General features: G+C 38.0%; 4 protein-coding genes and 1 long non-coding RNA gene across 8 annotated transcripts; 3 read left to right on the top strand and 2 right to left on the bottom strand.

Moving 5' to 3' along the window:
• Positions 1 to 17,601: 17,601 nt before the first annotated feature.
• LOC118491686 lies at positions 17,602 to 20,276 on the top strand. 3 transcript variants are annotated; one of them, XR_004891886.1, is made up of 4 exons: positions 17,602 to 17,735; positions 18,256 to 18,341; positions 19,729 to 19,884; positions 20,082 to 20,276. It is a non-coding gene; the product is annotated as an uncharacterized LOC118491686 (long non-coding RNA). The 3 variants fall into 3 exon arrangements; XR_004891885.1 differs by lacking the exons at positions 17,602 to 17,735; positions 18,256 to 18,341 and adding an exon at positions 18,348 to 18,766; XR_004891884.1 differs by lacking the exons at positions 17,602 to 17,735; positions 18,256 to 18,341 and having other exon boundaries at positions 18,773 to 19,884.
• Positions 20,277 to 28,591: 8,315 nt separating this feature from the next.
• LOC110935383 (transcription initiation factor TFIID subunit 13) lies at positions 28,592 to 29,951 on the bottom strand. The gene is made up of 5 exons (XM_022177775.2): positions 29,911 to 29,951; positions 29,703 to 29,841; positions 28,995 to 29,054; positions 28,844 to 28,918; positions 28,592 to 28,730 (listed from the first exon to the last, which is right to left on the bottom strand). Exons 1-5 carry the CDS (start codon positions 29,949 to 29,951, stop codon positions 28,620 to 28,622), a joined length of 426 nt encoding a protein of 141 aa, XP_022033467.1. The 3' UTR covers positions 28,592 to 28,619.
• A 4,687-nt stretch (positions 29,952 to 34,638) lies between these two features.
• On the top strand, positions 34,639 to 36,838 carry LOC110935478 (probable (S)-N-methylcoclaurine 3'-hydroxylase isozyme 2). Its single transcript, XM_022177862.2, has 2 exons — positions 34,639 to 35,590; positions 36,097 to 36,838. Exons 1-2 carry the CDS (start codon positions 34,706 to 34,708, stop codon positions 36,700 to 36,702), a joined length of 1,491 nt encoding a protein of 496 aa, XP_022033554.1. The 5' UTR covers positions 34,639 to 34,705; the 3' UTR covers positions 36,703 to 36,838.
• Positions 36,839 to 43,110: 6,272 nt separating this feature from the next.
• Positions 43,111 to 45,606, top strand: LOC110934266 (probable (S)-N-methylcoclaurine 3'-hydroxylase isozyme 2). The gene is made up of 2 exons (XM_022177439.2): positions 43,111 to 44,029; positions 44,880 to 45,606. The coding sequence occupies exons 1-2, from the start codon at positions 43,145 to 43,147 to the stop codon at positions 45,483 to 45,485; spliced, it is 1,491 nt and encodes a 496-aa protein (XP_022033131.1). The 5' UTR covers positions 43,111 to 43,144; the 3' UTR covers positions 45,486 to 45,606.
• Positions 45,607 to 51,510: 5,904 nt separating this feature from the next.
• Positions 51,511 to 57,545, bottom strand: LOC110935476 (AP2-like ethylene-responsive transcription factor CRL5). Of its 2 annotated transcripts, none has more exons than XM_022177861.2 (8): positions 57,215 to 57,545; positions 56,504 to 57,121; positions 56,355 to 56,363; positions 55,249 to 55,337; positions 55,067 to 55,140; positions 54,342 to 54,392; positions 53,324 to 53,400; positions 51,511 to 52,095 (listed from the first exon to the last, which is right to left on the bottom strand). In XM_022177861.2, exons 1-8 carry the CDS (start codon positions 57,348 to 57,350, stop codon positions 51,755 to 51,757), a joined length of 1,395 nt encoding a protein of 464 aa, XP_022033553.1. In that variant the 5' UTR covers positions 57,351 to 57,545; the 3' UTR covers positions 51,511 to 51,754. The 2 variants fall into 2 exon arrangements, with proteins under 2 accessions (XP_022033553.1, XP_022033552.1); XM_022177860.2 differs by having other exon boundaries at positions 56,504 to 57,124; positions 57,215 to 57,544.
• Between the last annotated feature and the right edge of the window lie 14,544 nt (positions 57,546 to 72,089).

Genomic DNA, 72,089 nt, shown 5'->3' on the forward strand with positions numbered 1-72,089 from the left:
CTTCAGGTCAGTTACTGACCTCTCCTTGTCTCTTACACTTGATGCTGTCCGTCTGAGGGCACAAAGGAGCAAGGAGGCTGAAAAGCGAAAACGTGAGGATGATACCTCACGAAAGTCTGGGAAAAAGCACCGTGGAAACGGTGAGGGCAAGAGAGGGTCGGAGGCAAAGAAGGAGGGGCAAGCTGATGGAAGACCTCACTGCAAGGTCTGCAAGAAACCTCACTCCGGGAAGTGTAGGTTTGCGTCTGGTTCACAGTCGCAACAAAAGACTCCATCCTGTGGGCTATGCAAGTCCAAGGATCACAAGACCGTGGAGTGCAAAAAGATAAAGGATGCAACCTGCTATGGTTGTAACGAAAAGGGGCACATAAAGAGTAGTTGCCCAAAGTATGCCAAGAAGGCGGAGGAGACTAAGAAGTCAAATGCGAGAGTTTTTCGCATGGATGCAAAGGAAGCGGTCCAGAACGACAATGTGCTTACAGGTACTTTTCTCGTAAATAATATATTTGCAAGAGTACTATTCGATTCTGGCGCTGATAAATCCTTTGTAGACCAGAAATTTTGCCAACTACTAAATATGCCTATCAAGACCCTTGATATGAAATACGAAGTAGAGTTAGCAGACGGCACGATAGAAACCGTCTCTACTGTTCTAGAAGGATGTGAAATGTCCATTAGGAACCATTCTTTTCCTTTATCTCTACTCCCTTTCAAATTAGCGGGTTTTTACATTGTGCTAGGCATGGACTGGTTATCCCGTAATCAGGCCCAAATCATTTGCGGCAAAAGGCAGATAGTTTTAAAGACTCCGAGTGGTGAATCTCTTACCATTCGAGGGGATACGCATTACGGATTGCCCGAAGACGTATCTATGCTGAAAGCTTCAAGGTGTTTGAACAGAGGCTGCGTAATTTACATGGCTCAGGTGATAATTGAAGAACCAAAGCCGAAGATCGAGGATCTTCCTGTCATTTCTGAATACCCTGAGGTTTTTCCTGAAGAACTACCTGGTTTGCCACCAGATAGACAAGTGGAGTTCAGAATTGACATCATTCCTGGAGCAGCTCCGATAGCAAGAGCACCTTACAGGCTAGCTCCAACAGAAATGAAAGAACTGAGGACCCAGTTGGATGAACTGCTGGCGAAAGGTTTTATCAGACCTAGTTCATCTCCCTGGGGAGCTCCTGTCCTGTTTGTAAAGAAGAAGGACGGATCAATGCGGTTGTGCATTGATTACCGTGAGCTGAACAAAGTTACCATAAAGAATAGATATCCTTTACCAAGGATCGATGATCTATTCGATCAGCTGCAAGGAGCAAGCTACTTCTCGAAGATCGACTTAAGGTCGGGCTATCATCAACTAAGGGTCAGAGATGAAGATGTACATAAGACAGCATTTAGGACTCGCTATGGTCATTACGAGTTCCTAGTGATGCCTTTTGGGCTCACAAATGCACCGGCTGCGTTCATGGATCTCATGAATCACGTCTGCAAGCCATACTTGGATAAATTCGTCATAGTCTTCATCGACGATATCCTTATCTATTCCAAGAATCAAGCTGACCACGAGAAGCACCTCCGTGGCATTCTCAAATTACTACAGCGTGAGAAACTCTACGCCAAATTCTCGAAATGTGAATTCTGGCTACGAGAGGTTCAATTTTTAGGTCACGTTGTGAGTGAGCGTGGTATCCAAGTGGATCCCGCTAAGGTAGAGGCAGTCATGAACTGGCAAGAGCCAAAGACGCCTACCGAAATCCGTAGTTTCCTGGGGTTAGCAGGATACTACCGGAGGTTTATTGAAAATTTTTCAAGGATTGCTGCGCCCCTGACTTCCTTGACCAAGAAGAAAGAAAAGTACATTTGGGGCCCAAAGCAGCAAGAGTCCTTCAAAATCCTGAAGCAGAAGCTAAGCAACGCTCCTGTGTTAACATTACCAGAAGGTACTGATGAGTTCGTGGTTTACTGCGACGCATCACATACAGGCATGGGGTGTGTGCTTATGCAGAAGGGCAAGGTGATTGCCTATGCTTCAAGGCAATTATAGGTGCATGAAAAGAATTACACCACCCACGACTTGGAGTTGGGTGCCGTTGTATTTGCACTTAAGTTGTGGAGGCACTACCTTTATGGAATTAAATTTGTGATTTATTCTGATCACAAAAGCCTCCAGCACTTGTTCAACCAGAAAGAGTTGAACATGAGACAGCGCCGTTGGATGGAGACCCTGAATGATTATGACTGTGAAATCAGGTACCATCCCGGCAAGGCGAATGTAGTCGCCGATGCCTTGAGCAGAAAAGAAAGGGTAAAACCCATTCGAATCAATGCCAAGAGCATTGAAGTCAAGAACAATTTAATTGAAAGGATTTTAGCTGCACAGCGAGAGGCTGTGTTGGAAGCTAATTATCCTAATGAAAAGCTAGGAGTAACTGAGGAGCAGTTGACTCTTAGCAAGGATGGAATTCTTAGGCTGAACGGACGTATATGGGTTCCGATTTATGGAGGACTACGAGATGTTGTTCTCCAGGAAGCCCATAGTTCCAAATACTCAGTCCATCCTGGTGCTGACAAAATGTACCAAGACTTAAAGGCAAATTATTGGTGGATAGGCTTGAAAAAGTCTGTAGCCGCCCATGTAGCAAAGTGCTTGACTTGTGCTCAAGTCAAAGCCGAGCACCAAAAGCCGTCTGGCTTACTGCAACAGCCTGAGCTTCCCGAGTGGAAGTGGGAATGCGTAACTATGGACTTCATAACCAAGTTACCCAAAACCAGGAAAGGAAACGATACAATATGGGTCATAGTCGATAGGCTGACTAAATCAGCTCATTTTCTACCCATCAAGGAGACGTATACCTCCGATATGTTAGCCCAACTTTATGTTGATAAGATTGTGGCCTTACACGGCATACCTGTGTCTATTATCTCCGACAGGGATACTACATACACATCTCACTTCTGGAAGAGTTTCCAGCAATCTTTGGGCACGCGTTTAAACTTTAGTACGGCTTACCATCCACAGACGGACGGTCAAAGTGAGCGTACTATCCAAATGCTAGAAGACATGCTTCGTGCATGTGCGATCGATTTGGGTGGCAACTGGGATAAGAACCTACCCCTGATCGAATTCTCCTACAATAATAGCTACCACACCAGCATAAAGGCTGCGCCTTTTGAGGCATTATATGGTAGGAAATGCAGATCGCCTGTTTGTTGGGCGGAAGTAGGGGAGGTCCAACTATCAGGACCAGAGATTGTTTTCCAGACAACGGACAAGATTGTCCAGATCCGGGAACGTCTCAAAGCTGCCCGCGATAGGCAGAAGAGCTACGCTGATCCAAAGCGTAAGGATTTTCACTTCGAAGTGGGTGAAAAGGTATTACTTAAGGTATCACCCTGGAAGGGGGTGATGCGTTTCGGCAAGAAGGGCAAGCTGAGTCCGAGATACATAGGGCCTTTTGAGGTCATTGAACGAGTCGGATCAGTTGCCTATAAACTGAACTTGCCTGAAGAGCTCAATGGAATTCACAATGTGTTCCACATCTGCAATCTCAAAAAGTGCTTCGCCGACGAATCGTTGGTGATTCCACACACAGATGTGCATATAGATGAGAGCTTAAAGTTTATAGAAAAACCTTTGTCGATTGAGGATCGACAGGTAAAGAAGCTTCGCAGAAAGCACGTACCGATTGTAAAAGTCAAATGGGATGCTCGTAGAGGTCCCGAATATACGTGGGAAGTCGAAGAAACAATGAAAGAAAAGTACCCCTATTTATTTGAGTAAATCTCAGGTCGAGATTTATTTTAAGGGGGTGAGGATGTAACACCTCGAATTTTTGTGTCCAATAATGTGTTAACACGTGTCATTTGTTTACACGTGGCATTGATATTAAATAAAGGACTGATTTTGACAAACCTTGAAAGTATATAAATTCGAGGGTTATAAATGTCAACAAGGGTAAATATACTGTATAGTAACCCTAAATAACGCTTGTACCTTCAAACGAATAAATCATAGATCGTGCGGAAGCGAAACGCGGAAGAAAGTGAGAGATTTCAAGCTACAGGGGTTAACTGTGTCAACATGTTTAATATTACCTCTGAGTGACCCTTTAACGTTCCCAAAGCTTCGTAACAGTGTTATACGCTCACTAGAATATACTGTATAAATTCCGCGAAGTTCCGCCTTAAAACGAGAGAGTTATACTTAGATTCGTATGAGAAGGGTTAAAAGCGTCAATAATGAAAGTTAAGACTTTCTGAATAATTAATAAACCAATCAGGGACTTAACAACGCGGGTAAATAACACGAGGCCCCTATCGGTAAATAACCGAGGGCCAAACCGCAAAGTTACCCCTTCAAACCCGAAAGGTCAGGTAAATCATTACGAAAGATTTCGTTATTAATTACCAGGATTTCGCAATCATGACAAAAGATTTAAAATTTCTGAAATCTTAACCTCTCGCGACCCGCGTGAAGGTTATGGTTAAGTTGAGGCGGGCCGCGAGCCTCCTGTATTACGCGTCTGATATTCAAATCCTAGGCGACCCGCATTAAAATGGCATGGAACTCCCATGCGGGCCGCGTGGGACGCCCAGATGCAGAAACATTGTAACTACTTGACCTTTGGACCCTTTGAACGACCAACAACCAATTAATGGGGCATGGGCACTCTATGCTCGACCCATATCACTCAGGGGACATCTACCCATCATCATGACCAGTATAGGATGTTGTGTAGTGATCTAGAGAGCTTTCCTTGGCTATAAATAGCCACACTATGTGCATTACAATCACACAACACAAAAACACATTCATCTGATCATTCCAAGAGCTCTCTAGCATCTTTCTCTGCTCTATAAGCAAGAACACACCTCTGTAAGTCGTTCATACTCATTTGGTCCTGCATTTCCATAGTTATAGCTCAAAAACGCAACCGTCGTAACTAACGGTTGTCATTACAATAACTTGCAAATGGTTCAGTCTTATGACGGATCAAAAGTAGTTTTGAGTAGGTAATTATGTGGGTAATAAACCTCTAAAAAGGTTCCCCCTGATCACCACTCTAACTATGTCAAATATCGAGTCAAACGTGCGGTTAAAAGTCAACAGAAAGCTATTTTAGCGATTTATGCATAATCTGTAATGTATATGTTATGAAACCTGTTTTGACACTTATAAAATATGATAATAAGTATATAAACTTGTTTGCGCTCGTTTGAATCGATCATTTGCTATATTGAACCGGTTCGGAGCCGAATGTCGCAAAAGTTTGACTTTTGCTTTGACTTCAGTTCTGACCCGTTTTAGTGAGGTATAAATATACCTTAGGACTCTCTTAGGACCAGGTCACATGTTGGTATAAACCCCTGTGGTCGGTTCATGAGTTATCCGAGTCTTTTGCGCATTTCCGTCATTCGCCTAAAAGATGACCGTAACGGCCTTTTAAAATAAAAACGAGTATTTCGGACACGTGAACGGACCAAAACCTTGCTTATTAAATTATAAGCATGTCCTTAAAGTTTCACGTCAATCCGAGGTCTAGAATGAGAGTTATGCTAATTAGCGCAATCTAAATAAACTTTTGTAATAAACGGCGCAATTAGCATAACACCTATCTAAACCAAGATTTCGTCACCAAAACTTTTACCCACTGTATTAAAATAATATTTTGGGAATTTTAAAGATTTTTAATAAATTTTACCTCGCTCATAACCTGCGGTTATGGCTACGGTTCGGTAAATACCGAATATGCCCTTTTCGGCCAAAACCTGAGTTCTACAAGGTCTTTTGACCCGATTCCAGTTGCTACTGGTTTTAAATAATAAATAAAGTATTTCAAGCTTTATAAGCTGTTCGGGAAACCCAGATTTCCTGTAGAACTCGAAAAGCCTTTTTAAAGTCTTTAAAATGACCGAAAAACCCCTACGGGGCATAATACCAACTTAAACTCGTTACGGGCGTCACGGAAGGTATCCTACTGATACCACAACCCATTTAAGGCATATTGACTTAGGAAATAAGCGTACGACTCTCATGGTTAACCGTTTCGCCTATTGCGCGCACGGTTCGGCTTATGAAACTAGTTTTCATAATTTAGCCGATACGGGTCAAATAATATTATTTGAACCCCAAAATCCAGAATGTGAACCATTAACCCATATAAAACAAGTCTCTGAACTTGTTGGGACGGAATCACACTCCATTCTCGGTTTTCGCCTTTTCGCGCGATTAAACCTTATCTATATATATATCGGAACCAACCGGTCTAGGCTACGGCCATTATAACGACCCGTTAGGATTCTAAGAGGTTAATTAAAACCTTCGTTCCAGATTAGGAGCCCCAGTAAAAGCTATCGGTGATTTAATCCAAATTAAGGAAATACACTTGCAAAGGTAAATACTTTAACTTATTTCCCCTATATGGGCTTGGGTTACGGTATATTAATACCGCTTGATTGAGCATTATATAATTCCATCGCTTAGGTGGTTAATTGATAAAATATGATCGGCTCATTTAAACAGTTTTGTTGCTTATAAGCCTTTGGGGGGTTTAATGACCGTTGTCCCGGATATCCTTGGCATCATTTTACGAAATGGCCACGACCATCGACATCCCGGTGTAGGCGTACACCCGGTATAAAGTGTCGACATTAAAATTAAAAGACGTAGCCGTTGGTTTTTATACTACGGTTTTACGCAAACGTGGTGTGTCTATAAATCTTTAACCCGGCACGACCCGGGCTACTGAACGCATAAAAGAACATGTAAAACGTTCACAAGATTTTATTATAATTTTCCCAAGTTATAAAAGAGTTTGTGCCTTGTGCATTCAAATCAATTTTAATAAACATTTTCAAATGTGTCAGTTGAATGTATTTACCAGTGTAAACTGACGTATTTTCCCCAAAAAGATTAAGTGCAGGTACCTAAACGTAAACTGGCTGGTATTAGCTCCCTAGCGTCGTGATAAGTCTCGCAAGCTTGATTGCAGTATCTGATGGAACAATACTTTATGTTTGTTTACGATCCACTGTGGATATATTCAACCCCTGTAATACATTTGATATTACAACCAGAGGTTGAAGTTTATATATTTATCTTATGCTTCCGCTGTGCATTATATAATTGTGTGGTTTGACTATATTGTTGCCAACATCGTCACGGTAATCCCCCACCGGGCCCACCGGTGAGACACATGGAAATCGGGGTGTGACACGTAACAAGGGCATGGTCATAGATGATGTAACGTCCACTTAACAAATAACTATTAAGTCATCATCAAGTCTTAGTTACTTAGATGTATACATATAGAATAACTTAGATATTATATAGTTTACAAGTCTTATGATTCAAGCATGAGGTAGGAGATTAATGTCTCCATTTAGGTACCTCTTTGTGTTATAGAATACATACATGAGGTAGGAAGAACAAGCTTCCATTTAGGTACCTCTATTGTTCACCACTACACTTGTTGTTATAAACAACAAGGAGGGTCATGAACATACAAGTATTAAGGTAATAACAACAACTAATCTATAGCAAAACATCAAGTAATGAGTGGATTCTTATGAAGGATAGCTTAAGCTAATCCAACCATCACACATTCAACAAGTTTCACACTTGAACATTACTTGTGGGTAAAACCCTAATTAAAAACAGAAAGTTTATGAGGTTTTAGCCTCTGATTTAGATGTCTCAACCATGTTTTTAAGCTTAACCAACCATAAGAGGGGTTGTAAGCATTAGGACATTGGTTTGAGATGTGTTTCACACAAGTTAGATGAAGTTTGCATAAGTTTGAAACAAAACAGAAAGTTTTAGTCCATTTTAGGGCAAATCCAAGCCTGATTCTTCCAAGGAAAAACCAAGGATTCAAACCCAAGGACATAACAAAGCAATAGGAAGAAGAACCAAGTGATTTGGCTAAGAAATAAGCAAGTTACACTCACTTTAGTGAAGTTACAAGAATCTGTCCAAAACTCAGATTTGTTGCAGAATGAGAGTGAATTTGTGAGGATTAGAGAGTTGTGAAAGTGTCAAATGGGTTGGAGAAGGTGGGTATTTATAATGGAAGAGTTAGAAGGTGATTGGAGGTGATTAGAGGTGGATTAAAGGTGATTGGGTGAGGTTGGAGAGTTGGATTTCGTGCAAAATTTGAAAGAAAACACAAGTCTGCCGAAACAAGGCGCTCGCGTAGCGCGAGCATCAAGCCCCATACCCGTCGCGCTACGCGACGGGGTCCAATTTTCTGGATTAAGTTTGAAAAATGACAATTTGGCCCCTGTAGTTCATAGTTTAGGGTTTTTAAGAGTTTTTAGGGGATGTTCTTGTCATATAAGCATTGTTTAAGGACACGACAAGTATGTTTATCATAAACCAAGTATAATTGAGTGCATGAATGTCGAAATTAAGTATCGTTCTCGTTCGAAACACGTTCAATGCATAAGTTTAGTTTAATTATAAGTTTCGCACATAGTTTCCAAGAATAACAATTAGACATTGATTGATTCACGAAGTCGAACATACGAGCATACATAGAGTGTGTATAACATAAGTGTAACAAAATACAAGCTTCATTAATGATCCAAGTCTCGGTTTGATAATGATTACAAAGAAAGGAATGATTACAAGAATACAAGATTTCCAAAAATAGAAATACGAACAAAACTTTTATGAATGGAAAGTACAAAAAAGCCGGGCGTTACAGTCTCCCCTTCTTTAGGAAATTATTTAGGAAGACGTAGGGAAAGAATGAGGTCTCGTCAAGGATAATCGAATATAATGCGTTTGTGAGTTGTCTAAGGTTGTAATAGGTCTAAATGGTCTGTAAAACACTGAATTTCTCATGGCACGTTTTACGAGAGTTTGGTACATGGTGAAAACACTTATATATAGGAAGTACCAGCGGCGTATCCACCATGTTTTGACCATGTGACGTCCGTTTCGTATCCGGTGTCATGTTACGTTCCGTGTCTTACCATACACAATAGTACACTCTATGGTTCTCATACGACTATCACTATAATCTCGTGTGCACCCGCGATTACATTGATCATCACATGATCCGCATAACTTGTACTAGTTGCGTATGAATTAAGGTATAAATAAATTCTAAAAATAAGATTGCGTGCATAGAGGCATAGCATATAAGCATGCTTGTGTTCCAAATAGTATAACAACGTAAGCGAATCTCTCGGGTTTCGCCCGCGTATAGTGCGAAAGTATAAATTTTGTGTAAAAAGCATGAGTCTAGGATAAGTTTAAATACGAACACGCACGAGAGCATAAACACAAAACGCATGCTAGGAGTATGAGTAAAAATATGAGTATATATATGTGAGTACAATTTTGAGCATAACCGAATGAGCGTGAGCATAAACGTAAATTGTATAAATGAGAGTATATGTATAAGTATGAGTCTAACGTAAATTGTATAAATGCGAATATAACTATGAATTTAAGTATAAACATAATTGTATTGGTATGAGGAAAATATATGGATGTGAATATAAGTTCAAACATAGTTGTATAGGTGCAAGTATATGAGTATAAACACGAATATGAATATTAGCATAAACGTAATTGTGAGTGTAAGTATAATTGTATTAATATGGACATAAACTTGGATATAAGTATAGTGTAAATGTATAATTTGGGAACATGAGTGTAATATAAAACGTATGAATATGGATATGATTATGAGAATTAACATGGATGTGTAAATATAAATATAAGTGTAGACATAAAATGTAAAAATACGAATATGGATATGAGGGTAATAAGTAATAATTTTGTATGTGGTATTAATCGTAATATACGAATTTAAGCATGTAAAAGGCTGAGAAGTTTTGAGTATAAAAACAAAATGAGGGGTATATGCGAATTTGTCGTGAGATCTAAACTAAAACACGTAAGGTAGTATGCATGTATAGATGTTTGAGCAAAGTGTGAAGTTTAATTAAAATAGATTGAGTTGACATATAGAATCTAGTTCATAAATGTAAAGAGAGCATAAAATATTTATTGGTTATGCGTGTTATACTTTGTGAAAGAAAAGGGAATGCTACTCTTGCTTTAAAAAAAAAGAAAATTTGCATACGTTGAAGTTGGTTGATTCCCAATTGAAAATAGAAAATTTCTAGTTTAAGGACATAAAATGAGCCTTTTTTTTCAATAGTTACGTTGAATACAAAATTTCGTGGGCAATGGATTTATTAAACCAACTAGGTTGATAAGTAGCATTTCGTAAATTTTGAAAATCGAGGGATGAGCGTTTATGGTATAGGTTAAGAATTTTGTGTGTATGAGCTATATAAAAATAGATTGTAGAATAAGAAATTCGTTCATATAAACAATGCATGTTGAAATAAATAGGGATTTGGCTAATGGTAAAAGATTTAGATATAAACGTGATCATGTTTACGTAATATAGCCTATTAAGGAAAATATTGGTAACGATCACCTAGGTAAGAGAATCACCCCAAATTCGTTGGCGAGGTCGTTGTAAGATGAGAAAAGAAACGGAGTTAGTCGTCAAGGTAAGGAAATCACTCCCATCTTGATGATATGTCTCCATTTATTGTTACAATAGGTATAAATGAAATTATGTGAAATCATGTATGTGAACAATGTATAAATGTATGATAAAGTATTCGTACGATATATGCGTAAAAGTGAGATTTCAAAAAAAATAATTCGAATTTGAAAAGAGGGGGTAGGTGAGACTTGGTCATAACGTTTGTTTAAGAAGATGAGATTGACCACATAGCATAAAGGGTCACATAGCATAAAGATTCAAGTTGATTTGCATAGCATAAAGGGTCACATAGCATAAAGATTCAAGTTGATTTGCATAGCATAAAAGTTTAAACGTCTCATATAGCATAATCATGAATTCCACATAACATAACATGAATAAACGAAAGCATTGTAAATTTAGTTTGTTCACGAGGGATTATTATCGTTTGTGATTGCGATCACGTGCGAAATGATTAAAACGACATTTGGAATGAATGAACGTTCAAGTATAAAAGTCACATATAAATTGAGATACATAAAAGAGAGGCTCAATAAAACATAGGAATGTTTCGGGTAGAGAAACGTCGACAATTCCAAAGTGGGTCGAAAGTCCTTTCGATTTAGAGATATTGTGCTTTGGCCTATAAGTAAGATACTCTCGTCGAGAAGCGATTAACGGTATCTTACTCTTCCGGTTACTACACATCTCTAAATGATTGGAACATTCGGGACTTTGGCGAGAATAAAAATCAAGGAATGGGACTTAATCGACAAGATGCGGGTTTCACCCCTAACTTGACGATTTCGTACCCTAAATGTGGTTGGTACTTGTCGGCCAAAATAAAATTTTGACACTTTAACAAGGGTCCACTAGAGTTGAAATGGAAATTACCATTAAGTTGTGGATGTCACTCCTAGCTTAATGGTGATATTTCGTGCCAAAAATAGATTAAAGGTAGAATGAGAGTCGTTTACCAAATTGTGGGTTTCACGCCTATTTTGGTAAATTCTTCTCGTTGGTGTTACAAGAGTATGAAATAACATAAGTGTATTCGTGTTAGCCTTAGGAAAGGCGCATAAGTTTAATAACAAGAAGTGTAGCTAGGAAGCATGCAAGGTAGAGTACAAATGTTTTAAACAACAAATAAGAGACAAAGTTCCTAAAACTATAGACTAGGGCAAAAGCATGGCAATTTTCCTAATTCCCTATAGTTATGGCTCTGATACCAATCTGTCACACCCCAACCAATGGCGGAAACATCGGGATGAGACGAAGTGTGAAGATTGCTCGAGACATCATAACACTATTTGTGACAATAATTTAATAATCCAAATTTCATTTCCCAAACTTCAAGTAGTCATCAATACAAGATCCCAAATAACAACAAGTTTAATCAAAATAACAAACTAACATAACCAAAATTCGATACAACATATTAAACCTAACGTCTAAAGTGTGTATCTAGGCATCGTGCTACCTCTTTCATTTCATCATCATCAACCTGTAACATGTTTAAAATACAATTCAATGCAAAAGCAAAGGCGAGTATACAAGTTTGGTACATACATAGCATAAGATAAAAGTGTGAACAATTCCTCATAGCAAGCATTCGATTCAAGATAAACATTAAATATGGCATGTGTATAACAAATCAAACCAAGAAAACGCAACTTGCTCATGACATAACCAAAGTTTCAGTAGAGGCGGGTCGTTAATCCTATAGCGCTACATATGTCAAGGTTTGGCTCGTACGAAGTTAATGATAAGTTCAACACATAAGAATCACCCAAATTTAAAGTATCAAGTCATCACATATACAAGCATGTTATAGGAATGTTCATGTGTTTAGACAAAAGTTCATGTGTAAGTTTCAATAGGTAAACATGTTACACCCCAAAAGTGGTAAAAATAAAAGGGGGAAATACGAGTATACTCACGGTTTACAAGTGGTGACTTGAAATTCCGAGAGCAAGTTTGTAGATGAATTAGTTCGGAGCACCTTGTCCTTCTACACGGGAAAGCAAAGGTGTGTGAGTTTGGCGTATAACGGAAGATTATAGATTCGGAGTTTTTAAAATATATAGAAAGTAGCATAGGTGAAAATAATCATCTTGTACACATAACTCTTGTTCTTGACACTATTGAAACTCAAAAGAGTTGGTATGATTTCATGGATTCTAAGATCCATTAGAGTCGTAACAAGGGCATGGTCATAGATGATGTAACGTCCACTTAACAAATAACTATTAAGTCATCATCAAGTCTTAGTTACTTAGATGTATACATATAGAATAACTTAGATATTATATAGTTTACAAGTCTTATGATTCAAGCATGAGGTAGGAGATTAATGTCTCCATTTAGGTACCTCTTTGTGTTATAGAATACATACATGAGGTAGGAAGAACAAGCTTCCATTTAGGTACCTCTATTGTTCACCACTACACTTGTTGTTATAAACAACAAGGAGGGTCATGAACATACAAGTATTAAGGTAATAACAACAACTAATCTATAGCAAAACATCAAGTAATGAGTGGATTCTTATGAAGGATAGCCCAAGCTAATCCAACCATCACACATTCAACAAGTTTCACACTTGAACATTACTTGTGGGTAAAACCCTAATTAAAAACAGAAAGTTTATGAGGTTTTAGCCTCTAATTTAGATGTCTCAACCATGTTTTTAAGCTTAACCAACCATAAGAGGGGTTGTAAGCATTAGGACATTGGTTTGAGATGTGTTTCACACAAGTTAGATGAAGTTTGCATAAGTTTGAAACAAAACAGAAAGTTTTAGTCCATTTTAGGGCAAATCCAAGCCTGATTCTTCCAAGGAAAACCCAAGGATTCAAACCCAAGGACATAACAAAGCAATAGGAAGAAGAACCAAGTGATTTGGCTAAGAAATAAGCAAGTTACACTCACTTTAGTGAAGTTACAAGAATCTGTCCAAAACTCAGATTTGTTGCAGATTGAGAGTGAATTTGTGAGGATTAAAGAGTTGTGAAAGTGTCAAATGGGTTGGAGAAGGTGGGTATTTATAATGGAAGAGTTAGAAGGTGATTGGAGGTGATTAGAGGTGGATTAAAGGTGATTGGGTGAGGTTGGAGAGTTGGCTTTCGTGCAAAATTTGAAAGAAAACACAAGTCTGCCGAAACAAGGCGCTCGCGTAGCGCGAGCATCAAGCCCCATACCCGTCGCGCTACGCGACGGGGTCCAATTTTCTGGATTAAGTTTGAAAAATGACAATTTGGCCCCTGTAGTTCATAGTTTAGGGTTTTTAAGAGTTTTTAGGGGATGTTCTTGTCATATAAGCATTGTTTAAGGACAAGACAAGTATGTTTATCATAAACCAAGTATAATTGAGTGCATGAATGTCGAAATTAAGTATCGTTCTCGTTCGAAACACGTTCAATGCATAAGTTTAGTTTAATTATAAGTTTCGCACATAGTTTCCAAGAATAACAATTAGACATTGATTGATTCACGAAGTCGAACATACGAGCATACATAGAGTGTGTATAACATAAGTGTAACAAAATACAAGCTTCATTAATGATCCAAGTCTCGGTTTGATAATGATTACAAAGAAAGGAATGATTACAAGAATACAAGATTTCCAAAAATAGAAATACGAACAAAACTTTCTATGAATGGAAAGTACAAAAGAGCCGGGCGTTACAGTGTAATACACGTGACACCAATAAAATCGATATAGAATAGATATAGTCAATGAAGTTACACGCGTTGATGCGTATAGTAGAAAAGCCTTGTATTATAATACGGGCATCCTTTAATGTTGAAATTATTAACATTTGTATATGTTTTAGTTGAAGGACACTCGCATATGAGGATAGCGAGAGCTTAACAAATTACGGATATGATAGAAGAACGGTCCAAAGTATGACAAGAGGAGCATGCTCACCAAGGACTAAATCGCGTAACGACCGCGAACAAAGTTAAAGGCAAGAAACGCCCGTCGGGGCAAGCATTACCAGGTGCACACTTTTAAAAATTTAATTGCACAAGTAGCAATATGCAACAAACACGTAAGTAATGATGGTTGCATACACATATGATAGAACTTAGAAAACCTGATTTCCAAGAGAAATTTAATAGAAAATGTGTCATTCACGATGATGATTTACAAATGAGTAACAAGATTTGTTCATACGGAAACTTGGATTGGGGTAATTATCCAAGTGGGAAACTCTCAATTTAATACTATTGAGAAAAGTAGCAATCACATTAACAAATGTGATTATATATTAGTTTGAAAAAAAAAAACATTGTATATGTTCATGAATAAAACATGTAAATCAAATAACTGTTAAATGGTAACTAAATAAATGGTTGCCAATGAAAGTCCAGAATATAGAAAGATTAGAGGCGTTACTTACATGGGGTGTAGTGCGGAAATTATGAAAAGGTCATGTGTGTCATGTGTTGATCGTTTACTCTCGCCAAGTAAGCAGTGAACACATGATGTCATGAACTTTTTATGATGGACATACTTACATTCGATGTAGTAGGGACGGGGTGAATGGGACGAATTAAAAAGGTACCCAAATGAATCAAACAAATAAGATGTTTGATAGCAAACGTAAACGCAAGTCGGATGACGGGAGCGTATTACGTTAGAATAACGAGCCCGAGAGAAGGGACAAAGATTAAAGTAAATGGAAATACAGACCGACTAATAGGAATGCTAACGTATAAGGATAAAAGTTTGACTGTCACAGGTGATGAAATTCACATGGACAAGTCAAACGAATTGAATAAAGAATAAAGGACTTGATTGAATAAAAGCGATGGGTCTCGCTAAGACGACCAATTAAATTAAAATAACGTCTAAAACCATATAGAAATGGTTACTTGAAAAGGATTACGGTAAGGATACCCGATGAATGGGTAGGATTTGGAAAGAATGCGTAAACCAAGAGACGGGAACGCGAAACAGAAAGTCAAAAGACTCGGAATATGAGTCATGACTAAAAGACAATGAGAATTTGCAAACAGAAATGTTAATAACTACGCTCAACTATTTTAAAGTTAAACGGGTCGAATAAAGAACAGAGTTTGATGTTCACAAGTGATGAAATTTCACACGAACAAGTCAAACGAGATAAATAAAGTATAAAAACTTGGTAGTGCAAGTAAGCGCAAACCGAATAATGGAAGCGCGAAACATTAATGAACCTACGTGATGGCTCATAAAGGAATATACATAGGAAAAACGCAAACTAGCGAAACAAAAAAAAATGTTAAAAACATTAAAATAAAAGAACCCGGGTAATGGGACGTAAAGGGGTATAAGTATGAACCGGGTAACGGTAAGTGTATGGAAAAAAAACCGACGTGTAAATCGAAGTTGGAAGTCGAGAAGTCGGAAAGATGATTCGAAAGAAAACAATGTAGCCTTAGACTACGGTCAAGGTCAAATGAAATCCAAAAAGTAAAGGTGAATAATTATAAACATAAAAAGGGGTGCCTTAACGCCATATGCGTATATAAACGTATACACATTTGAACAAAGACTAGAATAAAAGATGATCTACGGGATCATCATAACCTACGGGATATTAATTAGTGTAAAGGTCTACGGGGCCAAAATGACCCACGGGTCATGAATTGAAGCAAAAAGGGATCATAAGGGCCTCGCCTTAAAAAGGTGCAAAAATATAAAGGAATAGCCTACAAGGCTGAGTAAAAGAACCTACGGGTCGGTGAGTTAAGTGTGGGAACTGATTTTAATTCCACGAATTAAATAATATCGGAAAAGAATGAATCCTCGGACTTAAAATTCCTAGGAGTAATAAAAGGACATAAGGCAAGGTGAAGAGAAAACGTTAAACTAAAATTTAGTTTTAGTAAGAAATGACATTTAACAAATATATAAGTATTATGAGAGAAGTTAAGAAAAGGTTAATATTAAAAGATACAAGTCTTGACACGGATAGGAGCAAGACGATATATTCGAAAAGAGATATTTTCGAGAAATGAAAGGTTGATATAAATTAAACATGATGTGACCCGATCAGGGTCAAGAAATACAATGTGAAGTAGAATCACAATATAACCAAGCGAGCGGTAAAGAGTAACCGGACTAATAAGTCTAGTTAGTGAGACCGGTTAAGGTCATTTAAACAAAGTTGGTTGCGTATAAGCAGAGGATTCGGTATAACTGAACCGAATAAATGAACTTGAAAACAAAAGAAATTGTAGTTAAAAAGTGAAAGATTTTACTAAAAACCTTTAAACAGGTCAAGGAAACTGATTCACAAAGGGTTCGATAATATGGATATCGCTAAATTAACTAAACTAGTAGAAATAACGAAATTACGTTATTTCAAGTTGCATTATGTCAAATGGGGCACGTAGATGTTTTGTAACCAAAAAGGTATTACCATAATTTTCTGGTAATACTAACAATCGATTAAAATATGAGCAATGCTCAATTGATTATTGAGAGCATATGCATGGAGTTAAACTCTATAAATTATGAAGGAAAAAGGTTTCGAGGACGAAACCTCTTTAAGGGGGGGTAGACTTGTAACACCCCGAAAACGGGTTTGGTAATCAAACCCCGTTAATACTAAAAGACGGGTAAAGTACCATTAGTAATAAAATTTACCCGGTGAATATTAGGAATTTTAAGTAAATAGACCTAATATTTAATAAAAAGATAAATAAAGGTCTATGGATAAATAAAGTTTATAAAAGGTCTGAGTTAACGGGACCTAAAATAAACTTAGTCGTAAATATCCCCGAAACCCGCTAAGTTAACTAGAAATGTATGGTTTAGTTAATAAGAGGGATTGTGGATTTAAAATAAGAAGGGTGTAACATCCCGAAAATACACATTTTTAAATTTGTATTTAGTTACAAATAAAATTGGTAAAATAAACTAACCAGGATTGGCATTAACCTAGTTAAATGACAACTTATGAGTAGTTAAAATGTTAAAACAAAAGAAAAATGAAACTTGAGGGACTAAAGTTGTGTAAGTGAGAACTAGTAATAATAAAACAAAAAAAAATTAAAACACAACACTTGTTTGTGTTGTTGGGTTCGATCAGAAGGCAGGGGGCGACTTCAAGCTCCCCAAAACCCTAGTTCACATCAAAAATCACCAATTGAAGGATCAAATCAAGTCCAAAACGAAAATCGAGCATATATTCGTGATCCCCATTGAAAGGAGATCATAAGGTATGTGAAAATTCATGAAAATCCTCTACTTGAAATTCTCATGAATTTGGGAAATCTGAAATTTGATGATGCATGTTTGTTAATTTGATAGAATAGGGATGATATAATGTCTAGGAGTAAAACCCTAGTCAATCACATGTTGAAATCATGCTTATTTCTTGTGAATTCACAATCACCATTGAAGGTGATAAGTGGGTGTAGTAGGAACATGTTAAACACTAGAATTTTAATTGTGGTTCTAGTGTAATTTGAGTTCTAGGAAGTAAATTCAGATTTTTGTTAATGTGAAAATTTATGTAAACATGCTTAGTTGATGTTAACCATGGCTAAATGACAAGTATTGAGCTTGTTAATAAATTGTGAGAAATTATGCCCGCAAGGTGTTTGTTAAAATGCCTAAGTGAATGTTATATGTTGAGATTACGAATGAAACGCGTAATTGCCTTGTTTGACTAAATACGTAAGGTGGAATAGTCGTGAATTGAAATGACTAATCTAACCACCTTGTGAATAATGATAGTTTGTCGCCTAACGAGCTAGGTGGAGGCTTGGAAAAGAAGCGGTCAAACGAATCAAGCACGAGAAGAAAACGTATTCGGATGCGAGGTAAGTAGAGCTTACGCCCCTTTACATTATTTGCAAAGTTACTTAATTTCAAGTCATGATATGAATGCTACTAAGTGGTTGGTATATGATATTCCGACGCGATTCAATGAGAGTTGGAATGAGGGGAAAATGGTAAATTAGTCATGTAATGACGAATAATTAAAAACGGTTTTAAGTAAAACAAGTTCAAAGAAAACCGGGATAGGTAAAAGGGGTGAAATGGTAATTAAATACCATCTCAACACGGACAAATGGTCAATTAGACTAAATGGGTCAAATGGTGTGGATAACACCATTTGGCAATAACAATTGACAATCGCTTGTTGAGTTTTGTGATTTCAGGAAATAACATGTGTTGCGTTGCTTTAATTAGAAAATTTAAAGCAAGAAGTATGTAAACGGGTCAATACTATGATCCGAGCCAGGTACGCATATGTGAATTTATAGTTAAAAGTGCAAGAAGGTCTAACATCTAGCCGAAATCCTTCATTTCAAAATGAAGGACTAAATGTGACCAAAGAGCCCTTAATAGGTAAACAATGTAAACGACCCTTAGAGGTTGCCTAGAAACTTATATTATGAGTTTGAAACCCTTAGATGTGTATAAAAGTTCTAGGCAAAAACAATTGCGGGTCGAACGCCTAGAAATAGTTAATTGCGGAAAAATGACCAACCGATAGGTAAAATTGGGAAAAAGGGGTTCATATGTTAAATCCACCACAAAAAAGTTGTGGTGGAATATTTCTAGTTAATTAGACATGGAAAATATTGTAGTATCAAAAGAAAAGCACAAGTTCTAGACCAAAATGCGTAAATACCCTTAACGGGTCGAAATAGAAGTATTAGCGAAACGAGTTAAGAATGTGTAATAACCCGTGATTTGAACCTTGTACAATAGGAAATAATCATAATATTATGTTTACGAAAGAAACAAGGGCCACAATCAAGTTTGTTAGATGAATTCATGAACGGGTCAAAATTTGGGTAAAAATGGTAATAAGCCGAAGACTTAAAAGTCTTAAATTTTTGTTAATCCGGATGTCGGATTTTAACTCCATATGATGGAGAATTAAATTAAGGACGCGTAGGAAAAAGAATCGTATAAAACGGATTAAAAACGAGAGAGTTATGTCCGTTTCGGTAAGAACTAATGAAAAATAGACGTGCAGAGTTGACACGGGCGGGTGACTTTTTGACACGGCCGGGTGGCTGGGCTGTGAAAAATATATGTTAGCTGACACGGCCGGGTGACTTTTTGACACGGCCGGGTGAAGGGGCTGAAAACAAAACAAAAATAATTTCTTGTTTTGTTACGTTAAGTACGGAACTTGTTTATACTCGATTATTAAAGTGTCAAAACTAATTATTTACATGGTTTTGACCGTAGGTGAAGATGGGATAAGCGGTTTGAAAGATACGAAAGTTTTCGTGCAAATAAACGGCAAAATAGGAAAGCTGGAATGCAGGGGCCACCGTAACTTACGGTGCCACCGTAAGTTACGGTGGAGCTGAAGGCTTTACGGCAGCCCCCTACTGATTTACGGTAGGGGCATGTCACACCAGGGGCCAACGTAACTTACGGTGCCACCGTAAGTTACGGTGGAGGCCAGTTGAAAATCCATGTTTTGAGATCAAAAGTTTAACGTTGGGATTCTTTTTCCTTCCATTATTATTACCGGATTTGTTTAGACTTATCACATTTCCCGTATGACTAAAGCATTTCATGTTGATGAAATGTAGGTTCTTTTTGGATGCCGGAAGACGATCAAGCTCGTCGAAGGACCGAACACGATAAAGATACATGCTTCCGCACATTTCCTCGTCGTAAATTTTTAAACGACAAACTCGATCACTTATGTTGAATAACTTATGATTTGTAAAAGTTTTAATAAACTCGTATTTTCATAGTATGTGTAAACTTAATTACACATCTAATTGTTGGTATTTATATATATATATATATATAGGACAAAGATCCGTTAGGAACCACCCTTTATTGCGAGAACCGCGAGAACCAGTGTGAACACAAACAGTAATAGCTAAAAAAATCTAAAAAACACCCAAAAATTTTTTTTTTATTTTTTTACTATTTTTTATATAAAAATCGCTACTTTTAGTATCCAAAAAAAAAATTTTTTTTTTAAATTTTTTTTTTTTAAAAAAAAATTTTTTTTTGGCTACAAAAAGTAGCGATTTGAACATAAAAAATAGTAAAAAAATAAAAAAAAAATTTAGATTTTTTTTTATTTTTTTTTTAGATTTTTTAGGTTTTTTGGGGGTTTAGTTTTTAGCATTTTAGCTTGGGGGGGTGGGGGAGGGGGGGGGGTTTAGGTTTTTTTGGGGGGGGGGGGTGGGGTGGGGGGGGGTTAGGTTTTTTTTAGGTTTTTTGAGGGTTTTAGTTTTTAGCATTTAGCTTGGGGGGGGGGGGGTTAGGTTTTGGGGGGGGGGGGTTAGGTTTTTTCTTGGGGGGGGGGGGGTGGGGGTTTAGGTTTTTGGGGGGTGGGGGGTGGGGGTTAGGTTTTTTTAGGTTTTTTGAGGGTTTTAGTTTTTAGCATTTAGCTTGGAGGGGGGGGGGTTAGGTTTTTTTTTGGGGGGGGGGGGTTAGGTTTTTTTTTGGGGGGGGGGGGTGGGGGGGTGGGGGTTAGGTTTTTTTAGGGTTTTTTTAGGTTTTTTTAGCTATTTTAGCTTGTGTTCACATTGGTTCTCGCGGTTCTCGCAATAAAGGTGGTTCTCGCATGAACCTTACCCTATATATATATATATATATATATATATATATATATAAACGTTAAATAGTAACCAGAGTGTTACAATATGTAATCTTAATTACATGACTGTTTTTCCTAAATGAGACGTTAAACCTTAGTTTATAAGAACGGGTGTTACAGTTACAAATCACATGTACTAGCATGTTTGGATGTATACACGTTACATATACTAAGTGTTTTATATATACCAAGTGTGTTTCATACACACATGTAACATGCGTATGCCTTTGTGGTGCATATACTCGTGTTACATCTATACGTATGTTATTCACCATATATGTGCCTTGTTTTTTATTCACTACATCTATGTAACACATGTTACTTACATGTTCCACCATGTACTGCATATACTTACGTAAGATGTGTAACACATGTTACAATTGCTTATTGTTTTCAAGTAACAGTAAAGGTATGTACCTTGTTTTCTACTTCATCCTGTGTAACACACGTTACACTTGTTAATGAGTAACACATGTTACAATTGAAACAGTATGTTCACCACCCAATGCTCGTCTACTACTTTTCTTACAATTGGTAGCTAATAATACATGTTAACTAATAACACATGTTAACTGATAAGTGGTAACCAAATACATTTCCCACCATAACTGTTTAAAATAAACAAAATTCATGGTGACTACGATAGTTACAACATATTACAGAGAAGACCAGAATGGTCATATTGTATTTTGGGTTATGGCCATAATTTAAAATAAACAAAATTCGTGGTGACTACGATAGTTACAAAAACCAAATCCCATTTCTTTTACTGCCATTCTTTGTTCGAACGACAACACTTTAATGCATCGGGCTAGTTGGATTGGTGATGATCTCGTTCTAATCCCTGGCCAATTATCACGCTTTGACTTTTTCCTCAACCTATACATGACCTCCCCTTCAGCTTCTTCTCTTTCTTCATCCCATTCATCGTGGGTTTTTGTCTACTTTCTTTCGCTTTTTCGGTATCTTACCAGTTTGCGATCTTGTTACTCTCTTTGTTGCTGCAAATAAAATAGGTTTAACACATGTTATTTAATTTCATAAAAATAAAACAGGTTACCTAATATGTTTTTGATAAAATAAAGTCAGGTTTAACATATGTTACCTATTTTTATAAAAATAAGACAAGTTTAACACTTGTTAGATAACTTGGAAAAAATATGAGAGCTTAACACATGTTAACTAATCTGATAAAAATAATACAGGTTTAACACATGTTACATAATTTGATAAAAATAAGACAGGTGTAACACATGTTACACTAACATGTTTACCTAATAGGAGAGGTTTAACACATAGTAATAAGACAGGTTTAACACATGTTACATCATTTGATAAAAATGAGACAGGTTTAACACATGTTACACTAATATGTTTACCTAATCAGGGAGGTTTAACACATGGTACCTTAATAAGAAGGTTTAACACATGTTACGCTAATATGTTTATATGCTTTTGAGTCCGTTGACTTGTACCCTAATATCAGATAGGTTTAACACATGTTACGCTAATATATTTATATGCTTTTGAGCCCTTAGACTTGTACCTTAATGGCAGAGGTTTACCTAATTTGTTTTTGACAAAAAACAAGGCAGGTCTAAAACATGTTACCTAATATGTTTTTGATAAAAATATAAGACAGGTTTAACACATGTTACCTAATTTGATAAAAATAAGACGGGTTTAACACCGATAATATGTTTACATATGTTTAACACATCGAACCCTAATAAGACGTAACTTGTTTTCGATAAAAACAAGGTAGGTTTAACACATCGAACCCTAATATGACAGGTTTACCTAATTTGTTTTCGATAAAAACAAGGTAGGTTTAACACATGTTACCTAATTTCGATAAAACACCTACCTCTTGAACTCGCTGATGTTCCCGCCACGTAACTTTAACCTACCCATACGTTCCCGCCACGTAACTTTAACCTACCCATACGCGGCCGAACCACCAAATTATTGTTACAAATCAATCCCATACACGGCCGAACCACCAAATTATTGTTACAAATCAATAGTTTTAACGTGCAGTTAGCAAGTTTGCAATCCAAAAAAAAAAAGTAACCCGAGACAGTTTCTACTCAAAATAACTAACACTTCCTAGTCTCATTCAACCAACATTAACCCGAGACAGTTTCTACCAAAAAACACCTACCGATTGGAAAAAATCATAAAAACCAACATTAACACTTTCTAGTCTCATTCAAAACAAAAATCACCACTGATCAAATCACACACCGATCGGACCAAAACACCGATCGATCGGAAAAAAAACAGAAAACCCAACATTTATCCGATCAAAACACCTACCGATCAGAAAAAACAAAATTCATCACTGATCAAAACACCTACTGATAAAAAACCGAATGAAACTTACTTGCTTCTGCACTTGGTTCTTGCTTTCTTCCATTTCCGGCGACTTTTACCAGACAATAACAACTGAAATGTTGATCTCATATCTAGGGATTTCGATTCACCGTCGCACCTTGTTTTTATTTTGTTTTGCGATTCACCGTAGCACCTTTTTATTCTTCTCCGGCGAGACTTTCTTCTCCGGTCAGATTATATTCTCCGGTGACCCTTTTCTTCTCCGGTGGGTTTTGGGAAGATCGAATGTTTATGAGAGAGAAAGAGATGAATTTGGGTTGAGATTTTTGAAATGTTTGAAATGAGGTTGGGGTTTTGATTACTTCTCATTGATATTCGTGTGCCTCCTTTCATGTCCTTTCATACATGTCAAATCACTATTAATATAATATATATAATGTACTAATATTATAGTTGATTTTACCTATATCCCCTTCAAGTACTTTTGTTGACCTCATCATTCTATTTAATTTAATTCAAAAAGGCTTCAAAATTTATGAGCCATTGGATGATCTTGATCAATGGTTATAGATTGGGTTTCCTAGGTTTTCTTAGCACAAATAAGTTTTCTATACATCCTTCCCCATATATATATATATCTAAAAAAGGAGAGGGCACTAGGCAAAATTTGGGAAAATATGTTTCATCTTTTGTAAATATAACATTCTTAAAATATATTTGATAAAAATTACAAAAAATTCTCAGAAATGTTGCCTTCATAGCATTTGTGTTAATAATGATACATTTTTCAAGAAAGAGTTGATTGTCATTTTTCGTCCATTTAGTTTGTCCAATTATGCCAGTTCAGGCAAAATTTCAAGTTTGTACCATTTCCATCTTTGATATTCTTGAAACATGTCAGTTCCGTCCAAAAAACATGAGTTATCTGCCATTTTCGTACCTGTGGTTTGTCCAGTTATTCGATTCAACCTTAGTTTTTGGACGGAACTGACATGTTTCAAGAACTTCAGGGATGGAAATGGTACAAACTTGAAATTTGGGTTGGACTGTTATAATTGGATAAACCACAGGGACGAAGATGACAGTTAACTCTTCGGGAAATTAGGACCATGGTTCATACTCTTCACTCCACCATCACACAATTTGTCTCTACGATAGACGACCGATAGAAATTTCCATCAAGTACATCTATAATTCATGTTACACACATGTAGATTTTTAACTACGATAAGAAATTTTGTGAAGTACATGTACCATTTGCGTTAGCAATTTTTGTTAAGTACATGTATGATTTTCTTTAGAAAATTACAAGCCTCAACCATAGAAACAATTAAGCCCCTCCTGCTCCAGTACGCCGGGGTAGTACCACTGCTCCATCAAGATGACGTAGGCGATGAAGATGTGCAAAGACGATATGCATCAACGTATAAGTATTGAGGACCCTTTGAGACGGAGGTGGTATAAAAGATCCTGCATTTACCATCATGAATGTCCTTGATCATCGGTGTACAACTGAAAACAGATGTATGCGTCTATATGCTTACTTGTTGGCAAATACCAAGCTAACGACAACTATAACTAGCATTAATGATTCTCGTCGTCTGTTGCTTGGTATTAATATGAGTTTGCAAGATACGATAAACTAAAGGTGTCTCACATCTCATTCTTTCCCATTCCTACTTTATAACATCTCCAACGCTAAACATTTCAAACACGCCACGCTAGCTGCCAAAGCAGTTTAATTCCAAACACTCGTTCCATCGCTAACACTGCATTTTTTGTTCAAACATGATGTTAAATGTTCAAATAATATTATACAAGTGTGTGTACACGGGTGTGCGTGTGTGAGAGAGATGTGAGTGGAGGCGTGGAGCCCAAACAACTCTTGTCCGGTCCTTTTGAAATTCTGGATGAATGCAAAGCAAAGGCTGAACAACAAGCACTTTTACGGTACTTGTTTTCTGGGGGTGTTTGGACTTTCGGACTGATGCCACATAAGAACCGTTTAAGGTGTTCTAAGTGGGATATTACTCGCTTTGTCTACATCTCATTCTCCCCAAACTCTACTTTATGAGTAGGATATTACCAAGTGCTTTTGTTTGTAAGTTTATGAGTTTGCAAGTTGCAACATAAGATAAATCAAGTTTAGAGTTTATATCAATTCGAATTATTATCAAGTTTAGGTCGGGTCACATAATAAAAATATAACATTGAAGAAACACGGAACTAATTATATGAATAATCAGTTTGGTTTATGTTTCTACCATAGAGGTTAATCTTCTTAATGATATTCTGAGCTTCGACCTTATCGTCTAATCCTGCAAAACAGAACACCGTTACTCGTTAAGAGGGGAATATGGGGGTTTCCCTCTTAACCGGGCTCCGGCGTGAGAATAAGCGACTGCTTTGGGAATAATAATCAAGTGTTAAGAGTGAGAGTAGAGGGAATGGAACGTTTAACCTGTGACCTGAGGTCTCTATTTATAGCCGGAGAGGTGTAAGAGGGTGTGGGATGATGGGCCTTGGGCCAGAAGGCGACAATGTAGCGGATATGCTCTTTGTCCCACTGGTGTCGACCGTTAGTGGCTTCTAGAGGCTCTTCGGTGCTGGCGCACCGTGATTGGAGCCACGTATCGTGGTTGTCGGCCCTGCCACCTTTCTGCCATCAGCAGGTGAGTGGAGATCGTGGGGCAGGTGTCCCTGCCCTGTGATTGGTGCCACGTTGGCATCCTTCAGTACCTTTTGTCCCCTGCATGTCAGATGATCATGGAGCACGATTGAGCAGGTCCAGAAGGACGCTGATTGGCTCTTTCCTTCTGCCACTTGTACCTTGTGTACTGTCTGATACAGCCCCGCGTCGTTGCCTTGTAAGATTCTTGCTGGCCACGTAGTTACCTCGCGCAGGGATTATGGTGATTGTATGCTCCTTCAGAATGTTAAGTGTCATAATTGTGGCTTCTCTTGGTCGGACCTCGCGCCACCTTAATGGAACGTCACGTAGCTCGCGCGAGGTTGCTAATAAGACGGTTGTTGGATGAGGAGTATGGTCCCGCGCGCAGCCTTGAGGAAGGCTTGCGCGACCTTTTTGGGACCATACCCCTTCAAGTCCCCCCAGTCCAGTGCTGCACCATGCACAAGGCAAGTGGTTGGAGCTCTGGACTTATAAAAAGAAAGTGCAGAAAATGCTCGCTTTAGTTTGGTAGGCGCGCTCTTACAAGCGCTTGTCGGGTGTTACGGCGCGACTACATCTCTGCCAGCTGATGCTGATTTGTTTCTAAGTTGGTAGCGCGCGGATGTCTTGGGTAACTAAGCATCTAGCGCGCCCCTAAGTAACTTCTTTGTTAAGTTTCTTGAAATTTGAGCGGGAAATTCCTCGAAATTTGAATTCTGACGGTTTGGTGAGATAGTCGTTGATGGTGACTTTTGAGTTGACTCCTGGCACGGCTGTCATCATGCTGATTCTGACGGTTCCACTTTTCGTTAGGAGAGTGAGGCCCACGCGCGCGTGGTAACTATGATAAGAAATTTTTGTGAAGTACATGTACAATTTGCGTTAGCAATTTTTGTTAAGTACATGTATGATTTTCGTTAGAAAATTACAAGCCTCAAACCATAGAAACAATTAAGCCCCTCCTGCTCCAATACGCCGGGGTAGTACCAATGCTCCATCAAGACGACGGAGGTGATGAAGATGTGCATAGACGACGTGCATCAAAGTATAGGTATTGGGGACCCTTTGTGACGGAGGTGGTATAAATAGATCCTGCATTTACCATTATGCTTACTTGTTGGCAAATACCAACCTAACGACAACTATAACTAGCATTAACGATTCTCGTCGTCTGTTGCTTGGTATAAATATGAGTTTGCAAGATATAATAAACTAAAGGTGTCTCGCATCTCATTCTTTCCCGTTCCTACTTTATAACATCTCCAACGCTAAACATTTCAAACACGCCACGCTAGCTGCCAAAGCAGTTTAATTCCAAACACTCGTACCATGATCGCTAACGCTGCATTCTTTTTTCAAACATCATGTTAAATGTTCAAATAATATTATACAAGTGTGTGTACATGGGTGTGCGTGTGTGAGAGGGATGTGAGTGGAGCCCAAACAACTCTTTAACAGTACTCGTTCTTTTGGGATGTTTGGATTTTCGGACTGATGTCACGCCACATAAGAACCGTTTAAGGTATTCTAAATGGGATATTATTGGTCTTGTCTACATCTCATTCTCCCCAAACTCTACTTTATACATGATTAAAACATGAAGCAATCACACTGTCAACAATCCAAATTGGTAGTAATTAAGTTTCAAACTTTCAACAATCTAAAAATGAAGCAACCAAAGAGGGGCTGGGGGAGGGAAAGTTGGGTCCATGGGAGGTTAGGTTTAGAGATGTGGGCTTATCTGATGTGTTGTGTTGTGTTGTACTGGGTCCGTAAGTTAAAATTAGTAAATTTTAAATCAATTTTTTTTGGGTAGTCACCGGTCAGACACTTCTTTAATAAGTATGGTTGTCACTTGGATTTTGGTTGTATATATCATATATGAAAAAAGATTATTGGGAGTCACATTCGGGATTACCTCGATCCGCCTCTGAGGGTTAGTTTGTTATTATTCATGACTAAATAAAAAAATCAATCTGTTTAAGAAGAAAATTGTTTATAGCTGATGGTATATCGAAATTTCGTGCAGTTCCATGTTATATAATGGGTAAAAATGGGCCGTTCGTATGAAATTTGCTAACCTAGAATGGGTCCGAGTGGGCCGGAACCACCCATCGACAGTGTCTTGGTGTTAATATAGTAATTGCTCCATCAACTTATTTGGTTATGACCCGCCCATTTACCAGGCTTAACCACCTCTTGTAAGTAAAATATATTTTGGTGTTAATATAGTTACTTTCGAAGATCTTTTCCCTACATCACTAACAGATGACCAGAAGACCAAGAACAAAGCCATTCTTGGTTAGTTAGTTAGTTAGTTAGTATACATGTATAATAGATCTGTTGAAAAAATAATATCCTACGCAAACTATTTCTAGATGTCAAAACTTGTAAAAGTGCAGTTAAATTAATTAATTATATCCTCGTACTTTTTTGTAGTACAAGGTTATTACCTATACCGAAACCTTAAAGTTCACAAGAATTGTTTTCTGCACCATTTCATTACTCTGCGGAAGCCATCTTTTCCTCGTCCACATCGAATGCCTTCCTGGCTTGTTTCAGCTCTTCGTTCATCGACAACAGTTCTTTACAACGGTTTAACTTGGGCAAGTCCTATAAAGACATTTTAACGCAATATTAGCAAACCTTAACGTTAAGTTAGTTTCAACCTTAACTTGTGCTTCACGAAAACCACAATAAACTGTGTAAACGAGGAAATAAGATACCTTGCGGATCGAGAACAAGAAATACTCAGTCAATAGCTTTCCCCTCTTTGATGCAATGTCTTGCGCTTTATGCACCTACATTTCCATTGAAAACTTCTTACAACAAGTATTTATTATCGGATTCAATAAATTAAAAAAAAAAAATTCTCACCATAGCTGTCACATACTCGACAACAATGTCCTCCACAAGAGCAACAGTCTCGAGCAATGGCTGGAGATACAAAACAAATACTTGTCAAGCGTTTATAAAAAAACGTTACAAGTTATAGTAAATACAAATGACTGCATGAGTATGTTTTTGATATTAGACTGACGTGACGTGACGTGACATGATATGACAATTCATCATATTACTCCGTCCTTTGAAACCAATATACACGTTCGATATTATTTTCATATGCATAAATATTCATCGCGAAATTTTATCATCATATAACTTTGTTCTTAAAAGATCTTTACTTTGATTCATGTCATCTTCTTCATAAAGTGAAAAAAGAGTTAATTACTGTTTTCGTCCCTGTGGTTTGTCAAAAATCACTATTTCAGTCCATTAGTTTAAAAATTGCAATATGAATTGCGATATCTAAACGTGTGGTCGAACATGATCTTTTATTGATGCTTATTATAAAAGCATTACAACTGAAAGAGAAACAATCAGAATAAAACTAACAACCTTCCAACAAGGGCTAGTTAATTATTTGAATTAGTGTCATCCATAAAACATCCGCTGTCGGATGGCCCCATGGGGCTTTGCTTCCTGAAATTTACAAATACCGACACTAAACATATATGTTTGCGTCATCCGTAAAACATAAACATAAGATCTTCAATTTCTATTTGTTAGGATATAAACAAACACCTGTTTAAGGACCCGAAGCTTTTTTTTTCGCAACTCGACGCCTCCAACACCGCTGAGTATATAATGCAGCCATCTCAAGAGTCTTGTAGTAATAATATGCTTTGTAGCAACGGTGGTGTGTCTGTAATTGCATGTGTGCCTGTAGTTGCATTGCATCACAAATTATAATAGACATACATCTAGTTGTTAAAATAATTATTTATTTCACCTGTATAAAAATGCAGATTTAGTTTGCTTTGAGTGTCTCATAGCTCTTATTAACAAAGATGTTCTGATAGAATAATTCATCAACTTCAAAAAAATAAAATAAAACAGGAATTAAAGAGAGAAACATACGGTAACAGAATATTGACTTAATCTCATTTCATGTTTTAGATCTCTCTCACAAAAATGAAATCGTTAAATAAATTTAGAGATTAATTTATACGGTTGCTCAATAAAAGTTATATATGTAGTATATATAAAAAATAATAAATAAATATGTATAACTTTAATTCGAATTTCAAATCGAATCTAAAATTATAATTTCGTATTCGATTTACTGGACTCGAATTGAATCAAATTTGAATTCTTGATAATCGAAACAAATTTTTGATAATCAAATCAAACTTAACTCAAAACGAATTCTGAATTGCTTTCTTGTAACTTGACTACTCTAATTGTCGGTGATAGAACAGTTAAAAACATAAAATGAACGTAAAAAAACAAAATCATATTACATCGCCAGTTGAAACATACAGATTCCGTCACATGTTTTGATAGTAGTCTAACGACCAATTCAACCGTTACTTTTCATGTCCCTAAATCTTTCACATATCCCAAAGTTATAATCTCAAGTGACCTCAAACCATTACATTGGTGAATGTTAAGTGACCATTAAGCAACATCTCAAAATCAGCGGCGGATCTACGCTAGAACACCAGGTTCCCGGAACCCATTCGATTTATAATTTTTAGCGAAAACCTATATAGAAAACACAGTAGGAATCCATAAACAAAACTTGTCTTGTGTTCAATTGGTAATACACACTGTTTCGAACCTCAACATGCTAAGTTCGATTCAAGCATCACTCATTATTTGTATTTTTTTGTTCTTTGGCAAAACCCATGTCAGTTTCATTTTTTTTGCTCTTTTTTAGGGTTAAACTAAAAAAAAATTAAAAAGCTTGAACACATCATCAGAACTGTGAACACCAGTCTCCTCCCTCTTTAATTTGTTTCAATAGTTTGTCCTTTATTCTTTTAATATGCTTTTATTTGTTTATATAATCACTAATTTGTGATAATCAGAAACAAAATTTGTTCATCCGAACAAAAAAAAAAAAAACAATTTATGTGATAGTAAATTAGGCGTATTAAATTCAGACTTATTGTTTCGATATATTCTATGATTGTTGTGTTTGCAATTGACAAAAAGTATGTGTTGATACGATTCTATTTCTGTTTATTTGATTTCTAATTTAGTTGGTACTTACACCTCCAATCCTTGTCTTATATTAAAGCCTATTTCAAAGGTATCTGATCTTCAATGGTGGGGTATATTTTTAGACATATAAGTTACATAAGTAGCAACCAACAAGTTGTACATATCCCTATTTGCTCGTTTTGATGATAGCACAACATTTATCATGATCTAAGCTCATTCAACTTTATATGCACCTAATGGTTTATAAAAAGTAACCATCACTTTTTGTTGCCTTTAGATATGATGTTGAAAGAGATACCACCTAGTATGTGATATAAGTCCACATTTGGTTGTAGAGATGAACCTCACGTAGACAATGAATCTTGCACAACGCATCCTCACGCCATTTAGGATAGGAATGCTAAGAAGCATCATAGAAAAAAAAGATGATAAAGCCCGACCTGACCCGGAAATTCAAACGTTGAGTTAACCAAAATTCAAGCACTGAGAAAAAAGTGAACTCAATGGAAAAAATCCTAGATCCGCCCAGGGGCGAAGTATAGTGGGTGCCTGGGGGTGCACCCGCCCACCCCAATGTTTCGGTTAGAAGTGTATAAGTTCCGATTTTTCGTCCGAAAATTTTAAAATTATATAGGATCGCTCCCCGATTATTTTTCCTAAATTGTATATCCTATATATTTATAAACTTTGTATATAAATGATGGGTAGCTTGGTAAATATACACTTTATTTTATTTGGAACTATTATTATTTGACCCGACTTGAATCAAATAGCCAACCTGACCTGACCCGAAACATAACGATAGGAAAAAAAAATTTTAGATCCCATCACTTTACGCCCCTTCGAAACTTTTGGTCAAACTCTGCCAGTGGATCCCTTAATGCTCAAAATCCAGCTCTTATCCAAGTCTTTGCTTTCATTTCATGCATGACAATTCATTTGAAGTCAACCATCCAAATCCGAAACTTAAAATAGCTTTAAAACCTTGGGCGCCTCCAAGTGGATAATATTTCAAGATTCGGAACTCAAAAGATGGCTTTTGCTTGCATCCTACAGACGTAAATGAGTTTTATTTAAACATTAAAATTAAACAGAGATATAAAAGAGTTCCAGACTTTCAGCTCAACGTTCGTTTTTAGGGGTTTAAAAGGATTCTAAAATCAGTTATATTTTCATAAATTTGTTAAGTTGAAGTGAGAATATGATTGCATACATTTTTGTATATGATTTTTAACGCCATGCGTAATGAGCATTATAGGAACATGAAAAAGTTTGATAACGTCTCCAACACCATCCCCTCTGGGCATTTTAGGGGCATGAAGAGAGAGATGTATTTCTAGAATAATACCCAAAGAGGAGAAAAAATTGGAAAGTATTTAATAAATGAGTATTAAGAGGTATTAAGCGTTACACAATTTTTGAAGAGACGTTATGATGCTGATGTGACTAAAAATGTTTTTCAGATGACATTAACCACTACGTATGGTCTAAAAGACAGACAGACACATATTAAAGTTGAAGTGAGTTTTAGTGAAAAAATAAACTTTCCAAATATACTCTAAATTTGTTCTCCTTCTCAAAACTTGGAAATTAAACAAGTTCAACGAGTTTTTTCCCAAATGGATGGAGGTGGAAAAATTATTTATCAAAGTAGGTAATTTGAAAAATAATTACCAAAATGGGTGTTTTTTCATATTTACTTATTTTAACTAAACTCTTTTTGTTTTATTTATCATTCCATTAATCAATTATCATTTTTTTTCTTCTTCAATCCACTCACTGTAATTTCTTTTCTTCATGACTCTACAAATATGTGTTGTTTTTTTAATATTCAGCACCTTCTCAAATAATTGAGTAATACTATTACTACATAACCTGACATTAAGGTTATGAGTTCTTGGTTTTTTTCTTTTAAGAACCAAATAAACCATTCTTACTTTTAGAATCACAGGTGGTGCAACTTACTGTGCTGTAGCATCTCTTCGGTTGATGGGTTTCATCTAAAACATTTGATAAAACAATCATTAGAAACTAAATTAAAAACAACTGAACAATCATTTGAAACTAAATTAAAAGAAGCGAACTAAGAAGTATAAAAAAGCAAAACAATTTTTAAAACTTGACCGTCTCAATGTCAAATACAAAGAACATAAAAACGTCAAATAAAGTCGACTAGCTAGCGGTCTCAACATCCAATACAAACTAAAAGAAACATTTCAAAACAACTTGACCCACTTAGGCATCCATTCTTTTAGGCTTAGAAGGATATCTTGCTCGATTAGTCGATTATGACCACGTTGTCTACAAATTCCACAAAGGTTAGTCTTTTTCCCTTCTTTAATGTCCATTCCATTTCGTAGCCTTGTTGAACGAAGGCGACCCTTTTTATCTCGTTTAAGATCCGAATTGGGAAGTAATTTTTGAACAAACAATGAGTGTGGCCAATATGCTTCCTGAGGAAGCGGGAAAAACTCGGCTGACCAAGTAGCACAATAATCTACGATTGAAACCTAGGAGATAAATAAAACAAAAGCCAACCTGATGAAATCCTTGAATGCAAAACTGAATGGATCGAACTAGATGAATTGATGAAGTTGCCCTAATGAAATCTTCTTGAAATAAGAATACTGAAACGTCGCGTGTGTTTTAACCTATTTCCTATTTACAAAATAAAGATTATTTTCTTTCACCCATTTTGGTAATTATTTTTCAAATCACCTATTTTAGTAAATAATTTTTCCACCTCCACCCATTTGGAAAAAAAACTCCAAGTTCAACTCTAAATCAAGTATTTAAATACACAAAATAAAATAAAATAAAAAAGATAAATAGCAATTCCAACTATAAAATTCTACATATTAGACTAGAAGGTATGGGGGCCGGCTGAGGCCCGGTTAGGACTGGCGCCGGTCCCCCACACCGCCCCCTGGGGCTCGGCTCGGCACACCCGGCACCCCACAGCCGGGGTAGCCGGTCCTTCTTTCTTCTCTTGCCTCTCACATATACCTATACATACATACATATATATACATAAAGGGGTTCATCTTCCACCCCCCTAGGTCCATCCCCTCCGAGCCATTCCTACGTGACGGCTCATCTCCTCCAAACCCATCCTCTCCATACCCTTTAGTCTTAAGAGATGAGGGAAGAAAAAACAAATTCGAATGGTACTTGGTCAAACTTTAGAAGATTGAGAAGGAGGATACAAGTGTGCGTATGTACATCTTATTTTATTATATATTATATATTATCTAATATCTATAGAGAAAGAGTATACAATTAAATGTACATATTATTTTATTATATATTATATAGAGAAAGAGTATACAATGAATTAAATTATGAAAATGACCTATTCATTGTAGTTTGCAGTCTCAAAACAAGCTAATGAAAACCATCGAAGGAAGTGCTAGGTTTCATGTTTTATGGGATAGTGGGAGAGTGGTTATTAAAGAATGGAACTATTATTCAAAGTACATCCAATTTTAAGGCTATAAATACAATCTATGCTCCAAAATCATTTACAAACTATAAATACAAACAACACAATTTCCCTTATATTTCATCCCAACATTCCAATGGATATCACAACTTTTCTTAAAGATAACAATTTCTCCTCGCCTCTTCTCTTTTTCACCACAATCTTTCTAGTTTTACTTGTACTAAAGCAAACAAAATTGTTTTATTACAAGAGTGATGAAAACCTCCCACCAGGTCCAACAAAGTTGCCAATCATCGGAAACCTACATCAACTGGGAGACAAACCTCATGTTACGCTTGCCAATCTGGCCAAAAGATATGGCCCACTCATATCTCTTCGCTTAGGCAAGCAACTTCTTGTGGTCGCCTCTACACCAGAGGCGGCCAAAGAAATCCTCCAGACTCATGATCGCCTTCTTTCCGCTCGTAGTGTGCCTAGTGCATTTCAACAACCATCTCTATTACCTCACTCCCTTATGTGGAATGAGTGCAACCAAACATGGAAAACCCTAAGAACCCTTTGTCGAACCGAAATGTTTTCGGTTAAAGCTTTAGAATCCCATTCGAGATTACGAGAGGAAAACTTTGCTAAGTTGATAGATTTCTTACGTAAAAAGCAAGGGCAAGTGATTAACATGGAGGATATGATTTTCACTACATTGTTCAACACACTGACTTCCATTATCTTTGCCAAACAATTTATTGATTTGGCTGACGAAAATGAAACTCATGATTTGTTGAAGGAGACAATAAATAAAGTAATCGAATATGCTGGTCGTTTTTTTGAAGGGTTTGATCTTCATGGAACAAGGAAAGGTGCCATGAAAGAATACAAGAAGATCTTTGCATATTTGGAAGATACAATTGAGGAAAGACGAGCATGTGTCAATTCTTCAACATGGTCATCAGAAAAAGCCCAATCTTTTTTGGACCGCTTGCTCGAAAATGGATTCTCAAACAACCAAATATATCAACCGGTTTTGGTAATCATTTGTTCATTATTTATAATTAAGTTAAATGCAATTTTAGTCCCTGATTTGAGCCATTTTGCCAGTTTAGTCCAAAGATTTCATTTTTCGTCTGTAAGTCCAAAAAGGTTTCACCGTTGCCATTTTAGTCCACTGGCTTAATTTTCTGTTAACGAGAGACGTAATTCGATCATTTTATGTGTAATTCTGTTAACCAGAAGGCCAATTCGGCCATATAAAATGCCCGAATTGCTCTTCTCGTTAACAGAAAAAATAGATGAAGTTAACCCAGTGGACTAAAATGGCGACGGTGAAACCTTTTTGAACCCAAATGCAAAAAATAAAACTTTTGGACTAAACTGACTAAATGGCCCAAACTACAGGGACCAAAATGGCATTTAACTCTTTTTTAATTTTTAGCATTCCCCTAATAATTATTTTTATATTTGGTTTTTTACCAACCAATGTGTTTCATTTGCAATTGATTGACTTTAATACAAACCATCTTCTTGTGTTTCTAGGAATTATTGGTAGCCGGAACAAATACAACAACCACGACTGTGATATGGGCTATGTCGGAGCTTATACGAAACAAAGATGTCATGTCCAAAGTACAAAAAGAAATAAAAAATGAAATAACCTCGGACCAAATCACCAACTCTCAACTATCTAAATTAACTTATCTACAAGCATGCATCAAAGAAACGTTCAGATTACACCCGCCCGTGCCTCTTCTCCTTCCTCATAAGGCGATTGAAACGTGTGAGGTTATGAACTACACAATTCCTAAAAATGCAAAAATACATGTGAACCTTTGGGCGATGGGTCGAGACCCTAATGTTTGGGACAACCCTTTATCTTTCAATCCCGAAAGATTTATGAACTCAAAAGTGGATTTTAAAGGCCAAGACTTCGAGTTATTGCCATTTGGTTCGGGGAGGAGAGCATGTCCTGGAATGCCATCCGGAATCAAGAGCGTTGAATCCGTGTTGGCGTATTTGATTCGTGAGTTCGATTGGGACCTCCCAAACGGTGATGATCCATCAAAGCTAGACATGAATGAAAGATTTGGGCTAGCTTTAAAAAGGGAAAAGCCTTTGATGCTAATCTTTAAACAAAGAAATTAAAAGCGAGTCCATATGCTTAGTTCATATGTTAAAGTCAAAGTCAAACAATAATATATGTTTAATTAGTGTGTGTAGTTTAAATTTGGAGATTGGTGTATGATAAATAATAATATTTTTGTCACTTCGTTTTTTGTTACTTTGGAATCCAGTGATCTAAAATTAGCTTATTATCCGTTGCATGAAATTTAATTATTAAAAAAAGGGTGTACCTATTGGCACACCCATTTGCCTATCTACACACCTTAAAAGATGTTTTTTGTCGTTATATGCACACCCTACAGTGTCGAACTGTGGTCAAAACGCGGCGTTTTGGTCCGGTTAACCTAACAAAGACTGACGGGTCTCTTGACCGGACCAAAACGCCGAGCTTTGGCCGCGTTTTGGTCCTGACAACCAGACAAAAGACTGACACCCGGTCTGGTTGACAGGACCAAAACGCGGCCAAAGCTCGGCGTTTTGGTCCGGTCAACAGACCCGTCAGACACCCGTCAGTCTTTGTCTAGTTAACCGGACCAAAACGCCGCATTTTGTCCACAGTTCGACATTGTAGGATATGCACATAAGAACAAAAAACACCTTTTTTGGGGTGACTATCTACACACCACCAAGTGTATAGATAGTTTCGGCCTTGTAAAATAACGAACTTTTATATTCTCTTCGAAATTATCCATTGTGAAATTTAATTATTAAAAAAAAAAACTTTTATATTCTCTTAGAAGGCTAAGGAGTGAGGCTCATGGTGTCAGGGTGAGGTCATAAAAGGCCACCTGGGCCGTGAATACATGGTACACCACCACATTCTTTTTCTATGCGTGGTGGGCATGTTAAACCCGGCATTCCAATCTTTGAAGATTTAGATGAATTTGATTGGTGATGGAGGATGATGGATGAGTATGAAGTGATGTGGCAATGACGTAAAGAACGGTGATAGTGATTAAAAACATCGTCACACCAAATAGCCTAATACGATTGAAGAAACACTGACCTTAACAACACCAATGGCTTCAATGATTAGTGATTCGAACGAGTAGCTGCAAAACAGAAACACCGTTAGGACTCGTTACAGGAATGGGGTTATTCCTGTAACCACCCTCCGGCGTGAGAATAAGTATTTGTTCTTGGGAGAAGTATAGTATAGGAGAGGAAAACGTAGGGGAATTAGATAATCATACCTTACACATTTGTCTCTATTTATAGGTTTTCCATTAGGGTTTCCTTTGTTTTAGGATACGTTCCGATCGGTTGGAGATTTATGCGATCTTCCCAAAAAGTAGGAGATTTAGTTGTGCACCTTCCATGTAGATATGGAAGGTTCTAGAATAAATCTTTGTATTTATATTAATATAAAGGGTTGTAACCGGGTCGGGTGACCGATGCGGGTCACACCTCGTCATGTCTCCCCAGTCCGAGCTCATGGAGAGAATCCATTAGGTCAGACTAAGAGAAAAAGAAAAAGGTAAACCCATGATGATTTTTACAACGACCTTTGCAAAATACGGCGAAAATACAGGATGTGACAGTTGGGTCACCATGTTAGTGACAGCTGTCAATTCCCTGGATTGACACGCGTGTCGATTCGTACACATTTTTGAATTTGAAAAGTTTCCGTAGCTTATAAAGGACGATACCTTATATGAGGGTTCAAAACATCTCCCCCAAATTACACCGTCGTCATCCTCTCGATTCCATGGCTTCGAAAACGACCGAATCATCTTCCGCCGTTGCCACTTCCACGGACGCCCTACTGTGCAAATGGGGTGTGACATCCTTCAACAATCTAGTTCATGATTACGGTATTAGAGCTGAATGGAATCCTGTGTTGCCATCGAAAACCGACACCGCCTTTCCCCTGAAAGAAGGTAAAATCACTTTATTCAGTGATTTTTTCAAGTTTTGCAACTTCCGACTACCCCTCACCAAATTCTTGAAATTGGTGCTTGATTACTACCGTATCCACATTTCACAAGTACATCCCCTTGGCCTTGTAAAACTTCGACAATTCGAATATGCCTGTGTAGCTCTGGGCCATATCCCAGAACTAATTGTTTTTAGGGCTTTCTTCGTGCTGGTGTGGAAATCTCCTTTCTTTACTTTTGATCGGAGGGATACAGATGCATCGTGCCTGAGGGAAATCCCTACTAGTTCTAGGGACAAAGATTGGAAGAAAAAGTTCTTCTATCTGGACGCCGGTGCTATTCCTGGGGAAATGCATTGGCAAGAGAAAGGACCGAAGGATAAGGTGAAAGATGATGCTCCTCCTGCGGATTTGTACGCGTCGAACGCGTTATATGTGAAGTTATGCGGCCGCCCTTTTGAGTGCACCATCATTCCAGAAGGTGCACTGGTGATAGCTGGCATGAGTCTGCTATGGCCAGATATAAAGCGTTATCCCTCATTTCAACGGGAAGATGGAGGTATGCTGACATCATCGCACCGGGTTAACTTTTATGGTGTGTTTTTTCCATATTTATTATCATTGTTAATTACTTATTTCACGCAGGGGATTGGGGGATGTTTGACTTTATCGATCCACCCCGTCATCTCGGGTTGAAATCCGCCGACCGGATGCTGGATGAAGGGGAGCCTGATGTGTTAAAGGTGCACTTGGAGCAATTTCTTCTACCCGCTGTGCCAGCGAACCCACTGGCTTACATTGCTCCCCTATCAGGTATGACGATTGCTGTCGCGGCTTCGTCGGAGAAAAGACCTGCCCGAATAAAATTGTCTGGGAAAAAACACCCAGTAACTTACGGGAGTATGCCCACAATGGAGGAGACGCCCACTATGGGGCGCGATGTCCCCTTGGTTTCCGATCTGACCAGTCCTGGTCGTGTCTCGAAGAAAAGGAAAACATTCGTAGCGCCTACTCTGAGCGCGTTTCAAGCGGTACAAGCCGCGTGTGCTTTTTCACCAGGTACGTCTTGCTAATGATCCTTATGGCGTATAGGTGTTCATATTGAGAACGTCCTTCTGGGCTTATGTTTCAGGTAACATCATGGGAGTACCATCCGGAGTTGTGACATCTACCGTTGCGCCGACTGTAGCGGGGTCATGTCCTGGCAGTGATGTCAGCATATCTGTGGGCCCACAATCTGGAGTTTCCGTTGCTCCCGCCGTGAGCTGTGTCATGCCATCCCCTAGTCCTGCGATATCGGTAGCCGTATCTGTGGAGCCGCTATCATCGCTTCAATCAGGCGGTCTTGACACAATGTTACTTGACTCGCCCAAAGATGTTTTCGCCGGTGTTGATACTAATGCTGCTGCCACGTCAACCGCGCATGAGGCGACTAGCATGGGTGGAGGTGATAATCGTGCGTCGAGCAGCGGTATTGCTGATGATGGTGCCCGTTTGATTGATGACCTGTTTATACCCACCGTCTGCTGGGATCCTCACGCTCAGGATAAGCGTTATCAGCCTCAATGGAAAATTGCTGAATCTTCCCGACTGATCTTTCCTCCTGTGGTTCAACATTGGATCGAGAAAGCGTATCCACCCGCTGAAGCAGCGTATGTTGAGGGGTTAAATAATGAAGATTTGATGAATTCGTCCATATCAGATTCCGTGACCCTACCTCGCAGGTTGGTAGAGGTTCGGCGCCGGTGGGTGCGTGATAACACCCAACTTCATGAGGCCCGGGCCATTATCCAAGAACTGAGGGATGACAAACATCGCCTCGAAAGTCAACTGCAAACCGCGGGATTGAAGGAGGCCCGATTTCTGTCAGAGAAGAATAAGGCCGAGGAGGATTTGCGGAGGGTAACTAAACATCTTGCTGAGGAAAGGATCTTATGGGCCCGCGATATGGCGGAAAAAGATCGGGTTTTGGCTCAAGCGAAAAATGTACAAGAGGAGTTAGAACGTAAGGCTGTGGCGGAGGCTCAGAAGGTGAGACACGAGTTATCAGCCCAATTGGAAAAATTTCGTGTTGACACTGATTTTGTGTCCCAGGTTCAGGAGCGGTACCAGGATTTGACAACCGAAGTAGAGACCTGTCATACCAAGATCCGACTGATGCAGGGAGAGCTGGAGGAGCGTGAAGCAAAATTCAAGGAGATGCAAGATCATTGTGATTCCCTTGTCACCCAAAACAATAAGCTTGCTGCATCGTCATCTTCGAAGTTAAAGGAGGTGGAGGACGCGCTGGCACAATCCCATGCAGAGATCGATGATTTGACCAACCAGCTAGCGGCTATGCGGGGAGACAGGAATTGGTTGATAACTAATGGGCTAGTGGGGGCGTTCGAATATCTGCGTGAGTCGTCCCACTTTACTAGCCTGATTGACCGTCTTTCCGCCGCTTGCCCTACGACAAAGCCCTTGTCCTTGAGTCCGACAAGGGGGGAGACTCCAGTTAGATCTACACAAGCGTGTTTCCCCCCTTCCCATCCAAACACAAGGATGTCCGCCGGGCGTAAAGTGGACCTCCCCTCTAAGGGGTCAGTAAGGAAATTTACTGGAGCCTCCTTTTTGGCAGAGATCCCGGCCCGCTTAAGAACATCACATAACACATCTCTCACCCAATCATGCCGATATTTAAACCCTGGTAGCTCTTTACAGTGGATCGCGTGCTCGCCGAAAGAATCCAAACACGCTTTGCGGCATACCGGACATGGCTCGTCAACTGGGAACAAAGGAATCATCAGTCGGTATCTAAGGATAGCACGGTATTCCACAGCCGACATGTGTTGCCCCAAGCCTTCAATTGGTGTGACAGACAGAAAATCCTGAGCATGTGGGGCACGTAGACATTCAAACACAGCTCTTTGCCGAGGGGACAAAACAAACTTCTCTTCAAACCTCTTGACAATTTCTCCATATAAGGCATTCGCCAGAATTTTCTGGGATTTAGGAGGGGCGGTGTCTTTAATGTAGAAACCGCCAATATCAAGGTCGGGAAGAGAACTATGCAAAAGGTCCAACGCACTCTTGTAATCGGAGTCTAAAACATCCCCACCACATTCTCGGAGTATGTGGTCTTGTAAACCCCAAAATTGGGCCCTTGAAGCCACGAAAGCATATGAAGAGGCATCCTCGGCCGTACAAATCCCTAAGCCTCCGAACCGGGTCGGGAGAGAAGCCAACCTCCACTGGAGATCACCAAAAAAGGCACCCCCACAAACAACAATATCCTCTAATGCTCCCCGGAGGCCTTCATCAAAAACAGAGACAGCTCCCCTGACCAAAGAAGGTTGACACGTTCGAAGTCCAAACAACAATTTAGCAACACTCATACAAGAACGAAGTAAGAGGAGCTCGCTCTGAGGGTCCCGTAGGCGTTTAAGGCACCTCATTAGCTCGACTGCACAGTTCGCTCTTTTAAGAGCCATACCACTAATAAACTCTGCATCACGACTAACGGCACCCCCCAGGAGTTTCACACCCAGCATCGGCCTCCCAATCCCCTGAGGGAATAAGCCCTCCTGAACCTTTACACCATTGCAGGTTGGCCAAAAAACTTCAGTTTTCTTTATATTAAGTTGAAGCCCTAAGGAAGGACCCTCAGCTCTGATGATATCTAAAGCATTAGCCACTTGGGTGGCATCTCCAATAAGCGTTCCGTCATCTAGGTACCAGGCGTGAAATAGAAGTTTGCAGCGATCCCTTATTCGGTGAACAAGGGGGTGTAGAACAAGGGCAAAAAGGAGGGGCCCCAAGGGATCCCCCTGCTGAACGCCAGTAGAAGACCAAATATACTCATCCTCCACATATAATCTAGCTGGTTGACCATATAAAAAATCGACCCACGTAGAAATAGAAGGACACCTTTTCCTGACCTCGTACAGTAGGGCTGTCCTATCAACCAAATTAAAAGCGTTCGAAAAATCAACAGTAAGCATAGCAAGAGACCCATCTTGATGGTACTCATTAAGGAACCTGTTCGCACTATCAAGTATTTAAATACACAAAATAAAATAAAATAAAATAAAAAAGATAAATAGCAATTCCAACTATAAAATTCTACATATTAAGAGATGAGGGAAGAAAAAACAAATTCGAATGGTACTTGCTCAAACTTTAGAAGATTGAGGAGGAGGATACAAGTGTGCGTATGTACATCTTATTTTATTATATATTATAGATTATCTATAGAGAAAGAGTATACAATTAAATGTACATATTATTTTGTTATATATTATATATAGAGAAAGAGTATACAATACAAATATACAATTAATTAAATTATGAAAATGACCTATTCATTGTAGTTTGCAGTCACAAAAGTTATTTTTATTTTGTATATTCTGGTTACTCAAAACAAGAGAATGAAAACCATCAAAGGAAGTGCTAGGTTTCATGTTTTATGGGATAGTGGGAGAGTGGTTATTAAACAATGGAACTATTATTCAAAGTACATCCATTTTTAAGGCTATAAATACAATCTATACTCCAAAATCATTAACAAACAACACAATTTCCCTTATATTTCATCCCAACATTCCAATGGATATCACAACTTTTCTTGAAGATAACAATTTCTCCTCGCCTCTTTTCTTTTTCACCACAATCTTTCTCGTTTTACTTGTACTAAAACAAACAAAATTGTTTTGTTACAAGAGTGATGAAAACCTCCCACCAGGTCCAACAAAGTTGCCGATCATCGGAAACCTACATCAAATGGGAGACAAACCTCATGTTACGCTTGCCAATCTGGCCAAAAGATATGGCCCACTCATATCTCTTGGCTTAGGCAAGCAACTTCTTGTGGTCGCCTCTACACCAGAGGCGGCCAAAGAAATCCTCCAGACCCATGATCGCCATCTTTCCGCTCGTAGTGTGCCTAGTGCATTTCAACAACCATCTCTATTACCTCACTCCCTTATGTGGAATGAGTGCAACCAAACATGGAAAACCCTAAGAACCCTTTGTCGAACCGAAATGTTTTCGGTTAAAGCTTTAGAATCCCATTCGAGATTACGAGAGGAAAACTTTGCTAAGTTGGTAGATTTCTTACGTAAAAAGCAAGGGCAAGTGATTAACATGGAGGATATGATTTTCACTACATTGTTCAACACACTAACTTCCATTATCTTTGCCAAACAATTTATTGATTTGGCTAACGAAAATGAAACTCATGATTTGTTGAAAGAGACAATGCATAAAGTAATCGAGTATGCTGGTCGTTTTTTTGAAGGATTTGATCTTCATGGAACAAGGAAAGGTGCCATGAAAGAATACAAGAAGATCTTTGCATATTTGGAAGATATAATTGAGGAAAGACGAGCGTGTGTCAATTCTTCAACATGGTCATCAGAAAAAGCTCAATCTTTTTTGGACCGCTTGCTCGAAAATGGATTCTCAAACAACCAAATATATCAACCGGTTTTGGTAATCATTTGTTCATTATTTATAACTGAGTTAAATGTCATTTTAGTCTCTGTGTTTAGGTCATTTTGCCAGTTTAGTACAAAAATTTCATTTTTTTTTTGTCCGTGGGTCCAAAAAGGTTTCACCGTTGTCATTTTAGTCTACTGGGTTAACTTCATCTGTTTTTCTGTTAACGAGAAGCGCAATTCGATCATTTTATATGTAAATATGTTAACCAGAAAGGCAATTCGGCCATGTAAAATGGCCGAATTGCCCTTCTTATTAACAAAAAATGGATGAAGTTAACCCAGTGGATTAAAATGACAACGGTGAAACCATTTTGAATCCACGGACGAAAAAATGAAACTTTTGGACTAAACTGCCAAAATGACCTAAACCACAAGGACCAAAATGGCATTTAACTCTTTATAATTTTTAGCATTCCCTGATAATTATTTTTAGATTTTGTTTTTACCAACCAATGTGTTTCATTTGCTATGCCAATGACCTTTAGCAGTCTAGCTCAAGTGGTAGAAAGACTTGAGTTCTTCTTTAAATACTCAAGTTCAATTCCTATTTGGTGCAAAAAAAAAAAAAAAAGAGTGAGGCACTGGTGGGCAGTGATAGGAGACACGGGTAAACCTGGGTTCGATCCTTGAGCCAAACGGGTTTTACTGGTAATTTTACCGTCGTGTCTACGGGCGGGTGGGGTACCAGGTTTTCCCCGGAATTGGTGGTGGGCGACTTGGGTTACTCTCGGATTACTCTGTTTGTCCAGTGGGTGCCCCGAGAGTGCTCGTGATTGATTTGTTAAAAGTGTTTCATTTGCAATTGATTGACTTTAATACAAACCATCTTCTTGTGTTTCTAGGAATTATTGGTAGCCGGAACAAATACAACAACCACGACAGTGATATGGGCTATGTCGGAGCTTGTACGAAACAAAGATGTCATGTCCAAAGTACAAAAAGAAATAAAAAATGAAATAACCTCGGACCAAATCACCAACTCTCAACTATCTAAATTAACTTATCTACAAGCATGCATCAAAGAAACGTTCAGATTACACCCGCCCGTGCCTCTTCTTCTTCCTCATAAGGCGGTTGAAACGTGTGAGGTTATGAACTACACAATTCCTAAAAATGCAAAAATACATGTTAACCTTTGGGCGATGGGTCGAGACCCTAATGTTTGGGACAACCCTTTATCTTTCAATCCCGAAAGATTTATGAACTCAAAAGTGGATTTTAAAGGCCAAGACTTCGAGTTATTGCCATTTGGTTCGGGGAGGAGAGCGTGTCCTGGAATGCCATCCGGAATCAAGAGCGTTGAATTTGTGTTGGCGTATTTGATTCGTGAGTTCGATTGGGACCTCCCAGACGGTGATGATCCATCAAAGCTAGACATGAACGAAAGATTTGGGCTTGCTTTAAAAAGGGAAAAGCCTTTGATGCTAATCTTTAAACAAAGAAATTAAAAGCGAGTCCATTTGCTTAGTTCATATGTTAAGTCAAAGTCAAACAATAATATACGTTTAATTAGTGTGTGTAGTTTAAATTTGGAGATTGGTGTATGATAAATAATAATATTTTTTGTCACTTCGTTTTCATGGCCGGCCCTGGGGTGGGCGGGGAGGACCACTGGCCAGGGCCCGATATTTCGAGGGCACATTTTTTTATAAAAAAATCCGATATGTATATATAAAATATTTTTTTAATAGGGTACACTCATACAAACACCAACATAGGCCCCCTCAAAAAACTACTCTTATGATTTAGATTAGTTATTAACCCCTTTGGCATTAGATTTAGACCTTCAGTGAGTCCAATACCCAATTTCGTTAAAGCCTAAGGGCACATTTTTTCGAGCTCGAACAGGGTACACGGATTCTCAGGGCCGGCTTACTTTGGAATCCAGTGATCTAAAATTAGCTCATTATCCGTTGCATGAAATTTAATTATTAAAAAATAACAAACTTTTATATTCTCTTCGAAAATATCCATTGTGAAATTTAATTATTAAAAAATAACAAACTTTTATATTCCCTTCGTAGGCTAATGGTGTCAGGGTGAGGTCATAAAAGGCCCCGTGGACCGTGAATACATGGTACACCACATTCATTTTCTATGCGTGGTGAGCATGAAAAAACCCATAGAGACCACGAGCCAACATTCCAATCCTTGTAGATTTAGATGAATTTGATTGGTGACAGAGGATGGTGGATGAGTATGGAGTGACGTGGCATTGACGTAAAGGATAATTATCACACCAAATAGTCTAATATGATGAAGATGTAGGTTGTTATCTTTATAATGTAAACTTGTAAGATTTCGACGTGCTCCACGGTTGGCAGTCGGTTGGTGCTGTTTGTTTTTTCACAGCATCATAAACGAAAGATAATACTGAAACATTTAAAAAGTTTTTAAAAGATGAAAAAGAAAAAAAAAATCATGGTATAAAAACAAAAATTAATGAATCGAAAGATATGTTTATTATATAAAAAAGAAATAAAAGTAGTGACGGATCCATGATTTTTTTTCGATAGATTCACCTTTTTCTGATAGTTCAACAATCAAATATTTATATTTTCAGGTCGGATCGGGTGACCTATCACCAAGGAGATACAAAAATTTTCTAGCACGAATTGGATAGCTAGCACGTCTACTTACCAAGATAAACTAATGCTAATGATCGGCCAGTAAATACATCCTGAAATCCATATAAAACAGAACAAAAACACACGTAATTCGTTGGTATTTTGTAATCAAAGTGAAACATTTAGTAAATCACATACATCTAATCAATGTTTTAAACAAAATATAAAAATTCAGTAGATCTCATTAGAGAAAACAGGATAGATATATTTTTCAATTAAAGTTACCTTTAACAATAATACATATAAAGAAGTCAGTTAACATACAATATTTCTAGCTTTTATACCTTCAGTTCATATATTTCATATTTTATATGTCCATTTCATGTATTTATACTTTCATTTCATATATTTATACCTCAATTTCATATATTTCTAAGCAAAAGTCTTAGCCCAAGTTTGGTTTTTGTTATTAACTGAAACTAAATGAGCCAAACAAAAAACTGTCAATCTAATAGAATAAACCAAAGTGATTAGCCGATAACCGATTCCTTAATAAAACAGACTAACCGATGACTTAGGTTTCGGCTTCGGTTAAGGATAATAACCAAACTGACAGAACCATTCACAACACAATGAAATGGATTATCCGATTGCTTCCTAATTTTGATGTATAATTATCACAATGATCTACAAAAATGAGTATCACAAAGCGATGTATCACCCCCCTGCATCATACGGGCATCCTGCTAGTATATGTTTAATTAGTGTGTTGTTTAGTTTTTGTTATTTTATGTAGTTTTGAAGTTAAAGAATTTGGAAAGTGCTGTATATATAATTAATATTTAATAATGTATGGGTACTTTATTACTTTGTTTTTTTTTTTTTTGGTTACTTTGGAATCCAATGATCTAAAAAATAACTAGGCTAGTTATTATTTATTGCAGGGAAATATAGTTATTGAAAATTAATAAACTTTTATTTTCTCTTCTATTATAACGAACATGTACTTTGTTATAATGTAAATTGTGCATCATGTGAGTTTGTTTTTCAAGTTTCAAAATTTTTACTTTTAAGAGAATAATGTAAATGTGCATCATGTGAGTTTGTTTTTCAAGTTTTAACGTTTTACTTTTAAGAGTACTTACAAAAACGATTAATTAAAGTCCTTTTTTTGTTGCATTTTGGATGTTCTCTTACTTTGTTTTGGTTTTGTCCTTATTTTTTTCTTTTTTATGTAAAAATCACGAAATTAGTTACTTTATGTGTTTCTAGTAAAGGTTAAAAAACCTAAAAAAAAAAAATTTCAATCAATACGAATGTTTTATTTTGTTTTATTTAATATTTATATAGATCATTAATTTATAGTCTTACTCTTTAGTAACTAACTACTTTAAATTTCTTACTTATTTTTAAAGTTGTATATTTTTCAAAGAAAAAAAATAATTTTGAGTGTAGGATAAATTACAAGTAGTGTAGGATAAAGTACAAGATAAATTTCGATATGATGATAAATTTCAATATGTTTAGGATAAATCTCGAAATATGTAGGGTAAATTTTGATGTGTGTAAGCAAAAAAAAAAAAAAAAAAAAAATAGTATAAAGGATATAGTCTTTATAACTAATTAATTAGTTAAAGAGAATAATAAATGAAATAAAACAAAACCATTTAATATTTTACGATTGTACTATTTATTTTTTTTTTCTTCTCAAATGATCATCCTCATACTTCTATAGTAAAATAAGTTATATTTATGTGTTTATACTTCTATAGTAAAATGAGACATTAATTTAATTTATCTTCTATGTGTTTATACTTCTATATGTAAATATGACATGTTTAGCATTACGAAAGTAGTTAATTTATGTGTTTAGACTTCTAATGTGTATGATATATGACAAATGGGATGCATATTAATTTATCTCGCGTAAAAGACTTGCATCTCATTAGGTCGGGCTAATAAAAATGATATGTGTCATGAAGCACCACATACATGTGCACTTTTCACTCACAGATTATCAAAACATTATATGTAGCATATAAAACTCAATGCATACGTGAGCAGGGATGAAAATAGGCCGGAGATGGCTAATCTCATACCAATATTCGGTTGTAAAATCTTGTTCCATATCTGGCCTATCACCCGTCGGGTATCGGGTTTACCCGTTGAGATTTTTATGATATGTATTTATTACTTCCCTTATAATTTTGTGTGGTAAAAATCTATATAATATATTAAATTATAATAAATAACATACATATCATCATCACCATAATAATATTTGATATATTTAAAAATGTAAATATATAATAATATAAATCTCAAAAAAATAATTTTGTATTCATAGCATATAAATATGAATAATGTCATCTAAAAATATATATTTCAAATCAAAAGTTTATTTTTCAAATAATAAAGCTATAAGGATGAAATATTATTAAACAATAATTAAAGGAAAATAAATATAAAATTTAATAATTTCAGGTAAACGGGTATGTAGTTACGGGTAATCGGGTCGGGTATCATCTAATCACATACCCGTTCCAGACCTGTGATATATTTTTTTTTCATACTCATGTCCGACCCAATACTCGTCGGGTATCGGGTATACCCGTCCCAAATGCTTCTGGTTCGGGTAAACACATCAGGCTAAGGTATTTTTGTCATCACTATACGTGAGTCTGACTACATATCTTCCTTTATTTAAGGTATGAAATTTACACAATTACTATAACTAATTCATAACTCATTTTAAACACACATTGAGAGAAAGATATGCGGATGTTGTTGTTGACATCAATCTAAACATATCAGATATCTTTAGGATCATGACATCAATAGTTGTTCATGTCTTGTATCCCACAACAATGCATCATATAGTATTAACAGTCAATAAAATTCCTTACAATGTTTTAAGTTTATTGGTTATGTAATATATCATGCATAATTATAGATATATAAGTGTATAACATATGAAAAAGATAATAGTTTTTACTCGAGCACTTTAGTGAACATACATAACTCCCTTTAACATTTAAGGGAATAAATAGTATGAGTTATTATATACTATTATGTAAAAAAATCTAGATAGCTAAAAACACACTATCTTGAAATTCTTTTAAGTGATATTAACATATGAAATTGTCTTCATATAAAATAAATCACATCAAAATTTATTTGACAAATGGGACCATGAGTTGTCAATGACCAAGATGAAAAATACTGTTTATAATTTGTCCTTGTTTCGGACTTTAAATTGTCATTACCCATCCAATCCAAACCCTACTTTCATTTTGCTTGGTTTAACTTCGTAGGTTTGCAGTCAATGACACCTTTCTTTTATGAATCACGCCATGAGTACACCACTCTAGGCTTTTTTTTTTTTTTTTTTTTAAAGAAGGTTTATATAAGCTTAGAATAAAAAAATGAAACTTAAATTAAAAAAATGAATCAACAATAAGAAAACTTTGGTTCTTTGATTTGTCGGTGGAGCTATAGGTTTTTAATTGTTTAAAGAAACCAAAGCAGTTATAGAACATATCATTAGATTATGGCCTATGGGGCTTGCATTTAGCTTTTCACATGTGAAAAACTCTCAGAGTAGTGGGTATGGTGGCCGGCTGAGGCCCGGCTAGGACCGGCGCCGGTCCCCCACACCCCCCCCCCCCCCCGCGTCCTCACCAGCAGTCCACAGCCGATTGCGCCGGTCCTCCCTTCTCCACCCTTCTCTCACATATACCTATACATACATACATATATATACACAAAGGGGTTCATCCCCCACCCCCTAGGTCCATCCCCTCCAAACCACTCCTACGCGGCGGTGACGTGGCGGCCCATCCTTGGAGGACTTACCTCCTCCATACCTTCTAGTTGCACCTAAGCGTTAGTGATATAGTGTATCACATTAGTTTTCACATCTTATCACATGATATCAGTAAGGAATGGTTTTCAATTATCACATGATGTCTTTAATTATAAATTATATCCTTTTGGTTTTGTTTATTATTTTTAAGAATTTGCAAATAAAACCATACTTAAGAGCATTCACATCCAAATAATCAAATTGTGTGTGTGGTGTTTTTAAAATATAAAAAGTATAAAAAGTGGTTGTGAGTGGAGGAGAGAGAAAATGTTACTGTTCAAGTGATAATGAGTTCAAATCTGCAAAAGACATGTGGTAATTTTAGCCGTTAAAAAAATAATTAAACCTTAAAAATAAATGACTACAACCTAAAAATAAAAAAAAAGAACTACAACCCTAAAAATACAATAAACAAACTAAAACCCTAAAAAAACAAACAAACTTCAACTCTAACCCGGTCTGTTTTATAACTTTCGCCTTTAAAAAACAAACTTCAAGATGGTCGGTGTTTAACGCTAACACCTTTTAAGTCCTCTCGGTTGTTCTCAAGTTCCACCGAGAAGGGTAAATTGGTGGGTTAAATTCTTTTTTCTAATCTTAACATTGGTCAACGATATTTAAGAAAAAAAAAATTAATGGGCTAACGATTACAATTCACATGGGGCAAAAACCGTAGAGTAACCCATGTTGGTGAATTACGCCCGTAGTTCATGCATCTCAGGCATGGTGTTCCACGTATGGAATCACGGTTGAATCACGCGTGAGGCGTGAGAATGCACCGGATGGTCAAACCCGTTAATATAAAATTAAAAACTAAAGTATATTCAGTATCAAATGAAATTTAAATAGTATATTGTCGTATCGATTATATTTAAGATAATAGAACAAATGTATTATTTTAATAAATAGAAACGGGTAAAGTTATTCTACAAAGTCTCCTAAAAATAAAAAGGGTACAAAAACACAATGGATCGCGACATATTACATAACGCCAAAAATATAACACAATGTCATGCAAAGAACCAGTCAATCAAACATCACTTGTAAATATTGGCTGGTCCAACCGGTCTTACATTAAACACTAATATATGGTATAATATAATACAAATTGATATGTTATAGGGTACATAGCTACAAAACCAAAACACATATATCTTTAATACTATATATTTAAGTTTGATGATAATACTGATGAGACCTATGATATCACTTAAAAGATTTGTTACTAGCTCCTACAAAACAGCCACCCCTCATTTCACCGAAGCAAGTTCCGACCCGTTGGTTTTCATCCAACCCCTGGGTCAAGATCACCGGCTAACTCACTCGGGCTCATGTTCTCGATATTACTTGCACCTTGTTGGTCTTCGAGTCCAGGCGGCTCCTCCTGGTTTCCAGCCCATACCATGTCAGCGAAATCATCACCCGGGTCATGACTACAGTTTTCGAGCAGCATTGTGGGGCCTGTATCTCGTGGAGACCGTTTTGCCAGCTCGCCGGCTATCAAAGTGGAACTTGAACATATTCTTTTGACGTCGTATCGGCTAATGTCGAAGTTGGTCACTGCACTTGTCCCTCGGAATTTTATGGCTGCTATGTCGTAAGCTTCCGCCGCTTCCTCTTGTGTACCTATTATCATATTTTAAAATGTTTTGAGCATAAAGTCACAATTTATAAAAACTCACTGTACATTAAAACTGACTAAATAATTGTTTTTTTAAAAGGTGACACTGACACACACTCCCTAATTCTATACCACCTAAATACCCACAATGGGGTTTGAACTAAGGGTGCAAACGAATTGAGCTAGTCGCGCTTGGCTAAAAAAAGGTCGAACGAGCCAAGCTTAAACGAGCTCGGGCCCTAGCCTAAAAACAAGCTTGTTTAGTAAACGAGCCCAAGCTTTGCTTATTGAGATCAAGCCGGCTCGCGAGCTTAAACGAGCCTACTGTTTATAAAAATAATTATTAATATATATTTAGATAAGAACAAAATTATGAAAACTAACTAAATTATATAGAAAATAACACTTATCATTAATATAAATTAATGAGTAAATTACTTTTTGAATCCCTGTGTTTTAGTGGTTTATTTTATAACGTTTTGAGTCCAATTTTGTTCATTTTATAACGATTTGAGTCCAAAAAATTGGACTCAAAAGGACTCAAATGGTTAATGAAAATGCTTATAGGGACTCAGGTCGTTAAACTTCTTGCTTTTGGACTGAACTAGTTAAAACCACTAAAACACAGGGACTAAAAAAGTGATTTACCCTAAATTAATTAATTAAATAACAAACGATAAATGAGCCGAGCTCGAGCTTGAAAAATTATCTACGAGCCGAGCTCAAGCTTTAGAAACAAAACTCAAATCGAGACGAGCTCGAACTCGACCTTTCATAAGTTAAACAAGCTCGAGCTTGAGCCTAGTCAAGCTCGGGCTAGGTTCATTTGCACCCCTAGTCACTTAGAACCCTCACCACTTGTTTATATAATTGTCGTTGTTCAAAACAACAAGCTTCAAACTGCTTATTCACAACAACTAAATGCGCTTGCGAATTAGTTCATACAAGTATTTTCAAACACACTCTAACGAGCGTAATTTTGGTAATTGTGAGATCCCTTACAGGAAAACTCAATGGACCCCACCAATACCCTGCTAATCAAATTTTGAAAAAATCTTGAATTGAGAGCCCAAAAAGAAAAGAAAAAATCTTTTTTTTTATTCAAAAAAAAAAAAACAGACCAAAAATACACATGATCTGGAAAAGTTTTGCACCCTAGAGTGAAAACAACAGAAAAGTAATAATTGGTATCTTACATGTGACAATATAAAAATGTACAATGAATGAACTTACTAAAGGTACCAAGGTACAAGTCCTTATTGCCTGCAACTCTTCCTATTCTAGCTTGCCACCTTCCATGTTGATGATGCCTGCAAAACACTTAACTTTTTTAACAGAATCCAATTTATTTATCACTGAAACAACATTTGACCGCATTCATTTTTATGTACAATCTTTCCAACATTTGACCAACGGTTTCATAAAATATATTTTACATAACTTATCGATGCCATTACAGTAGGGGCATATCGTGTATACCCGTACACGATAAGACACGACACGATAAGACACGATACACGAAATCCGATACACGAACACGATAACTTATCGTGTCCTTTTTTTCAAACACGAACACGATATACACGAAAATTACCTGTTAATACCTGTTAACATGACTATTCAACTGTTATACATGAAAATTACCTGTTAACACGAACACGGCATGCTATCTGAGAGTTACAGAGGGAGTTTAGGGTTTTATTTTTTTTTTAATTGAATGAGGAATGAAAATAGAAAAGAATTAAGGAACCCACACGCACATGGCTGATGAGTTTTATTTAATTTAATTTCTTATCGTGTACTAACGGGTATTAACAGGTAAACAGGTATTTAACCTGTTTATACACGAAAATTAAGAGGTAATCTCGTGTCTACCTGTTTGGTACACGATACCTGTTAAGGCCATACACGATACCTGTTAACTTCGTGTAGGTTCGTGTCGTGTATTCGTGTAAAATTGCCGGCCCTACATTACGGGCTACACGTCAAAAATATTTTCGATTTTTAAAAGGCAAGTAGTATAATAGTTGAGGAATGCAAGTGACATTTGCATGGCACAAAAAGCAGCTGAAAATATCACATAATGCTACTTTTGTCATCAAGAAAAAGTTGTATATCTCATATGTGCCATGTCTGCCTTTTCACAAAAGGTGGGACAAAGGAGCACAACCATGCTCCGACAACTTGTACATCGTGCATAAACGATTGTACCGAAATCGGTGGATGTGACCTAGGCTGCTTTTCTTCTTACCTTGTGACTCCTCTATACATAGATGCCCCTCTTGAAAACCCGCTGCTTTTCCTGTGTTCATCATGTCGTAACATGTCAAAATGCGAATTCATCCGAAAATTAGCATTTTGATGTCGGGTTTTCAGTTTTGTATTATCATTGATCAAATATTTTACATGATCTATGCAGTTAATATCGGTGATATAGCAGTTATATCTGTCCCCTAGTAAAATATCGGTCAGAATATTGGTACTGATATTATCGGCGATATTGACCGATATATCACTGAATTATTAGTGTGTGTGTGTGTGGGGGGGGGGGGGGGGAACCCGACCCCCCGAACTTTTCGCTCAGTAGTGTTATATATGTTGTTTTCGCATAGATTTTTTTTGGTACATACGTTTTCGACCTCCCGGTTCTATAGAAATTTTTGGGTATTTATGTTTTCGACCCCCTCATCTTCATTGTCAAGCTTTGCCACTGACCAAGATAACCTATATCTCAAATATCGGTCCTTGACCGATATTTTACCGCATTAACTGCATAGTACATGATCGTTTTTACACCGACCTACTTTCAAACTTTTACCAATCATAGCAAACATAATTTTAACAATAGTTGCCATGATCGGCAATAAACCGAAAGTATGCAGCTCCTTTATTGTATATTTTAAAAAAGTATGTCGGTAAAAGCATGTTTCCATATCGTGTGAGTAGCTTTCGCTTGAATATGCATATATATATTACCTTCTTAAGTTGGCTACAAATTCTTGCCTGTTCATGTTTTTCATCTCCTCGAGTTCTTTTTCGTAGTCGGCTAGCTAAATCACCGTCACACAACGAATCATTTCACAAGTCGTAGATTATATAAACAAATGTTAATACATAACATAGACGAATTCAGAAAAAAAAAAAAAAAAAAAACTCACAGGGAAATTAATATGAGTTGTTGGACCCCAGTATTTAAGAGCAGCCAAGTCATAAGCTCTTGCAGCTTTCTCTTCATTATCATATCCCCCTGAATGTCACATGCACAATTAGCAGAAACAACAATCAATTTTGAATACTTGATTTTATTTGTTGTTTCATAAAGAAACATACTTGAAAAATGTTGTGAAATTGGGAGATTTTAAACAACTTATGTGATCTTGAATCTTGATAAGTAAAATGACAAAAAAATATCTTGTCATGAAAACAAAAAATGTTTTAGATTTTTTTATCATTTGTTAATGTCTCACTTTTTTAAGACTGTCTCATACGACATTAGAGCATTCAATCCCTTTCCAGTGTTTCCACCCTAGAGTTACACTAAAAGACACTACATTTTCTCTCTTATTTCAATTAAATAATAATATCTTTTTATACTTTTATCTCTTCTTTGTTCATAACCACTTTCAAAATATATATTAAAAAATTAGAGCATTCACATCCATAGCATCAAATTCTATGTGGTGTTTTTAAAATATAAAGAGTATAAAAAGTGGTTGTGAGTGGAGGAGAGAGAAAATGTTACTGTTTATCTGTATATTTGGGGGACACTGTTCACCCCTATAATTTTTTAATATATTTTGAAAGTGATTATGGGTGAATGAGAGAGAAAAGGTAGTGATAAAAATATAAAAAAATATTATTTAATTGAAAATGAGAGAGAAAATGTAGTGTTTTTTAGTGTAATTTTGAGTGAAAATACGGTGGGATGGATGTGAATGCTCTTATAGAGCGTGAACAGTGTTCCCTAAAATATAAAGATGGACACTAACATTTTCCCAATCCTCCACTCACAGAATTTGATTGAAGGGATGCAAAAGCTCTTACACCACATTCGAAATCGAAGGTGAAACAACATATCCGAGCCGAAATTGTTTGTCAACTATATTCTAATCATCAAATTGTTCATGTTCTTTATTCTAGTTAACTTACAATCAAACCATATGACGTTTCCGTATAAGTGTATAACTATTTGATCGAAACCAATACTATATAAGCGACACATCAGCCCCGGATAACTACTAGAAGTACTACCAATTCGACTTACCAAGATAAACTGACGTCGATGATCCGCCAACAAACACCCCACGGAAAATCATACAAAACGAAAACACACGAAACTCGTTAGCATTATTATTATTATTATTCAAACTAAAATAAAACATTTAAAAATCCAAAAACCAACTTAAATTCTACCTTGACGACCCTTTCTTGTCTGCCCTTCTTTCCTACAACTATTATCCCACAAATGAGCTTCATATCTCCCCGTCCACCGGTGCCTCGTCACGCCCCGAAACCGTGAAGTCCTTTGCCCGAAACCATCCACCGCTTTACGCGTAACCACTTCTCCTTTCCCGCTTTTATCCGACTTCATCTGCACCACCGACCGCTTCCTATTATCACCCGCAGGCACCACCGCCAGCGACAAACACTCCTGACGGTCGCTGACGTCACACCCCGTCGATGATGACGATGGCAGTAACCACGTTTTGATCTCGGAAACCTGAGTGATTGCACTTGCACCGTCGTCGTATGAAACGACACCGTTTTGTTGTTCGTTTTGGTTTGCGGCGGTGAGGGTTGTGCTGGTGCTGGTGGTGGTGTAGTAAGGATAACCGTAGTGTAACAAATATGGCGGCGCCGGCGGTGGTGATATATAGCAGGCGGCGCCGTCTCTAGGAACAATATCACCTTCTGTCGGACGATATTCGTGAAAGTTAAGGTTGACGTCAGCACCAGCACCAGCACAAGCACCGCCGCCCAAAAAATCTTCGAGCTTCGGACCACTTTGGTCGGTGGCTTCTAATCTCCATCCTACTAACAACACAAAAAAAAAAACAATAAAAAGATGTATAAATAAAAGATTAATGGATTAAAACTAAGGTTATAAGAAAAAAAAAAAGATACGTTGTGTTTGAGTGGAAGGATTGAAATCGTTGATAGGAATAACGGAATCAGGGTCATGTTGATGAAGTGCAGGTGGATTAATGGGGTCTTGTTGGGGGTGGTGGTGGTTAAGGGAGAAGCCCAGCCAATCGCTCATGGCGGAAGTGAAATTTGGTTGCAGGTTTATGTGAAAAAAACAAAAACAAATGAAGGAATTGAATTGAAATGAATTGAATTTGAGTTTGATTTTTCTCTCTCTGTATTTGCTGTTGTTTTCTCGATTATCGTTCCATCCTTTCAATTTCTTTCGTATGTCTGACACACACACACCTCAACCTCTACCGTCAATTATTTTACTTGTTACTTTTTAGTTAAGTATAGAGATGGTATGTGACGAATATATATGCATGTAACAAGTTTATGTGTGTGTTTTTTTTTTTCTAAAGAGAGCGTAGAAGGTGTCAATGTGTGATCTTAGCGGGTTATGGGGTGTGCATGTCGTCACGAATGGGCGCGTAGCGGGGGCTAAGCTTGAGTTGCGGGCGTGGGGTAGCTTGAGATGATGAAGATGTAGGCGAGATGGTAAAAGGGTGCTTGAGGCGTGGAAACCATGATAAGAGGCAGGGGCGGATTTAGAGGGGTTTACCGGGTTCCTAGGAATCCATTCGATTTGGAAAAAAACGTTTTTTGTAGTGTAAACCTTGTATGATTTGGAAAAAAAACGTTTTTTTGTAGGGTAAACCTTGTATGATATGAAAAAAGGAACCCAGTGAAAAAACTGGCTGAATCCGCCACTGATAAGAGGTGGGCGTTATTCAAAAAAGGTGAACGATAATTGATTACGTGGTGGCTATGAAGCTTTACTTATTTTCCCTTGAAGCCTCAGTAAACCCCCGTTGTTAAAAGACATTTTAGGTTAGATAATTAAAAATATCACAACTATTTAATTATATATTCGTTGTAACATTATAGGAAAATCTCACATTGGCTGTAAACAATAGAGATTTTTGGTACATAATACATGTCCCATATCAAACATCACCAACAAGAGGCATATGAAACTTTTAGAATTTTGGGTAAATTACATTTTTCGTCCTTTATATTTGTATAGGACTGCAATTGATAGTCTTTAAATTCAATAATTACAGTCACAATCATTTATTTGGAAAATTCATTACACCTTTCGTCCTTTAGCACTAACCAGGTTAAAATTAAAACTTAAGTCAGATCATGTGCACCTCATATGAGGGCAATTATGTCTTTCCACACCATGTTTCTTCCCCCTTATAAAGCCCCACTTTCACCATCAACCATTATTGGAATATGCTTAAGCATTCATAAGTAAAATCGAGATCAGTCATAAATGACAAAAAAATGCATATATCTCATATGTTCAATCGATTAAAGCTTCCATTTATGTTGTAAATGCCTCATATTATAAGGAGACTCGTGGCGGGGATGAGGAACAACGTCGGGTTTCAAATCCAACGGGCCGCAATAGATTCGAAGCTGTGAAATTCAAAGGTTTTACAGGAATACGAAGGCCAAAATCGGTGGTATGTAAGCCGCCATTGCCACCACCATTGCATCCCTCAACTCATCTCCACCAATCACGTTGTAGATCTGAATCTCACCTTTAAATACATTAAAGATATCTGAACAGAGGAGAGAAATCATGGGGCGATATTAGTTCATTGATTCAGACCTGCAGTGGTGTTATGGCGGTGGTGATGTTAGGGCGGCAGGGGTGCTATGACGATGGTGGTGCTATGGTAGAGTTTAGGCGCCAGGAGTTAGAGAGAGGAGGTCTATATATTTATGTCCTAAATATAATTTTTGTTTTTTATTTTTTTTTTGTTTGGGTGTAAAAAGACATAAATGTCCTTACATGATCTGAATTAACTTAAAGGACGAAGGATGTAATGAGTTTTCCAAATAAAGGACTATGAGTGTGTTATTGAAGTTAAAGGTCATCCGTTGCAATCCGATACAAACATAAAGGACGAAAAATGTAATTTGCACTACGAAATTTTAAAACTATGGAATGTTTGACAAATTTTATTTGAGTTGGCGTTTGTGAATTTATATTACGGAAATTATTGTTTATGCTAATTTTTATTACTAAACCTAGTGAAAGAGGATAACTACATTAAGTTATTGATAACTGATCTGGAAAAATAGGAAATTGTCAACTTATGTATATTGTTTTAAAGTTCCCCTTTCTTTACGTTGATTGCTTTATGATAATTCAACTTAATTAGGGTATGTTCATGAATGACCACATGATTATCTGATGCATTTCATGCAATAGGAAGTTAAAAGGATTCACACATTGCAATGGATTAGCCGCCATAAGAAAACGGGATCCTTTGGTATTAGTTTTAATGTTATACTATTTATTAGAGTTTAGTATGATTATAATGATGAGGAAAAGAAAATACTAGAAGAATTAAAAAAAGATAACATGAATTAAAAGAAAGCGGTAAATAAACGAAAGTAAATATTAGATGCCTTACTTGGAGACTTGAAACAAAAACTCTAAGGGAGGGAGAGGGGATGACTTTAGGGAAGTATTTTTGGAGTTTCTTATTGCAAAATTATGAAGAAAACGTGTAGGGGAGAGGTCCTGTTATAGTGGATGCAAGGGGGTGTTAAACTGGAAAGTCTTTGGGAATAAGTTAGGGTTTGGAAGTGTACATATGGAAAGTAATTGGAGACATACAAGGCCCATGGTGCCTCATTTTCTATAGGGAAGATTAGGGTTTAGTCAAATTTAATTATTTAAAAAAGTTTCACAAAAGTTTAGTTTGTTGTAAATTTGAACGTTTTAACGAATGTGATGATTAATTGATGTTTTACAAAGATTCTAACTACGAACTCTAGTAAAATTAGTCCCCCTATTGCTATCGTTATGTTGTTATAAGTCTAATATGTTTATGAAAAGCTTAGGCACATACCCGAACAAATTTCAAGTGATTACAATATCAACAAATTTTAAAAGAGAGCGTGGAAGGTGTCAATGTGTCATCTTAGCGGGTTATGGGGTGTGCACGTCGTCACGAATGGGCGCGTAGCGGGGGCTAAGCTGGAGTTGCGCGCGTGGGGGAGCTTGAGATGGTGAAGATGTAGGCGAGATGGTAAAGTTGTGCTTGAGGCGCGGAAACGATAATAAGAGGTGGGCGTTATTCAAAAAAAGGTGAACGATGATTGATTACATGGTGGCTATGAGGCTTTACTTATTTTCCCCTAAAGCCTGAATAAACCCCCGCTGTTACAAAACATTTTAGGTTTAGATAATTAAAATTATCACAACTGTTTAATTATATATTCATTGTAACACCATAGAAAAATCTTACATTGGCTGTGAACAATAGAGATTTTTGGTACGTAATACATGCCCCATATCAAACATCACCAACAAGAGGCGTATGAAACTTATAGAATTTTGGGTAAGTTACATTTTTCGTCCTTTATAATTGTATCGGATTGCAATTGGTAACATTTAACTTCAATAATTACAGTCACAATCCTTTATTTGGAAAACTCATTACACCTTTCGTCCTTTAGCACTAACCAGGTTAAAATTAAAAGTTAAGTAAGATCATGTGCACCTCATGTGAGGGCTATTATGTCATTCCACACCATGTTTCTTCCCCCTTATAAAACCTCTCTTTCACCATCAACCATTACCGGAATCTGCTTAAGCATTCATAGGTAAAATCAAGATCAGACATAAAGGACGAAAAATGCATATATCTCATATGTTCAATCGATTAAAGCTTCCATTGATGCTCTAGATGCCTCAGATTATAAGGAGACTCGTGACAGGGATGAGGAAAAACGTTGGGTTTCAGATGCAAGGGGCCGCAATAGATCCGGAGCTGTGAAATTCAAAGGTTTTATAGGAATACGAAGGACAAAATCGGTGGTATATAAGCCGTCATTGCCACCACCATTGCATCCCCCAACTCATCTCCACCCATCACGTTGTAGATTTGAATCTCACCTTCAAATACATTAACGAAATCTGAACAGAGGAGAGAAATTATGGGGCGATATTAGTTCATTGATTCAGACCTGCAGTGGTGTTATGGCGGTGGTGATGTTAGGGCGGCATGGGTGCTATGACGATGGTGGTGCTATGGTAGAGTTTAGGCGCTAAGAGTTAGAGAGAGATAAGGTAGAGAGAGGAGGTCTATATATTTATGTCCTAAATATAACTTTTTTTTTTGTTTGGGTGTAAAAAGACATAAATGTCCTTACATGGTCTGAATTAACTTTTAGTTTTAACCTGGTTAGTGCTAAAGGACGAAAGATGTAATGAGTTTTCCAAATAAACGATTATGAGTGTAGTTATTGAAGTTAAAGGTCATCCGTTGCAATCCGATACAAACATAAAGGACGAACAGTGTAATTTGCACTGGGATTTTTTAAAACTATGGAATGTTTGACAAATTTTATTTGAGTTGGCGTTTGTGAATTTATATTACGGAAATTATTGTTTGTGCTAATTTTTATAACTAAACCTAGTGAAAGAGGATAACTACATTAAGTTATTGATAACTGATCTAGAAAAATATGAAATTGTCAACTTATGTATATTGTTTTAAAATTTCCCTTTCTTTACATTGATTGCTTTATGATAATTCAACTTAATCAGGGTATGTTCATGAATGACCACATGATTGTCTGATGCATTTCATGCAATAGGAAGTTAGAAGGATTCACACATTTCAATGGATTAGCCGCCATAAGCAAACGGGATCCTTTGGTATTAGTTTTAATGTTATGCTATTTATTAGAGTTTAGTATGATTATAATGATGAGGAAAAGAAAATACTAGAAGAATTAAAAGAAGATAACATGAATTAAAAGTAAGTGGTAATTAAACGAAAGTAAATATTTGATGCATTACTTGGATACTTGAAACAAAAACTCCAAGGGAGGGAGAGGGGACGACTTTAGGGAAGTATTTTTGGAGTTTCTTATTGCAAAATTACGAGGAAAAAGTGTAGGGGAGAGGTCTTGTTATAGTTGATACAAGGGGGTGTTAAACTGGAAAGTCTTTGGGAATAAGTTAAGGTTTGGAAGTGTACATATGGAAAGTAACTGGAGACATACAAGGCCCATGGTGCCTCATTTTCTATAGGGAAGATTAGGGTTTAGTCAAATTTAATTATTTAAAAAAGTTTCACAAAAGTTTAGTTTGTTGTAAATTTGAACGTTTTAACGAATGTGGTGATTAATTGATGTTTTACAAAGATTCTAACTATGATCTCTAGTAAAATTAGTCCCCCTATTGCTATAGTTATGTTGTTATAAGTCTAATATGTTTATGAAAAGCTTAGGCACATGCCCGAACAAATTTCAAGTGATTACAATATCAACTAAGCGTGGAAATTGGAAATGCTACAGTGCAAGTCTTTGACTTGAATCTTCAAGGTGAATACCAATAAAACTCGAAGCATTTTGTATCAAACTTCCCACCTCAAAATAAGCATATCAAGATTAGTAAAAGAACTCAAACTCGATCATGCGAGCAACTACTATCACCTCTACTTGGGCTAGTTACCCTAGCTCAATCATTTCCACTAATCGACAAGTTATAAAGATCAGTATTTGGTACGTGCGTGACTATACATATTTTTACAATGAAATTACACACGAATTGGTTTTAAATTTATAAAAGTGATTATTACTTTTACATCAAAACACACGCGAAAGGGCAAGTGTACCCCGTCATATATGTAGTAAAGTATCGGTAAGAACCAAGTATCGATCCACGGAAATGGGCGGAGAAATAATACTAGACCTTTGCCACTAAATTACCGGTAAAAACATAATTTGTTTTGGTTTTAATTAATCTAAAGTAAGCATAAATAAATATTTATCAAACATAGTAGATTATATATAAATAGCCTTGCTTAATACATAACCGCAGCATGTCAACTAAGTCAGTTTTGGCATTTAGAAACATTCGGTCAATTTTCCATTTCGAGACAATTAGTATCCCTTTCGGGAATCCTAACATGACAATCATTCGGAAAGTTAAAACGATAAACACACTTTAACCACCTAAAATTGTTCTTTAACGTGCAATTGATAAATGTCTATGAAGATCTCCTAAAAATAAGTTAGTCATCCGTTAGGAGTTTTCTAACCTCACTTAATCAAGGAAAGCAACACCGATAAACACAATGCAACCACCGAGACAAGCATAAACTAGATTAAATCACAACCGAGTTCATTTTACAAATCTTACACATAAATTCACCAAGATAGCAATTTTGGCCGAAACTACTAACTAAGCTAACAAATCATGGCAAGAATTCGTAACAACACCATCTAACCCGTTAGAGTCCTTCCGTGAGGGCAAGCTCTCTTGATTAATAATAATTGCATTTTATTAAACCACTAACCCGTTAGAGTATCATGGTGCCTACATTTTAACCAAGTTAAACTAGTTAACCAAATTAAAAGTTTACTAATACATGATTAAATAAGCTTCATTTTGCAACTATCTTACCTAACCAAGCACCAATCATCCAACACAATTACTTATAATCAAGAAATCAATATCAATAACAAGGTTGCAAACTAATCATCAAAGATAATCATAGAAAATACTTCAAAATGTCATTACAAACATAGATTAACATACTAATCAAGCAAGGGATTGTTGTGTTTTTGCCCAAAGGCTACAATAATACATAAATATTAATCTAAATGCTTGAAACATTAACAAAATTCTGGAAAGGTTAGAAATCCAAACCATAAACAAGCACAAGATTAAGAATCTGGATAGTATATGAGCAAAACCGGGCAATGTGGCTTGAATCCGAGTGAAAGCAGCAGCCTTCGGAGCCTCAAAATCGCCTGCAGAGCTCTCCAAAATTCCAGAGTTACGTCTAAAATGCTTCTGTTCTGTTTAAATGGTTTTTCTGATCGGCACGGTCGTTCTTGGTTTGGCACGACCGTGCACTTTAAGCATTATTGGTGGTGGGCCACTATGACGTATGAAGTGACAGATCGTTGACTGGTCTTCGAACACGCACGGACGTGCGGCATTTGGCACGGGCGTTCCTTCCCGGCATTTGGTTTGCACGCCTGGTTCACTGGTCGTTCCACTCCGAGGTGTTTCTTTGGTCTCGGAACCGCACGACCGTTCCACATCCGGAACGACCGTGCCTTTTCGGATTGGCCTCAGAGCCTTGCACGCCGTGCTTGCACGCCTGGTGCACCGCCGGGACTTTCTTGTTTGTCGGATATGCACGGTCGTGCGGATGCCCGCATGACCGTTCCAAACGCCCAGGTCAGTTTTTCCACAGAATCTTCGCAGCTTTGTCGTTTTGTCCGGAAAGTCCTCGTTTTCGCTTTCATCTTGTCTGGTATGCAGTTTTAGGCCTGTAAACAAAAAATGTAGATAAATAAGTATCCGAATGACGGTTTTACGGCCGAAAACGCATAAAATGGGGGTAAAACGGGGGACTAAAATATGTGTAAATTAGCGAATATCAAATCTCCCCACACTTGAACCTTGCTTGTCCTCAAGCAAGCTGAACTAAAAAGCAATAAAAGAAGGAAACAAACAAGTACGAAAATTTACACACTATTTTATTTAAAACTACTATAAACGGTTAGCCGGTTTGTCGAAAGACATCATCAAAAGACTAAAACCCAACAAGCATATGCAATTATAATAGCGACAACCAAAAAGCCGTGACTTCACATTTAATTGACTTGACATGTTAATCTTCACACGACTCACAATATTCACACACACTCGGTTTTATTTATGAAACATACATAAAATGTGTATGTGCAAACACTCAACGCCTAGTCAATGAAACATGTAATATCATAAGCTTGTCATAAGATCTCGTCTCCACCAACTAACATGCAAATAAGTGTAAATCAAGAGGTCTTTACGGGTTGTAACGTTAGGCTTGGGCGAAGGGTATGGAAGTGGACATTTAAAATGGCGAAAATGGTTAAAACTCGGCTTTAGCGTTTAACTAGCAAGAAAATAATACAACTATACATACAAACGCCTTTAAAAGGCGACTAAAGCGCAATCGAGCTTATCAACGAAATTTTAACATTTAAGCATTCAAAATCGCTCGATTTCTATCAACTTCACCCTATTTTAGGGTGTTTTATTTTCTGTTTTTTTTTTAACATACTATACAATAAACTTAAACAAACGCTAGTTAAACGATTATTTTGTCCGAGTTTTAACACTAAAAAGGGTTTAAAACATACAAAGGCTAAATTTGGCTAAGTGGGCGATAATGTGGGTAAACAAAGGTAAACGGGAAGGCTCGACATGGTTAATCCTAAAGGGTAACATAAGGTGAACGGGAAGCACAACACAAAGAACAAGGTTTACAACAAAGGGGTAATCTAAGTGCCTCTATCACTTTTACACAAATCCGCATATTCATGGTCTTAACAAGCATACTAGTGACAAGTTCTAAATTACACATAACATCCGGCTCACTCCTATATCCGAAATGAACAAATATATAACAATATCAAGGCTCAAACATGCTCACGTAACGGATGGAATGGGTAAAAGTGTGAAAACTATCATGTAAGTCTTTCTTTGTTTGTCACGCTTTCCGGTTTCCTTTTTCAAAAAATATTTTGCTTGTCAAGTTTTTATCAAGTCCGAAGCTTTCTAAAACACAACCAACCGGTTTATTTACTAATATATATACAAAATAAAGGTATTTTTGAATGATTTTTCTGATTTTTTTTTTTTTTTTTTTATATATATTGAGGACAAACAAAGTTAACAAAGTTAACCCCCTCCCCACACTTGAACTTCGCATTGTCCCCAATGCGAAACCCGAAATATAGAGAAAAAGGATAATAATACTCCCCTCAAGATGATGTTATGAAACGAGACTTCCAAAGCTGAATCTGTGATCTGCTCCGGTCAAAGACTTGATAGCCAAAACCTGTAAATATGTCATATGGCACAGCAACACCGAACAGCAACAGAATAAATACAAATAGACCATAATATACATGAATACTAATAATCCAAATAAAAACATACATAAAGAAAAGTGTTTAAAAGTACAATATAATCCGAGGGTATTCGAAATAGTATGCAAAAAGAACACCCGAAATAACAAATACTAATAATAACCATAAAAACCACCAACGAAAATCACCACCAACGCCTACTCGTCATCGCCGTCATCATCTCTCGTGAATGAGGGGCCTGCACCACCGTAACCAGGAGGGTTCCACGGTGGGAACTCTGGAGGGTTCTGGAAGTAGTTGGGATATGCATGGTGCATTTCCCCAAATAGGTACGAAAACCCGGCACTAACCCCCTGATACAAGCTCTCCTGGCTCTGCCTCAGCTGATCCTGTGTGGCCCTGAGCTGATCCTGACCAGCTCGGATCTGGTCCTGGCTGGTCCTGATCTGATCAATGTATGTACCATGCTGTTCCTGCGTGACACGCATCTGCTGGAACTGCTGATAAAAGTCAGGCCAGTCCTGGTGCTGGTAGAACTCATGGTGCTGCGGCTGGTGTGGCGGTGTCTGGTGTGGCGGTGTCTGTGGCTGATGCTGCTCATGCATCTCTACATCTTCTTCCTCTTCCTCTGATGGGAGCGGAGGTAACGGGTCCCAGACCTCGTTATTCAGCCCCCTCAACCTATCCCCCTGATCAGTCTCTACAATCAAACCCATTGCCTTCAGCGATCTGATGTCGACATGCACCCCCTCAGTAATCAGGGTGAGACTCTGAAGTACCTCATCAGTCATAAGATGCTCATTGTAAGCAATTTCGGTCACATACTGACCGCCATGTATTTGACTGCTAGTAGTCCTCCCTGAACAGTTCACAAAGTATTCAGCCATACGCGCCGCCAAGTTGATGGGCGCCTTATCCACCAATGCATACAAGAAAATCAAATCTGGTGTTGGACAGTTACCGAGACTGTCCATGCGCCCGCATATGGTGTGGCTAAACACATGGTGCATCACCCGCACCAGAGGGTCTTTAAGGCGTGAAGCCTTTGATATCCTTGGGTTGTATGGGTCCCCAACAGCGTTTTCAGCCCAAAACTCATCCCTAGCTGCATCAGACGGGAAGGTGAATTTATCTGAGAAGACATTGGGATCATCCATGTCTTCCCTAGTGTAGATCCCAAGTCTCCTTCCCAAACGACCGACTGACCACTTGTGCCATCTTCCACACAATCTGAAAGCTATGCGATCCTTGTAGCGGAATTTGGGTCGTCGAGCAGCAACTGGCTTCTCGTAAGCATACGATGCAAAGAACTCGATGGTAAGCTCCAAGTAAACGGGTCGGTTGCAACCGACCAGATTTACTAGTGGACGACTCATCATATTTTCCAAACGGTCGTATTGATTTAGTTCTTGCATAACTTCCCAATCAAGCCATCTTGGGACTCCGAATTGCCCCCTTCGGGCCCATAATGCATCTCTTTTTGGAATGCATAAAGATTCACGCTCGTCGTTGGGGTCAAACTGTAAGAAGGGATGATTCATCTGCAATGGGGAATATTGTTAGAAAGACAGAAACAGCAGAAAATGAATTTGAAAATAACCGAGCAGCACATTATGAAGCTACTGTGAATCTGATCTGGGCATCACGCACGGTCGTGCGGCCATATGCACGGTCGTGCATCACCGACGACGTGCACCTTCTGCCGATCAAGCTCGGATCCGCACGGCGTGCAGCTAATCGGCACCACCGTGCAACACCGGCACAATGCTGACATCGTGGAACAATCCGGAATCGCACGACCGTTCCAGACAGGGAACGACCGTGCATCTTCTGATCTGCAGATTTCGAACCCCTGCTCTTTGAATATCCTGATTTTTCCAAAATCAACAACTTTTTTGTACAAAGAGGGGTCGGAAATTCAACCGGGTGTTCACGATAAGCATGATTCAAACAAAGGTTAGGGTTTCGATTTGTTTATGAAGAGAACCCTAAGAAATCCCTTGTTGAATCGGAGAAAACCTACCCTAGAACGCAAGAAACAGGAAATCTAACACTAGAGACGTACCGTGCGAAGTTGGGCGCGAGATCGTGCGAGGAAACGTGCGATTTCGTGTGAAAACGGCTCTGGAACGGCTGCAGTTGCTAGGGTTCGCGAATGAGGGCTTTTGCAACAGGTTATGGTATATATAGTGTGCAAAATGACAAAAATGCCCTTAGCGAGTCGCACGGTCGTTCGCCGAATGGCACGGTCGTGCGGTGCCGGTGACTTCCATTTTCCTCGGTGATGCACGAGGGTGCGACCCACCGTGCCAGAACCCCGGAAACGCACGGTCGTGCGTATCCTGGCACGGTCGTGCATCAGCTGCAGATCAGAATTTTCTGCAGAAGCCATTTCCAGCAACTGTTTCGGCCGTTTTTTCGCCATTTTTTCGACACCCCAACTGTTCTAACAGTATTGCAATACAGAACCCTCGCCCGGCACGAATCGAAACTGTACAAACTAACGGAAACAACCTAACTAACCTAAATTACGCTAAAACTACAAAAACATAAAAATGGACAATTTTGCCCCTATAACGCCAAAGACGCTCCTGCTACATTTTTGTCGGCGAGTCAGTAGCGTAGACTCATGCTAAATTTTTGTCGACGAGTCGATAGCAAGACTCAAAGCTAAAACTAGAAAAATAAATCCTAAATGACTAAACTACCCCTAAAGCGTAAAATACGCTCTTGCTGCATTTTTGATCCACGAGTCAGCAGCGTAGACTCTCTCCTCCCCACACTTATGATGTGTGCGGGGTTTGGAGTTCAATAACCTCCATCACCGACTCTGTCGGCCCGGCAACGTATAACTTCAAGCGATGCCCATTTACTTTGAAAATAACGCCGTCCGCGTTCTCTATTGCAACAGTCCCATACGGAAATATCTCTTTAACCGTGTATGGGCCTGTCCAACGTGAATGGAGCTTTCCGGGAAATAAGCGCAACCGCGAGTTGTAAAGAAGGACAAGATCGCCCGCTTGGAATTCTTTGTGGTCCTTCAAGCGTTTATCATGCAATCTCTTCGTGCGCTCCTTGTATAATACGGAGTTCTCATAAGCGCATTGTCGCAACTCTTCCAACTCGTGAATCTGGAGGAACCGGGCTTCACCTCCGGCTTTTAAGTCCAGATTTGCGGTCTTTAGCGCCCACATCGCTTTATGTTCCAGCTCAACCGGTAAATGGCATGCCTTTCCGTAAACAAGCCTAAAGGGAGTAGTTCCAATAGGCGTCTTGTAAGCCGTACGGAAGGCCCACAACGCTTCATCAAGCTTATCTGACCAATCCTTGCGGTTTGCACCTACTGACCGCTCAAGGATTCTTTTCAGCCCCCGGTTCGTGACTTCCACCTGCCCGCTTGTCTGTGGATGATAGGGCGTGGATAGACGGTGATGCACACCGTAACGGGACAAAGCTCTCTCGAGCTGAGTATTGCAAAAATGCGTCCCTCTGTCACTGATAAGCGCTTTCGGAGCGCCGAACCGGGCAAATAAGCTTTTCAAAAATCTCACGACCACCCTGGCATCATTGGTGGGTAAGGCCTGTGCCTCCGCCCACTTCGATACATAGTCAACTGCGACCAGGATGTACTTATTACCTCGTGAGGGGGGAAATGGTCCCATGAAGTCTATCCCCCAGATATCAAAGACTTCACAAACCTGAATCCAGGTCTGAGGCATTTCATCACGTGCCGATATATTTGTCGCTCTCTGGCAAGCATCGCACGCTCTAACCCAACCCTGCGCATCACGAAATATAGTAGGCCAATAAAACCCGGAGTCCAATACTTTCTTGGCGGTAAAGTTGGCTCCATGGTGGCCTCCAGTAGGTCCCTCGTGACAGTGGCGCAGAATATCGGTCGCCTCCTTTCCTGAAACACACCTCCTAATCACCTGATCAGCACCAACCCGGAACAAGTAAGGGTCATCCCAAATGTAGTGCTTGACATCTGAAAAGAATTTCCTCTTTTGCTGGTGAGTCAACCCTTTAATCAGAATCCCGCAAGCGAGGTAGTTCGCAATGTCAGCGAACCATGGCGACTCATCGCATATCTCAACACTCATCAAAGACTCGTGTGGGAAGTTGTCATTTATGGAATCCCAACGCGCGTCCACGATGTCTCCATGCTCTAACCGAGATAGATGGTCAGCCGCTACATTCAATGCACCCTTTTTATCTTGTATCTCGATATCAAACTCCTGCAGCAACAAGATCCACCTGATCAGACGTGGCTTAGCGTCCTGCTTGCTGAAGAGATATCGGATGGCAGCGTGATCAGTATACACAACTGTTTTCGAAAGCACCAAGTACGATCTAAATTTGTCAAATGCGAAGACGACCGCCAAGAGCTCTTTTTCAGTCGTGGTATAATGCTCTTGAGCGTCGTGAAGAGTTTTGCTCGCATAATAGATCGGGTGAAAGTGCTTTTCTCTCTTTTGACCGAGAACGGCCCCTATGGCGTAATCACTCGCGTCGCACATAATCTCAAACGGCAAACTCCAGTTCGGTGCAACTAAAATAGGGGCCTCAATCAACTTTTGCTTGAGAAGGTCAAAGGCTCTCAAGCAATCATCTCCGAATATGAACAGAGCGTCTTTCTCCAACAGACGGGTCATGGGTCTGGCGATTTTTGAAAAATCTTTAATGAATCGCCGATAGAACCCGGCATGACCGAGAAAGCTCCGTATCGCTCTAACAGAGGTGGGAGGCGGAAGTCGTGAAATGATATCCACTTTGGCTGGATCGACCTCCATACCAGCATGCGAAATCTTGTGTCCCAGAACTATGCCCTCCTTCACCATGAAGTGGCATTTCTCCCAGTTCAGGACCAGATTCGTATCCTCGCACCTCTTCAACATTTTCCTCAAATTTTCCAAACAGTGATCGAAGGAATCCCCAAATACCGAAAAATCATCCATGAAAACCTCCATGGAATCCTCGATCATGTCATGGAAAATCGCAACCATGCATCTCTGGAAGGTCGCTGGTGCATTACACAACCCAAAAGGCATCCGCCGGTAGGCGAATGTGCCGAAGGGGCATGTAAAGGTAGTCTTCTCCTGGTCCTCAGGAGCGATAGGAATCTGAAAGTACCCAGAGAATCCGTCAAGGAAACAGTAATACAACTTCCCCGACAGACGTTCCAACATCTGGTCGATGAATGGAAGCGGGAAGTGATCCTTGCGAGTAGCATCATTGAGCTTGCGGTAGTCAATGCAAACTCGCCACCCAGTGACGGTACGGGTAGGAATTAGCTCATTCCTATCATTCGAGACTACAGTCATACCACCTTTTTTAGGTACAACCTGCACCGGACTCACCCACACAGAGTCAGAAATAGGATAAATCATGCCGGCATCCAACAATTTAATCACCTCCTTCTTCACCACGTCCTGCATATTTGGATTTAAACGCCTCTGATGCTGTGCACATGGTTTGTACTCGTCTTCCATCAGAATCTTGTGAGTACAAAAAGAAGGATTGATGCCCTTGATATCCATGATTTTCCATGCAATGGCTCTCTTATGAAGTCTCAGAACCTCGAGAAGCCGATTTTTCTCATCCTTTTCCAACGATGCCGAAATTATGACCGGTAGACGACGCTCCTCGTCTAGAAATGCGTACTCGAGATGTGGCGGGAGTTCCTTTAACTCCAAAGCGTCGGATCATCAACCGAAGGCTCTGTTTCCCCCTTTTTCACATGGTCAATTTCAAGAAATCTCTCCGGACTCTGGGAACCATCGTCACCAATCTGATAGACTGGCTGCTCGAAATCGTGGCCCTCCTGCGTAATGCCAATCAGGTCCCCACACGACAGACGTGTGTCCGAATCAATCTCATCAATAGTACCTTGAAAATGAGA

Source organism: Helianthus annuus, chromosome 4, assembly GCF_002127325.2.
Source record: "Helianthus annuus cultivar XRQ/B chromosome 4, HanXRQr2.0-SUNRISE, whole genome shotgun sequence".
NCBI classification, from domain to species: Eukaryota; Viridiplantae; Streptophyta; class Magnoliopsida; order Asterales; family Asteraceae; genus Helianthus; species Helianthus annuus.

Coding starts and splice junctions, on each gene's coding strand:
- LOC110935383 (XM_022177775.2), bottom strand. CDS start 29,951: ATGAGACACTCAAAGCAAACTAAATCTGCATTTTTATACAG. Junction 29,842..29,910: donor AAATCTGCATTTTTATACAG/GTGAAATAAATA, acceptor ATGCAACTACAG/GCACACATGCAATTACAGAC. Junction 29,055..29,702: donor AGCTTCGGGTCCTTAAACAG/GTGTTTGTTTAT, acceptor TTGTATCTCCAG/CCATTGCTCGAGACTGTTGC.
- LOC110935478 (XM_022177862.2), top strand. CDS start 34,706: ATGGATATCACAACTTTTCTTAAAGATAACAATTTCTCCTCGCCTCTT. Junction 35,591..36,096: donor AAATATATCAACCGGTTTTG/GTAATCATTTGT, acceptor TTGTGTTTCTAG/GAATTATTGGTAGCCGGAAC.
- LOC110934266 (XM_022177439.2), top strand. CDS start 43,145: ATGGATATCACAACTTTTCTTGAAGATAACAATTTCTCCTCGCCTCTT. Junction 44,030..44,879: donor AAATATATCAACCGGTTTTG/GTAATCATTTGT, acceptor TTGTGTTTCTAG/GAATTATTGGTAGCCGGAAC.
- LOC110935476 (XM_022177860.2), bottom strand. CDS start 57,350: ATGAGCGATTGGCTGGGCTTCTCCCTTAACCACCACCACCCCCAACAA. Junction 54,393..55,066: donor TTTGTAGCCAACTTAAGAAG/GTAATATATATA, acceptor TGATGAACACAG/GAAAAGCAGCGGGTTTTCAA. Junction 53,401..54,341: donor ATGTATAGAGGAGTCACAAG/GTAAGAAGAAAA, acceptor AGTGTTTTGCAG/GCATCATCAACATGGAAGGT.